The sequence below is a fragment of the Nicotiana tabacum genome, chromosome 21 (genome assembly GCF_000715075.1).
Source record: "Nicotiana tabacum cultivar K326 chromosome 21, ASM71507v2, whole genome shotgun sequence".
Taxonomy (NCBI): Eukaryota; Viridiplantae; Streptophyta; class Magnoliopsida; order Solanales; family Solanaceae; genus Nicotiana; species Nicotiana tabacum.
This window is the reverse complement of record NC_134100.1, coordinates 93,936,233-93,997,377: the sequence shown is the minus strand read 5'-3', so window position 1 is coordinate 93,997,377 and position 61,145 is coordinate 93,936,233. Positions and strand designations below refer to the sequence as shown.

General features: G+C 36.9%; 4 protein-coding genes and 1 long non-coding RNA gene across 11 annotated transcripts; 1 reads left to right on the top strand and 4 right to left on the bottom strand.

Moving 5' to 3' along the window:
• Positions 1-6,615: 6,615 nt before the first annotated feature.
• Positions 6,616-12,436, top strand: LOC107758964 (uncharacterized). 5 transcript variants are annotated; one of them, XR_001642087.2, is made up of 3 exons: positions 6,647-6,803; positions 9,078-10,995; positions 12,133-12,436. XR_001642087.2 is itself a non-coding variant. In XM_016576813.2 (3 exons), exon 3 carries the CDS (start codon positions 9,186-9,188, stop codon positions 10,887-10,889), a length of 1,704 nt encoding a protein of 567 aa, XP_016432299.1. In that variant the 5' UTR covers positions 6,667-6,803; positions 8,924-8,990; positions 9,078-9,185; the 3' UTR covers positions 10,890-11,226. The 5 variants fall into 5 exon arrangements, 3 of the variants coding, with proteins under 3 accessions (XP_016432298.1, XP_016432299.1, XP_075098203.1); XR_012704444.1 differs by lacking the exon at positions 12,133-12,436 and adding an exon at positions 11,123-11,226; XM_016576813.2 differs by lacking the exon at positions 12,133-12,436 and adding an exon at positions 8,924-8,990 and having other exon boundaries at positions 6,667-6,803; positions 9,078-11,226.
• A 683-nt stretch (positions 12,437-13,119) lies between these two features.
• Positions 13,120-14,191, bottom strand: LOC107758968 (uncharacterized). Its single transcript, XR_001642088.2, has 2 exons — positions 14,026-14,191; positions 13,120-13,549 (listed from the first exon to the last, which is right to left on the bottom strand). It is a non-coding gene; the product is annotated as an uncharacterized LOC107758968 (long non-coding RNA).
• A 2,372-nt stretch (positions 14,192-16,563) lies between these two features.
• LOC107758963 (serine/threonine protein phosphatase 2A 57 kDa regulatory subunit B' kappa isoform) lies at positions 16,564-21,833 on the bottom strand. 2 transcript variants are annotated; one of them, XM_016576810.2, is made up of 3 exons: positions 21,432-21,833; positions 19,208-20,429; positions 16,564-17,148 (listed from the first exon to the last, which is right to left on the bottom strand). In XM_016576810.2, the coding sequence occupies exons 2-3, from the start codon at positions 20,366-20,368 to the stop codon at positions 16,786-16,788; spliced, it is 1,524 nt and encodes a 507-aa protein (XP_016432296.2). In that variant the 5' UTR covers positions 20,369-20,429; positions 21,432-21,833; the 3' UTR covers positions 16,564-16,785. The 2 variants fall into 2 exon arrangements, with proteins under 2 accessions (XP_016432296.2, XP_016432297.2); XM_016576811.2 differs by having other exon boundaries at positions 19,208-20,425.
• A 14,471-nt stretch (positions 21,834-36,304) lies between these two features.
• LOC142175370 (uncharacterized) lies at positions 36,305-37,030 on the bottom strand. Its single transcript, XM_075241952.1, has one exon. It carries the CDS (start codon positions 37,028-37,030, stop codon positions 36,305-36,307), a length of 726 nt encoding a protein of 241 aa, XP_075098053.1.
• Positions 37,031-52,159: 15,129 nt separating this feature from the next.
• On the bottom strand, positions 52,160-57,257 carry LOC107758962 (palmitoyl-acyl carrier protein thioesterase, chloroplastic-like). Of its 2 annotated transcripts, XM_016576809.2 has the most exons (7): positions 56,977-57,257; positions 55,254-55,878; positions 55,020-55,153; positions 54,229-54,342; positions 53,778-53,949; positions 53,629-53,697; positions 52,160-52,838 (listed from the first exon to the last, which is right to left on the bottom strand). In XM_016576809.2, the coding sequence occupies exons 2-7, from the start codon at positions 55,764-55,766 to the stop codon at positions 52,566-52,568; spliced, it is 1,275 nt and encodes a 424-aa protein (XP_016432295.1). In that variant the 5' UTR covers positions 55,767-55,878; positions 56,977-57,257; the 3' UTR covers positions 52,160-52,565. The 2 variants fall into 2 exon arrangements, with proteins under 2 accessions (XP_016432295.1, NP_001311553.1); NM_001324624.1 differs by lacking the exon at positions 56,977-57,257 and having other exon boundaries at positions 52,527-52,838; positions 55,254-55,777.
• Positions 57,258-61,145: the final 3,888 nt, after the last annotated feature.

The following is a 61,145-nucleotide window of genomic DNA, read 5'->3' as shown; positions in this document are numbered from 1 at the left end:
ATTTCTTCCTCCAACAGTGAGCCTTTCTTGATGAGTATTCACGCACCATGATTTTCTTATTCTGCCTTAAGCATTTGTACAACAAGTAATTATCGTCAAATCTCGCCTTAAGAACCAAAGTTAGATTCCAAACTATGGGATGGGATACTCATAATTCTTAGTAACAACCTAACTTACAATGAACAAAAATTAAAAAATAATTAGAGGAGAATCAATTTAATATCAAGCTACAGTCTAAGGAATTCATCAAGAATGAAAGAAAGTACACCAATAAGATGGAAAGCAATTTAACAACCTAAGCACACTAACTTCATGTATTAACCAAATACAAGTATTATTAAAGTATATATTAGTCGTTACCAACATACAAACCAATTGTCAAGTGTGCATAACATTAAACAAAGGGATGACATATTATAACCACACACAAAAAATCCGAAAGTGATAACATGACATCCTAATGCCACCATGAACAACTAATAACCAAAAATATAAGTTCTTACTAATCCTACTTTGTAATGACCTGGCCGGTCGTTTTGAGTGTATTAGCCCCGGTCCACTATTTATTGCCTTCTCTGTATTATATTGTAGTTACATGACTCGTCACGGTGTTTGGTTTTGGTTTTGGGTGAGTTTAGGAGTGAGATGGGACACATAGTCCTTAAGTTGGAAGTTTAAGTCGTAGGAGTTAACCGTAGTTTGACTTGTATGAAGACGACTCCGGAACGGAGTTTTCCCACTGAATTTTTTCTAGTAAGGTTTTAACGAGGCACAATACCTTTTAATGAACATCCAAGGGAGAGTGTTATGAAAATAATTATTTTGTGGATGTCCATTTATTAATCCGCTATAGACAATCTTCCTGAAGAAGATTATCCATTTAGTACTCTGTTGAAGTTTATCTACAAGCAGCTGATGCAGGCAGGTTGCAAGCAGCTCAATAAAATGATTTGCAGCAGCTTCTTATTAAACAGACAGGTTGCAAGCAGCTCATACAGACAACTTACAAGCAGCTAAAGAAAAGCCTTGCAGCTGCTTCCTGAAAAGCCTCGCAGTTGCTTCCTTTCTTCTATAAATAGAGGAGTTTTCGGTTCATTATGTACATAAGTTTGAAGTTTGAATAATATATTAGTTTCTCTCTATACTTGTCTTTACTTTACAGTCTTTATTTTATAACACGTTATCAGCACGAGACTCTGCCATCTCGAGAAAATACTTTGAAAGTATTAGAGGTACGAACTTTATTTTTCTAAATAATGTCAAATATTTCTAAACTTGAGTTTGTAGCCCTGGATATATCGGGCAAAAGCTACATGTCTTGGGTGCTTGATGCCGAAATTCATCTTGATGCGATGGGTCTGGCAGACACCATCAAAGATAAAAATCAGGCATCAAACCAAGACCGTGCCAAAGCAATGATATTCCTACGCCGTCACCTTGATGAGGGCCTGAAAATGAAATATCTTACTGTTAAAGATCCAGTCATATTGTGGAATAATTTAAAAGATAGATATGACCACCTGAAGATGGTCGTTCTTCCACAGGCACGTTATGATTAGACTCATTTAAGGCTATAAGATTTTAAATCTATCAGTGAGTATAATTCTGTTATGTTCAGAATTATTTTCCAATTGAAACTATGTAGTGATAATATTACTGATCATGATATGTTGGAGAAAAACTTTCACCACTTTTCATGCCTCGAATATGCTCCTGCAGCAGCAATATCGAGAGATGGGATTCAAAAAGTATTCTGAACTTATCTCACATCTTCTTGTAGCCGAGCAACATAATGGGCTATTAATGAAAATCCATGAAAGCCGACCTACTGGTTCTTGTCCATTTCCCAAAGTGAATGAGATGAACTTCCATTAAGCTAAGCGTGGAAGAGGTCGTGGCCCCAGTCGTGGTTGGGGAAGAAAATCTAATCATTGTAATAATAATAATGCACCAAAGAACCCTCCTCAACACCAGCAGTGGAAAAGGAAGGAACAAAAGCATGAAGCAGTGCAAACAATAAATGCAAAAAATGCATGCTATAGATGTGGAGGAAAATGGCACTGGCCACGTACATGTCATACGCCAAAGCACCTGGTTGAGTTGTATCAAGCCTCCCTGAAGAAGACAGAGAAAAATGCTGAAGCAAATTTTATTTCTCAAGATATTTTAGACTTCATGCATTTGGATGTAGCTGGTTATTTTGCACTCCCAAAAGAAGAAGCAAGTCATGCGATCGGTAGTGAATATGTAAAAATGTAAATATTTTAATTTTTGTTGTTTGTAGTAGATAGTATGGTTATGTAATTGTTGTACATAAATAAAAGTTATGCTTTGATAATAATGTTTACTATCATATTTATTTTGTTTATTATGCTATTTTGAAGAATATGGATAATCCTCAAATTATGTTTGGATCAAACATCAATCATGAATATATTTGTTTAATTGATAGTGGAACAACTCATGCCATATTCAAAGATCAAAAATACTTTTCTTATTTGCATAAAGAAAAAGCAAATGTTTCTACAATTTCTGGTAATATAAGTTTGATTGAAGGCTTCGGAAGAGCTACTGTATTTCTGTCTAAGGGAACAAAACTTATTATAGACAATGCATTATTCTCCTCCAAGTCCCGAAGAAACTTGTTGAGTTTTATAGATATCTGCCGAAATGGGTATCATGTTGAGACAATAGATGAAATGAACGTGGAATATCTTTGTATTACAAAGAATATTTCTGGCCAGAAATGCATTGTAGAAAAGTTACCAACTTTATCTTCTGGCTTATACTATTCAAAGATTAGTACAGTTGAAGCACACTCTATCGTAAACCAGAAGTTTACTGATTCAAATACTTTTGTACTTTGGCATGGCCGTTAGGGCCATCCTGGATCAATAATGATGAGACGAATTACTGAAAATTCGAGTGGGCATCCATTAAAGAACCTGAAGATTCTTACAAATGATGAATTTTCTTGTGATGCTTGTTATCAAGGCAAAATGATCACTAGACCATCACCAATGAAGGTTGGCATTGAGTCCCCTACCTTTTTAGAACGTATACATGGGGATATATGTGGACCTATTCACCCACCAAGTGGGTTGTTTAGATATTTTATGGTCCTAATAGATGCATCTTCAAGATGGTCTCATGTGTGCCTATTATCATCTCGCAACCTGACATTTACAAAGTTATTAGCCCAAATAATTCGATTAAGGAAACAATTCCCAGATTATCATATATAGGCTATCCACATTGATAATGTTGGAGAATTCTCATCTCAAGCTTTTGATAATTACTGCCTATCAGTTGGGATAAAGGTTGAACATCCTGTAGCTTATGTTCATACTCAAAATGGCTTTGCAGAGTCATTTATTAAACGACTGCAATTGATAGCAAGACCACTACTTATGAAAATAAAATTGCTCATTACTGTTTGGGGCCATGCGATATACACGCAACATCACTTATCCGTCTCAGACCGACACATTATAATAAATATTCTCTGTCACAATTAGTTTTTTGTCATGAACCAAATATTTCCCATCTACAAATTTTTGGATGTGTTGTATATGTGTCAGTAGCACTACCACAACGCAATAAGATGGGGCCCCAAAGAAGGTTATGAATATATATTGGGTTTGAATCACCCTCTATTATTCGCTATCTTGAACCATTGATGAGAGATTTATTTACTGCTCGATTTGCAGATTGTCGATTTGATGAAATAAATTTTTCACAATTAGGGGGAGAGAAAAAGGAAATCAAAAGAGAAATTTTGTGAAAAGTTTCATCATTATCTCACTTTGATCCACGTACCCCTATATGTAATCAGGAGGTCCAGAAGATCATCCATTTATAAAATATAGCAAATCAAATGCCAGATGCGTTTACTGATTTGAAAAGGATAACCAAGTCACATATCCCTGCAGAGAATATGCCTATACGAATTGATGTCCCAGCAGGACCATCTACTAGCATAAGAACTAGTGAACCTAAAGCACGCCTGAAGCGTGGTAGGCCTTTGGGTTCTAAGGATCGAAATCCTAGAAAAAGAAAATCGACAAATGATCAAAATGATATTATAAAGGGATCTCCTGAAGAGACCCAATATTTGATTAGTTTTGAGATTCATGAAGAAATCAATGAACCCGAGACTCAAGTGAGTGAGAAACTTTTAATAAGGTCTACAGTTGATGGGATTAATTTAAATCTATCTGAAATAGTGGTGGATAATATTTTTGCATATAATGTTGCACTTAACATTGTGCAAGACAGTGAGAATCTTGAATCCCGATCTGTCGAAGAATGTCGACAAAGATTTAATTGGCCAAAATGGCAAGAGTCAATTCAATCGGAATTGAAGTCACTTGCTAAAAGGGAGGTCTTTGGACCAGTAGTCCAAACACCTGTTGGTATAAAACCAGTTGGTCATAAATGAGTTTTTGTGCGAAAAAGGAATGATAAAAATAAAGTTGAAAGATACAAGGCTCGCCTTGTTGCACAAGGATTCTCACAACGACCTGGAGTCGATTATGAAGAAACATATTCACCCGTTATGGATGCCATAACATTTCGATATCTCATCAATTTAGCATTACGTGAAAGGCTTGAAATACATCTAATGGATGTGGTTACAACTTATCTGTACGGGTCACTTGATAATGAAATTTACATGAAAATCCCTGAAGGATTTAAAATGCCTGAAGCATATTCAAAATCTCGAAAAATGTACTCAATTAGATTACAAAGATCTTTGTACGGTTTAAAACAATCTGGGCGCATGTGGTATAATCGCCTCAGTAAATATTTGTTAAAAGAGGGTTACATAAATGATGTTATTTGTCCATGTATTTTTATAAAGAAAATGACTTCAGAATTTGTTATACTTGCTGTTTATGTTGATGACATAAATTTTGTTGGAAGTCCAGAAGAGTTCCAAAAGGCAATTGAATATCTTAAGAAATAATTTGAGATGAAAGATCTTGGAAAGACAAAACTTTGTCTTGGTCTGCAAATTGAACATTTAGCAGACGGGATCTTTATCCATCAATCTGCCTATACATAAAGGGTCTTAAAACGCTTTTACATGGACAAAGCACACCTATTGAGTACACCAATGGTTATTCGATCACTTGAAGTGAATAAAGATTTGTTCCGACCTCCAAAAGAGGATGAGGAACTCCTTGGTCCCGAAGTACCCTATCTCAGTACAATTGGTGCACTAATGTATCTTGCTAATGCTACAAGGCCTGACATAGCATTTTCTGTTAATTTACTAGCAAGATATAGTTCTTCTCCTATACAGAGACATTGGAACGGGATTAAACATATATTACGATATTTAAAGGGAACTCTTGATATGGGTTTGTTTTATGCTAACAAAGATAGTGCAGATCTTGTTGGTTATGCAGATGCAAGTTATTTATCTGATCCCCATAAAGCTAGATCTCAAATCGGGTACGTGTTTACATGTGAAGGTACTATCATATCATGACGCTCCACAAAGCAATCTATTATTGCTACTTATTCAAATCATGCTGAAATAATAGCTATTCATGAAGCAAGTAGGGAATGCGTATGGTTGGGATCAATAATTTATTTTATTCGAGAAAAATGTGGTTTGGAATGTGAGAAAAAAGACCCACAATTTTATACGAAGATAATATTGCATGCATAGCCCAATTGAAGGGAAGATTTATAAAAGGAGATAGAACGAAGTACATTTCACCAAAATTATTCTACACACACGATCTTCAGAAAAATGGTGACATTGATGTACAATAAATCCGTTCAAGTGACAATCCGGCAGATTTATTCACTAAATCTTTGCCAACTTCAACTTTTGAGAAGATGGTATACAAGATTGGAATGCGAAGACTCAAATATTTGAAACAAGGTTTTCATCAGGGGGAGTAAAATATGTGATGTACTCTTTTTTCTTTATTAAGATTTTCCAATAGTGTTTTCCTTATAAGATTTTTAATGAGGCAGCTAGAAATGCGTATTACTAAATATGTGTACTCTTTTTCTATCACTAGGATTTTTTTCCCACTGGGTTTTTCCTAGTAAGGTTTTAACGAGGTACAATACCTTTTAATGAACATCCAATGGAGAGTGTTATGAAAATAATTATATTTTGGATGTCCATTTATTACTCCGCTATAGATAATCTTCCTGAAGAAGATTATCCATTTAGTATTCTGTTGAAGTTTATCTACAAGCAGCTGATGCAGACAGGTTGCAAGCAGCTCAATAAAATGATTTGCAGCAGCTTCTTATTAAACAGGCAGGTTGCAAGCAGTTTATGCAGACAACTTACAATCAGCTAAAGAAAAGTCTTGCCGCTGCTTCCTAAAAAGTCTCGCAGTTGCTTCCTTTCTTCTATAAATATAGGAGTTTTCGGTTCATTATGTACATAAATTTAAAGTTTGAATAATATATCAATTTCTCTCTATACTTGTCTTTACTTTACAGTCTTTATTTTATAACATTATCAAAGATTTCAAAAGACTTTTTTTTTTATGTCCAAAATATTCTCCAAAATATTTATGAAAAAACATTTAACAAAAATCTTAACCAAAGCAAACGGGTCGAAGCGGGTACCAAAGTAGCAGACAAACTCAAAAACGGGTTAAGGCACAAATATATTTCTAAGCTAATTTCTACTTCTCTGTGAACAAAACATCGAATTAGGGTTTTGAAAATCGTCCACGATGATTCAAAATTCCCAAATCAACCTCCGTCATCTGCTATATTACTGATTCCTCAGCTTATCGCCGCCGTCCACTACTCCGATTTAGGTAAAAGTTGCAACTTTCCTCCATTTCTTTATTATTTCCCCTTCTAAAATTCATTAATTAATTCATTAAAACTATTTTCAATTTAAAATGTTCTTTTCATGGGCACTATTCTCTGTTTTTTAATAATTATTTCTGTGTTGAGGAATTGAATTTTTCTTTAGTATATAGTAGTAGTACTAATTTCTAAATTACAAAGAATTTAGCAGTATTATGTTTTTTCTTTGACCGCTGAGTGCATCTTGACTGTTCCAGCAGGTACTGTGTACCCCCACCTGTATAGGTGGGTAATTCTCCTTGGACTTATAGGAAGAAATCACCCGGTATTTTTTACTCCCGAAGACTTTGTAGTTCTCCACCTACTTTATTGACCATTAGTGTGACACCCTTGGGCGAATTTAGCATCATTATGTTAGAAATGCTCTTATCAAAAATTGGTCATATCAATATTGTTTTTTTCTATCTCATGGGATTTTGGAGATAACTAGGTTGACTTTTCACAATTGGTTGCTCATATGCAATTAAATGGTAAAAACTCAGTGTTTACACCAGATCATTCTAATTTACCATGGTTAGTTCATAAATTAAGTATTAATTAACTATGATTTAGTGATAAGAATGGCATGTGAAGATATGTGCCATATATTCATTGAGTTTGTGTAAATACAAGGTGGGGGTAAGTTTTAGATTAGGGGGGTTAGGAGAGGTGATTTGAATCGCCAAGGATATGGTGTGCAGCTGATTTTGTTCACTAATAATGAGCTTGAGTGGGCTGGGAGAGACTGGGGTCACGTTTTTTTTAAAGTCTGTACTCAAAGAGTAGCCAGGGGTTCAAAGGCAAAGGTATTACAACAACAACTACTACGCCTCAGCACCAAACAAGTTTGGTCGGCGATATGAATCCTCTCTAACCATGTAATTCATTTAAACTCATCTCATGCCAATATTATGCAAATCTAAATAAAAAGTATAAGTTCTGGATATTTTCTAAGTGTATAAATTTCTGAAAGTCTAAACCAGTCTGAGAAAGCATAAGAGCTATTGTAAAAGTGCTAATGTCTAAAATATATTCTCAAATAACATGTATCGTTTATCTTTTCTTCCATTGTGTCCTATCTTTTGCTAAGTAGGGCAAAAGGTATTACAACGCCAAAAATTGGCGGAATACTCTTGAAACTGATTCACTCGAGTGAGACAAGCAGTGTGGAATTTCGTGTGTAGGGTTAAAATCCGGAGATCTACGAAGGAATGCCAAACGCGAAGGCAGCTCTCTAGGTCCTTATCGATGTGATAGCGTGGGGAGCAATCATAACAAGATATGTTGGTAGTCCATGCCGTGTGTGTTCTCGCTGGATGTGTGGTAGACGCATGCCATTAGTTCGAAGCCGGGTTGGTGAATCTAGGCTGGTATTTAACTTGAGAAAGTTAGAGGGGTGAACCTATTATACACCGAGTTTCAAAGCTCGAGACATCATGTTTCTTGTTATCACCAAAAAAAAAAAAAAGAGTTTGTACTCAAAGACCTCTGGCTGAATTTGAAATGGACCAAGGGGGCATCTATTTACGGCGTGAGTAGGATTAGTAGTTTAATTTATTTTCTTTAATTGTAGGAAATATCAATCAGTCAATCACTACAATTCCCATATTATTGGAAATATAGAAAGCAAAACATCTTTGGTTTTTATCTTTAATGTGGATCAAGCATTTCTCTAATTCTACCTGACAGTCCGTTGCATTTATTCTATGTTCAGCTTTGCGACGTTATTGCTTGCCTTAAAATGTATTTAGTTTCTATTTGTGTCGTTTTCATGGAACATATGAAGTAATTTCATTTGTTTGATTTTAAATTCCAGTCTACCGAGAAAGGTGAATAGCTGTTCCATAGTCTCGTAGTGATCTCTTTTATAGCCAACTGATGCATAAAAGAATAGGCATGATATTATGTTTTCGAATGGGATTTTTGCATTATGTCCAAGGAACTGCTCTTTTCATTTTTCTTATCAAAAATTATTCTTTCATTTTATTAGCACATATGTTGAGTCTGATGACATAAACCTGTCCTAGTAACTAGGTCGAGAAAAGTCATATTTTTAACGTGCATGTTTGCAAACATTTTCTATCAGGACCTTTTTCACCCTATGCTGATGAAGCATCTAACCATTTTGGCCTTTGCTGATCAAGGCTTGAGAGGTTTTACGAAAGATTTGTGCAGCAGTTTGATTTGTGCATTTTCAAACTGCTGGCTCATGCTAATGAAATTGCGTGTTGAATATACAGGTTTGGATGCATTGGCTGCTTTCCTCAGTTCCTTCACATGCCAACTCCCAATAAGCTAAGTTGGGACTTTAGCTGTTTAAAAGTGGAGATCCCATAAATTGCTATTTCATGGAGGATGAAAGTTTTTTTGTTGGCCAAGAGTTTCCTGACGTCAAGGCCTTGCGCAGTGCAATTAAAGATGCTGCTATTGCACAACATTTTGAGCTTCGCATAGTAAAAAGTGACCTGAGTCGCTACTGTGCAAAATGTGCCTCAGATGGTTGTCCGTGGCGTATTCGTGCAGTTAAGCTTCCCAATGCCCCTACCTTTACTATAAGAAGCCTTGAGGGAACACATACCTGCGGAAAGAATGCACAAAATGGACGTCAGGCTTCTGTTGATTGGATAGTGAACTTCATAGAGGAGCGCTTGCGTGACAACATAAATTACAAGCCAAAAGACATTTTGCATGATATTTATAAGCAGTATGGGATAACTATACCATACAAACAAGCATGGAGGGCAAAGGAACGAGGGCTGCAAGCTATATATGGCTCTTCTGAAGAAGGATACTGTCTATTACCTACATATTGTGAACAAATCAAGAAGACAAATCCTGGAAGTTATGCTGAGGTTTTTACAGCTGGTTCAGAGAGTCGGTTTCAGAGGTTCTTCATTTCCTTTCATGCTTCTCTTCATGGGTTCGTGAAGGGTTGCTTGCCTGTTATTTGTCTTGGTGGTGTCCAGCTTAAGAGCAAATACTTAGGTACTTTATTATCCGCCACTTCTTTTGATGCTGATGGTGGAGTATTTCCGCTTGCCTTTGGTGTTGTCGATGAAGAAAATGATGATAGCTGGATGTGGTACTTGTTAGAGTTGCGCAAGGCATTGGAGATGAGCACTGAGAAGATATCACCTCTTACATTTCTGTCTGATGGACAAAAGAGTATTGCAGATGCTGTGAAGAGGACATTTTCCTCTTCTTGTCATGCAATTTGTGTGCAGTATCTGAGTGAAAGCATCAGTAAAGAGTTCAAGAATTCAAAGCTTGTTCAACTCCTCTGGAAAGCCGCATATTCTACGTCCACCACGGGGTTTAAAGAGAAAATGGCTGAAATTGAGGAGGTTTCTTCAGATGCAGCGACGTGGCTTCAACAGTATCCTCCTTCGTGCTGGGCTTTAATACATTTAGACGGAACAAGATATGGTCATTTCTCTTCGAACATTAATGAGTTCAATAAATGGATTCTTGAAGCGCGGGAGCTTCCTATTATTCAGGTGATTAAACTGATTCACAGTAAGTTAATGGAGGAGTTCGAGCAGCGGCGGTCAAGGAGTAGTACATGGAGTTCAATTCTTGCTCCATCTGCTGAGAAGCGCATTATGGAAGCAAGAACTCTTGCTGTCAAATATAAAGTGTTAAGGTCAGATGAAGTTGAATTTGAAGTTCTCTCAGCAGAGCGGTCAGACATTGTGAATATAGGGACCCGATCTTGTTCTTGCCGTGATTGGCAGTTTTATGGGATGCCATGTTCTCATGCTGTTGCTGCTCTCTTATCATGTAAAAAGGATGTGTATGACTTCACAGAGAAATATTTCACTGCAGCTAGCTACCGCGAGAGTTATAGTAAAGAGGTACACCCCATCTCTGATAAACTTGAATGGTCGAGAGCCCGACTAGTGCGGCCACCCAAGTGTCGTCGACCACCTGGACGACCTGAAAAGAAGCGGTTATGTGTGGAAGATCATAACCGTGAAAAGCATACTGTCCGTTGTGGTAAGTGCAATCAAACTGGACATTACAAGACAACCTGCAAAGCGGAGGCTGTTTAGAGTACACAACATTTTTAGATGTGTAACTCCCCCTGGAGGACCAGTTTGGCGTACAGTTTAAAACTTGATGGATAATGGATCGGCCCCTCTATCCTTCTTCATTTAGGTATTGCCCCTTCCCGAAGTTTTTCAATATTTTATTTTTGGTTCCTTCCTTTCTTTGAGGTAGAATTAGTAAATATTGTAGAAAGGTATAAGATAAGAGGTCTCAACCAGCTTTATTGTATGTTCAGGCATTCTAGGCTATTCAGATACTGTAAAATAGTGTTGCTTGTTGTGCCCAAACCTCACTGTAACTTTTAACTGCAAAAGTTAAATTACCTAAGTTTGGTGTAAACACAGGGTGCGGGTAAGTTCTACGCTAGTGATGGTTGTGAGGTAATGTTCTCTATGATTTATTTGGTGTCTGTTATCGAAAGAAAATACTTTTTTTCGTGGGTATAATCACAAACTCTGATCAAACTACTTTCTGGACAAATTGCAGGAAGTTTATTGACAAAATAGTGATTTGCATAGCTGTTATCTAGGGCTCGTTTGGTACGAGGGATAAGGGATGATTAATCCCGTGATTAAATTTGAGATGAGGTTATCTCATGTTTGATTGGGATAAATTGTGATATAACTAATCCCGGAATAGTAGTGTTTTTTTATCCCTATGGGAAGGTGGGATAACTTATCCCGGGATAATTAATCCTGGGATAACTTGTTTCCAACCAAAAGACACCTTAAAGTCTAAACCACTATACCATAGCACGAGCCTAGGCAACACATTTTTAACATCTTTATTAATTGCAATTAATGAAAACCATAAATAAGAGTTAAATTAACGTATTTAATAAATCATCTTATACAAATTTCATGGCTACGTTAAAAGCGTCTAAATTAATATGCATGAAATAAATCACTTATATAACAAACTTTATGGCACGCATCTAGCCGTTTATTCTTCAAAGAGTAAATTACTGTTAACAATGAAATAAATGCAGAACGTTACTAGATAAAGTTTTGTTTAATTCAGTAATTATAATAAAAACCAACATAAATTTAATGTCTGTGAAAAAGAACTTCCCTTTCATGCCATAAAAGTGAAGTTTTTTGTGTTTGTTTTGAACTTGAAACAAGCTCTCTCAATCTAAACTCTCAAGTGTTTAAGTTATATATATATTGGTGGTATAAGATCTTTTTATTTATCAGTGTAATTTAATCTATTATATCGAGGAAAAGAAAGAAAATTGTATTGTAGGAGCATGGAGCCCCTAGCTATTGTTGCTTTCACAGGAGGAATGATTGGACAAATAGGGATTCTCCTTTTTTGGTGTCGACCTATTTGCAATTGCCTATGGAGATTTGTTGATTGTCTCAGAAACCCAAGACCTCTGCCTCCTCAAGCTGAAATTAACGCAAAGATCTTTAAGGGTTTAAAAGATCGATTTTATCCTTAAAATGGACCAGAAATGAAGTCAGTGGCAGTTCTCGGACAGGTTTTGTGCGGTCAACTGAACTTGTTGCTTTCGTCTGAAGTTATCCACATATGCAAAAAAGAAAAATTTTAACATGTATACATATAATAAGATTATAGTGTTTCTAAATACTGAGACTAGATCAGTGGCGTCCGAAGGATTTTATGCAAGTGATATCGGCTTTTGTCACAATTCGGCTTGTAAGTGTGTTACTATGTGTTTAAGACTGTCACTTCAACGATTTACTTCTATGTCTAAAATTAATGTTTTAGTTTGTAATACTCTCAAGTGTTATCAAAGATATACTGTTCAAGAATATATATACACATTTTATGCTTGGAATCAGTGGCGGAGCCACATTGAACCAAGGGGTGTCAGGCGATACCCATTCGCCGGAAAATTACACTATATTGCTATATTGACTCCCCTTGATTTTTCGATGTATCTAATTATTTTTATTTTGACACCCCTTGATGAAAATTCTGGCTCCGCCACTGCTTGGAATATGTATATTTTATGGATTATCTATTAAACTCTTGAATGATCCTTTACCTCAAATCTGTTAATCTTTTCTCTCGATAATCTTTATTTAGGTTACACTATCATTACCCTTTTCGTCAAGCCAACCACCTTCTTCTCAATCCTTAATTATAATATAACTAACCTGTGATAACAAGTTAAACTACACCGCTTTCAACATTATTTAGTTGGCAGTCAGCCTATCGCTATCCTCTTCCTTTATATTGGCTTGAGACGGCGAAGTGAGCATATATTAAACTGCATTGCTATTATAAAAAATATTTACATTGTCGCTCTGTCAGTATATATAACTTAGATACGTAATGATAGAGGTTTAACTTTTATCATTAACTAATAATAATTTAAATTACAAGGATATAAAACATAGTAGATACAATAGTGATATGTAATATACTAACATCCCGTTTTATTGAAACATCAACTACTAATAACAATCTTGTAAAATACACCTATATTGCTTGGATTCTCCGAAAATGTCGTCAAGTGCATGCCGGTTGAAGAATCCAATACGGATGCGGCAACATTTTGGAGAGTCAGCGTAACATAGAAATACATTGCATTACTGATAATTGTTTGCTTCAAGGGCAGCAACAGCAGACAGAACTTAAGCAGCACTCGCAAGTTTCGTAGCAGCAGAAGCAGCAACATAGCGTGAACATACTGCAATTTTAAGATTTTTAAATTCAAAAAAATAAAATAAAAGATTAGAACATGAATATTTATATATCACTCAACTATGAATTAATTCCAAATTAGTTCGAGTTAAATTCAATATTCCAAATAATTCACCATAGTTACACTATATTTATACTTGCCGCAACCTTTTTTCTTTATCCGGTTTGAGTTTGGCTATGCTTTTTGCACATAGGCAAAGTGTTGAGTACATGTGAAGTGACACGGAAAATAAATATATACGTGAAAAATCACTAAATTTTCAATATATATTAAATTTTGAACCCATAATTTCAGATGTACAGTGAGTTTAATACTATGAACTTTAAAAATTGAACGCATTAAAGCTTGAGACATGTACACTTATTCTGATTCCGCCTCTACTATTTTTTTTTACTAAAGAAGTAAAACTAAAAGAATAATGTCAATAAAGAAAAAAAAAGATTAGATTTTGTGATACAAACCAAGCATATAGGCATCCCTTTTCTTCATGGCGCCTTTGGACATGTTCATAGTATGACATATTTTGATATTTTGGAGGAGCATTCATTTTCTTTCTTCTTCTTCTTTCTGTGTTTTTCCCTAAATTGCTTTCTTTGTGTGAAAAGAAAATGGGAGATTGCCTAAGATAAAGTATGTGAAGTTGATGAGAATATAAATGGACTAGAGGTGAATAATCAATGAACAATTATAGCTAGGGTCTAGGGGCCTAAAGAAAGTAGATGGTAAGTTGTCTAATTAATACTTCATATTTTTTTCTACTTCCTATTTTATTGTGGTGGTGTTCGGGCACCTCGACTGTTCCACCGGGTATCTGTTACCTGCTACGAGCACAAGTGTAAAGTAACCAAAAGTAGATGGAGTTTATTAGCTATGGGTTAAGTTGAACCTAGTATTTCGACATAGAACACACACACTCGTGTGTCAAAAGCTACTAAAATTTCAACAAATATTATGTGTAAACAACTATTGAAAACTTTACGTAACTGTCATAGTTTAAAAAAAATATAATAAATTCTTAGCATGAAACCCAATATTATAGCTGTGACAGGAAAAAAATTATATTTGTAGCACACAGTTCTATTAAAATAGGAATATTAATTATTAATCCCTAAACATAAGCAATTTGAATGGAAAGTGAATAATTCTTTGTAGAAAAATCATGCTTTTTTTCTCTCTTTATCTATTAGCTTTTCTTCTTAATTTTGTTTTTTGCCGAAGCCAATATATTTTCTAAATTTGTTCCATTCGTTTTCCTTTTAATTATCTTTCTTAAGTTTTTCTCTTCCTTCTTTCTTCCTTTCTTAACATAAAGATCTTACTTCGATAACAATATATATTAATATATACAAAATGTATATATAAATATACATCTTCAATTAAGATGACACTTAGATATGTGAAATATACATAAAAAATATATCTTAAATTTAATTAAGATGGCATATAAATATACAAAAAAATATACATAAAAAATACATCCTGAATTAAAATGGCACTTGACATATAAAATATATTTGAAATATACATTAAAAATACATCTTAAAATAAGATGGTACTTCACAAATAAATATACAAAAATTATATGCATAAAAATATATTTTGAATTAAAGTGATACTTGATATACAAAGTATAAAAGACGTATAAATCAATACATCTTGAATTTAGGTAGCATTCACATATGCATCAGATTTTCAAAAATGGAGTGAAGAAGATGAATGTTGGAAAGGGAGAATGGAGATGGACAAAAAAAAGTACTTCCTCTGCTTAGTGAGTCAGTTAACTTATTAAATATTGAGCTTAATTTTTATAATATGCTAATAATAAAAAAAAATGCTCTTTATGAAATAAACTATAAATGATGCTATTTTTTTTTAAAAATAACAGTTAAAAAAGGATCAAGCTTGTAAAAAACTCAAAACCGATAATTAAGATTTTAACAAATATTATACTATGAACCCATAATTTGAAAATTACACTTTACAATTAGTTTAGTGCTAAGAACTTTAAAAGGTTGAACAATTAAGTGTAAATCTGGATCTGCCTCTGCGGGTACCTCTGGACACCACTAAAAAATGACGAAGCATTTTTTGTCTTTGCTAAAATTTAAACATTTGCCTCTCATGATTTTCACCAGCTTCATTATCAATTAAGCGACAATCTTTATTGTGTACTTTATGTCTTCTTTTTTTTCCATTTAGTAATGGGAAGACAACTATGCAAGTGCATAAAACAACTAGATAGCTTAAATATGGAAGGCAGGAAGTAAAGACAATGGAAATGGTGGTCCATACTTATGAGTTGTCTATGTATCCTAACATACTATGACCCTAGCTGGCTCGTGAACTACTCAAATCCAAGACTTTTTTTCTTTATAATCGTGGTGTCCAGGTCAATTTACGAGGAACGGATCAAATATATTTGTTACTTTCTTTATATTGTACAAAAAATGTTATCCCTCCCAAGGCAATTCCAAATAGATAGCTATCGCAATCGATATATCAATCAACTACGTCTCAATCTCCATCCATTCTATTCTATTCAGACAAGTAGATGAAGGGTATACCTAGGTACGTATATTGATTGTATCCGAAGTCTATTAAAAATAAAAGATCATTTGACAATATATAGGAACACAATGACAATCGACGAGTGAGTTAAGTTAATTTCATCGCATAACAAGAATATAACAACTTTGCCTCATAATTCACCCTTAACTAGAAGTCACGAGTTTCAGCCTTAAATGGAGAAATTCATGATAGGGAACGCTTCCCATGTCCAAATCTATATTACAAGGTAAATGCAAAAGAAGCTAAAATCCAATCTGACTTGGTAATACTTGCTAACCTGCAAAACCAAACAGCTAAAACCATTCTTTGGATACTGAAAAATTAATCTCTTCATATTCTTGAGAAGAAGAGCATACTAATATAGTTAAGTGCTGATGTCGAATAGTATATCGACGCGATTCAAAAAAAAAAAGAAAAAAGAAACTGTGATGTAAGTGAGTGCAACCAAATGACTTATCTTCTTTAAAAACCAAAAGAATAAGCCATGGTAGTAATCACTTACCACAGCTTTAGAAATTAGTGAAATCTGAATCTATATACATTCATATTCAAGACAAATCCATACACTAAACAGCATGCATGTTTTTTTTTTGGTCGCGAAATATACCACGTGAATGAGCTAAAGATACTTCTGATATGAATCAATTATCATATTAGCACGAAACAAGACACGTGGCGGGTTTTACCAGGCCTGAAATATTAGAAGGCACGGTAACAGGTTGATAATTAGCAGCAATTTCTAGGCGCTCCCATGTCAACCTTCGTCTCTCGGCTGCAATATTTGACTTTGAATTTTCTTCTTCGAGCTTGCCTTGGCAGTCGAGTACAAGTTCTTCATCCATCTCGGAGAAGACTTTCCTCACATTTTGAGTCAGATTAAGAACTGCTTTATTCCAGTGGTTTTGGCTGTTCCGTTCTAAAGCTGAGACAATAATTGGCATGATCACTTGCCTGTTATGCATCACAAGGTTAAGAACGTTATCGTTGTTCCACAAGAAATGTGCTCTTTCGGCCACCTGCAAATTTGTTAAAAGCAGCAGAATAAGATACTTGTTGCAAGCCGTCAATTGTGGAATGAGTTAAAGAATGTGGGATTTGGAAGGAGAAGAAAACAGAAACAAATTGGGACAAACCCCGTCCCAACCTTCTCCCACTCAGGGTGGGGGGTTTTCCCCTAAAATGAATACATCTTTGGAGCTCGGAGTGGGACCATCCCCTTCAAAGGGACGAGCGACATAGCAAGTTGGTCAAGAGATCACATAGCTGGCTCTGCACACATATTGACTAACAGTATCGAGGATCTTGTGTCAGAGGATTAAGACTCTATTCAATCAATATGGTTTATGATGCAAGGTACAATGTGAATAGCTTCTTCTATAAAGCTCTACTTCCAAAAGGGTTAAAGAATTTATTACATTATATTCAGAAAAAGTTTTCAATGAAAAGGTGCAATAATGATGCATAAGATCCCAAACTCGACTTCCAACGTTCTTTTTATTTTCAGGATGAAGCCAACTTCAAAGTTTCAAATTAAAGTCAAACCTATTTCGTACGGGCATATAAAGTTACAAACACTAACCTGCTAAATACATAAAAGGACCAGACATTGTCATGCTTGGTGACATCCTAAACTTGACAAACCACACTTTAAAGTTGTTGAAATGACATTTTGAAGCTGAAGTTACCATAATCTTAAGCTAAAGATTTGAATTTGAAGGGGAGCCTTGGCGTAACTGGTAAAGTTGTTGCCATGTGACCAGGAGGTCACGGGTTCGAGCCGTGGAAACAGCCTCTTGCAGGAATGCAGGGTAAGGCTACGTACAATAGACCCATGTGGTCCGGGCCCTTCCCCAGACCCCGCGTATAGCGGGAGTTTAGTGCACAGGGCTGCCCTTTCTCTACCATGAATACGGAATTATTGCCTCCAATTATGTTGAATGAGACATCAGGGAGACAATTCAACTTATGTATCATAGTTAGCGTTCTAAAAGCAAAGCTTCCAGATACCATCTAGGTTACGCCACTACTTAAAGATGTGAATGTTAAGCTAGAACCTTAAGAAATTATATTTTGCAAGTATCTGCGACTAGAACCTGAGATTCTGGAGATGTATAATCAAGCTCAAGAGAACATCTGAAGTTATACAGCAAGCATCTATAGAGGTCGTAGCAAAGCTACATTTATGGTAGGAGTGAATGAGCTAAACTGTACCTAATATAATAATGTCAAACTGGAGAAGTGATTTCTGAAACAACCAACTAAGCCTAACTGGTCAGAAAATTATTTATCGAGTTTGAGCGTATAGCAAACTTAGACACACTCATTTAACATGGTTGGCCAAGTGTTGCAGCTCAGAAGAAGCAAGCTGATCTCTGAAGATGACAATCCACCTTTGTGGAAGTATCCAATACTCCAATATGCAAGGTGGTACAAGAGCAAGTCCAGTTTTCTTCCTACTACAGAACTACCTTATTAAGAAAGAAAGTTATACTGAGAGAGTATTCACGTCTATATCGATTCCTTCTCTACCAACACGATTTTGCGTTTCAAAATTCAGAGAGTGGTCACCAAAATGTTCAATAACCAAAATGCTAATCGGCTAGTTAGCCTCGTTAAAAGAAATCATGAACAAGGCTCACGATCACAGTATACTTATCACGTTGAAGATTAATATATCAAGTTATTTGAAGCAGCATTACAAGTAGACAAGATAAAAGTAGAAAAAGGAATATGTCGTGTAATGCTTAATTTGCCAAGAAGTGAGCACCAAGGATCTAACCAAACACCCCCCCCCCTCTCTCCACACACACACACAATAAAGTGGAAGTCAGAGTATGTAATTCTGGATTTGTCATCTAACCTTTCCAATAGCAGAATAAATATGAAGTTAGTCTTAAAAACCATTACCTAGCAAATCGTCATTTTGCATCACTCCAGTATTTAGGTACTCAAGAACAGGAGGAGAAAACATAAGAAAATGAAGGATAAAGGTTCCTTATCAAAAAACATACTGCACGGAAAGAAAAGAAAAAGACTATAGGGGCATGAACCAGCATTTTGATTAAGAAGCATTACCTGGAAATGGGAGCTGTTAAGGCAATAACCTATACGACGAAACAACGGCACCATGATCTTCTCGAACTCTGCAACACTAATCATTTCCAAAAGCTCTTCCAACTCACTGATGAACATCAATTGTTTCTGGCTACTTGTCACCGGCCAATACCTCAACAATTTCGTTATCGCTACGCTAGCCAGATTTTGTTCCTTTTCTATGAACTGTACGACACAATATGCTAACTGTTGATGATAGATACCCAAAGATTTCGGCTTGTGTAGAGGTATCAACGCCCTGGAGAAAAACGATCTGTGCTCTTCCTTCAACGGTAAAGCAAATCCACTAATTACACTTCCGAAAACCTCTAGAAGCTCTGCAATCCCGTTATGCCTTTCGGTCTCGAAAGCAAAACGATAAAAAATATTGCTTACAGCCTTTCTGATAAAAGGCCTGTGCATCATAAACTTCCCATAAAGACGATGCAATATCGACTTCAAGCATTCCCTTTCTCTTGGGTCCTCAGAATCAAATAGGTCAAGCAATTTCAATATGAAAGAATGGTCTACGTATTTCTTAGCAACTTTTGCGTCAAGAGAGCTTTGACTAATGACGCTAAGGAATAAGTCATACACAAGTTGTAAATGACACCAAGCTGGATCAAACATCGGTTCTTCATCTTCACTTTCACCGCGAGCCGAGAGATACGACTTAGGAGGAAATGTTCTGAACAGGTTAACCGCGCACATTTTACAGACAGCAGCGATTGCTGTTTCCGTGAATCTTGCGGATCCTGAAGCGACAAAATCATTCAGCTCAAGCAAAACTTGTCGTTTCAAGTCCTTCTCAGCAGAATCTTTATCTGGATCATTGAAATCATAAATAGAACAGCAGAGATTCAACTTGCTTACGAATAAGCTTTGCTTCTCCGCATTTGAAACGTCTTTAAAAGGAATGTGCGGTGCCACAGACTCACCACCAGCCACAATACTTGTAGGAAAAATCGCTGTCGACATCCGCTTCACTACATTCAGCCTTGTTGCTATGACAGTGCAACTATTGGCAAACGGAATTCCATTTCCTGAGTTCGTGTTGTTGTTGCAGGAATTGCTTCCCGATGTATCAAACGAATCACATTTCGATGATTTCCTAGGAAGTTTTGCAAGAATTTGCTTAAGCATAGTAGCGTTGCTCCAACGTGCACCAAGACTACACCTAAGTAGGCACTCCACAACAATCTGCCTATGCATATTCCAAAAAAAAAATAATAAGAAAATAAAGCAGGAACCTACAACTTTAAAAGAAATAACAGATCTTGTGGCAATCATAAGAAGACAGCAGTATTATCAATGCAGCAATTGTTTCGTCTAAAAACTCATCGAACACAAAAGTTCGATCCCAAATCCACCTATATAAGACTAAACAGTAAAAGGCAGTTGCACAAATTCCAGATCTGGGACAGAATTTACACGGAGGCCAACACAACACAAAATAAAAGACTGAGAAAGATTAAATCCTGGATCACTACATTCACAGGCCAAAAAAGTAAGAACATAAAAAAAAAATTAAAAGAAAAGGAGATTCAATCTTTGTTGGCAATAGCTGAGAGTGAATAATCAGTTACAACAACAAATCTGAATAATTAAAGTTGAAATCTTTAACAACTCCAACTTTCAAAAACCCAAAAAAGTTCAAAACTTGAGCATTATAGTAGCATTTCACAAAAGATCTGATTACAACAAAATCTAAATAACTAAAGATGAAATCTTTAACAACTCCAACATTTCAAAACCCAAAAAAGATCAAAACTTGAACATTATTATAGCATTTCACAAAGATCTTGGGGATCCCGGTGCACTAAGCTCAAGGTCCGGGAAAGGGTCGGACAACAGGTCTATCGTAGACAGTTTTATCCTGTATTTCTGTAAGAGGCTGCTTCTACGGCTCTAACCCGTGACCACTTTACCCATTACGACAAGCTCCCCTTCAACAGATCTTATTCCAACAAAATCTGAATTATTAAAATTGAAATTTTTAACAACTCCAACATTCCAAAACCCAAAAAAGTATCAAACTTGAGCAATATCACAGCATATCTCAAAAGATCTGATTACAACAAAATCTAAATAGCTAAAGATGAAATCTTTAACAACTCCAACATTCCAAAACACAAAATAGATCAAATCTTCAGCATTATCATAACATTTTCTCAAAAGATCTGAGATATAGAGTAAGGAAAAAAACCTGGGATTTTGTTGGTCTGGTCTGAAATTAAAGATTCTTCAGAGGAATTACAGAAAGATTGAAGCTTTTTGATATTTTGATACTCAATAATAAGAGAGAAACAAACAGGAACAGGTAATGGTGGCAATCACATCATGTCTTTAACTTTTAAACTTGGGATTGAAGACATAATGATGGGTTTTTTAGGAGCCCATTTTTTCTTTGAAGAAAACATAAAATGTATTTTCAGTTCTTGATTATTTCCACTGTTCATGTCCTAACTAGTACTACAATGGCTTCTTACAATTTAGTGAGTGAGGCATTATTTTTTTTTCTTGAAAAAAGTGCCACAACTTGAATACTAACTCTCAGTGGCATCTTCACAGAAATTGCCGGCATTAGATGGTGACTGTTATGTACTGTACTAACATTTAGTAGTACTAACATTATTTATTTACCAAATACTGTTTGATTTCACCAACTGTAACACATTTCTACTGGTACCATTTACTAACTATTTTCGTACTTCCTCTCTTCTATTACTACTATCAATATACTTGAACAATATTTTATTAGTGATTCGTTCAATAATGATATATTTTTATATTTAAAAATATTTTTTTATTTTAATATTAACGTATGCTTTTATAATTATAAAAATTCATAAATGTTTAAGATCACAACAACAACATACCTAGTGTATTTCTATAAGTGGGGTTTGGGGAGAGTAGAGAGTATGCTGACGTAGAGAGATTGTTTCCGGTAAACCCTCGGCTCAGGTTGTGGAGAGGGGAGGGGCAATAAATGTTTAAGATCACAAGTTTTTTAATTTTTTTTTTAAAATTTTGTATCCAATTAAAGGATCACTACATAAATTGAAATTGAGTGAATAGTTGAATTGGGTCGAAAAATTTATGTATTTTAGCTTATCAAATAAAGGTAAAAATTTTGGATTGGTAATTTAAAAATAGCCAGCGTTTGCAAAATTATTGAAAAATAGCCACTATTTTGCTGCAACACGGACCGGTCCAGCTTGGTGCACCTCTGTATGAACTTCCAGCATATTATGTTGGATCTCCAACACACAGAAAGTTCCAGCATAATATACTGTAGATTGGAGTACATGTGTATGAACTTCCAGTATATTATGCTGGACCGGTATATTATACTGGAACTCCAGCATATTTATTATACTGATATAGTGAAATATTTTCCGGATTTTGAACAGTGTCTTCGTTCAGATTTATATTTACATGAAAAGTGGCTAAATTTCGATTACTTTTAAAACTGTGGCTATTTTTCAATGACCATTTGTAAATCTGACTATTTTTGCATTTCATAGGAGAATTTTGTAATTTTGTTTCTTGTCTTTTTCTTTTTGTTTTATACTTTTTTTAACAGAGCTAAATTCAGTATATTATTCACTTACTCAGTTACTCATACAAACTCATTCTTTCCTTTAGCCACTCATCCAACCTAAATAGCCACCACTCAATTAAAAACAATCGGTAAGTATGTAATATATGTATAATTCATATATATATATATATATATATATATATATATATATATATATATATATATGATAATTATGTATAATTTATGTATATTTATTAGAAAAATTAAACAGTAAATTTGACCTAGTATTTGTATAATAATCCCACGTATGTATTAACATGTACATCATCACTTTTAAATCGTGAATTTCCCTCTATTCAGCTAAATTAGTTTGCAGCATCAGCTCGTGATATAAGTTCACAAGATTCCTGTTAGTTACTCTATATCCCTTCTCTCCTCTTTTTTTTTTCCATCACAAAAGTTATGAATATTTATGTTAGTATTTAGGTTTTATAAATTTATTTTGTTCTTCAAACTATCTTTTTACATTACTAGGGGTGACAAACGGACGGGTCGGGTCGGTTATGAGTTGGTCAAAAAATGGGTAATTCAAAAACTTGATAAATTATCCGACTTGACCCGTATTTGATACGGATAAAAAATAAGTTATCCGGCGAATAATATGGATATCCATATTATCCATGGCTTCTTGAATATGATCACTTTTGGGAGAATTCTTAGTTTTCCAAACTTGAGGAACCCCCAATTTGAGGCTTTACAAATGTAAAAGTTAAACCCGTTAGTTATCCATTGGTTATCCATTTTCTAAGTAGATAATATGGTTCTTATCCATATTCAATCTATTTTTAAAAAGTTCATTATCCAACCCATTTTTAATGGATAATATGGGTGGATAACTATTTTCTTTTAACCATTTTGCCACCTCTACATATTACCGTCAATGTAAACCTATTTCTTTTTTGTACGGCTTGAAATAATCATATAAGCGCGAGTTTCTTCAATTTATCTAAGTTAGGTAGATAGAATTATTAGATATTTATAATTGCAGAAGATAACATATATCTAAATTGTGAAAATTCTGCACACTCAGCTTATATTCGGCTCAACCTTTCTACTCTACGTTAATGGATATGCAGAGAAGAAGAAGAGCTTCTGTGAAGATTCGAGAACACAACATAAAATGAAAATGAATGAGCTTGACTTCTCATTGATTTAATCCTCTATTTCTACAAGCGACTAACTCCTACATCTAACTGACAGCTGTCTAAATTACCATAAACTAACTAACTACCCTTCCAATAATTAGTTACATAACTAACTCTAGTTTAACTCCTAACTGCTTCTACTTAACTTTGATTCCTAGAACAACTTCAAGTTATCCCATCTCGAACACTCCCCCTCAAGCTGGTAGGTGCAAAAATATTGAACACTCCCAACTTGGGCATCAAGTACTCATGTTGCACCTCAACAGCCCCCTTGTCAAGGTATCTGCCTGTTGATCTTTTGAACTCACATGTATTATTTTCACCAGTCCTTGTTGTAGCTTTTCCCTGATAAAGTGACAATCTATTTCAATATATTTCATTCTTTCATGATATACTGGATTTGCAGCAATTTGCAGAGCTTCCTTGTTATCACAGAACAATTCAACTGGAAGCTTCACTTGTGCACCAAGCTCTTTAAACAAGCTTGTTAACCAAACAAGTTCTACTACTGTCCAAGCCATGCTCCTGTATTCTGCTTTTGCAAAGCTTCTTGAAATCGTGTTTTGCTTCTTAGACTTCCAGGATATAAGAGAATTGTCAAGCTTAACAAGAAACCCAGTGACTAATCTTCTTGTGTTAGGACATGAAGCCCAGTCAGCATCATAATATGCACTTAGTGTATTGCTCCTTTGACTGCTCGTGAGGATTCCCAAGCCTGGTTCCTTCTTGACATATATGACCACTCTCAATGCTGCTTCCCAATGACTTATTTTGGGTTGTTGCATGAATTGACTAAGTGTTTGGATTGCAAAGGATATGTTTGGTCTTGTCAATGTTAAGTATAACAACTTCCCAATCAGTCTTTGATACTTACCCTTTAATTGCTCATCACCTTCTAAGCCTGCAATATCATCCAACTCTTTGAGAGTATACTTTTGGTTATATTCTAATGGGGTGAAAGCTGGTTTAGAGGTACTTAGCCCCAGCTCTTCAATGAGTTCCACTGAATACTTCCTTTGATTCATCAAAATGCCTCTCTTTGACCTGCTGAACTCCATCCCCAGAAAATACCTCAACTCACCAAGGTCTTTTATCTTGAAGGCCTGCTGCAATTTCTGCTTTGTTTCTTCTATCAACTGGATATTATTCCCAGTGATTAACATGTCATCCACGTAAACAATAATAACAATGATATTAGTTCCTATCTTTTGTGTAAAAAGAGAGTGATCAAGAGTGCTTTGCATGAATCCCTAAGTTGTAAGTGCTTCTGTGAGTTTAATATTCCATTGTCTACTTACTTGCTTCAGGCCATATAAGGATTTAACAAGCCTACATACCACTGGAGTCTCCCCTGGCTTGTAAAACCCTCAGGCAGTTACATGTAGACCTCATCAGGTAAGTCACCCTGCAGGAAAGCATTGTACACATCCATTTGATGGATGTTCCACCTTTCCATTGTAGCTAATGACATGATTTATTTCACATTGACTATTTTCACAACTGGGAGAATGTCTCATTGTAATCAAGCCCCTCTTGTTGATTATAGCTTTTAGCTACCAATCGAGCCTTGAACCTTTCAACCTCACCATTAGCTTTGTATTTGACTTTAAACACCCATTTGCAGCCAATAGGGATCTTCCCATTAGGTAGGGAAACTAACTTCCAGGTGTGGTTATCTTCCAAGGCTTGAATTTCAGCTCGCATGGCCTCCACCCACCTTGGATCTTTGGAAGCCTTATGAAATGTTTTAGGTTTCACAATTGAAGTGAAAACTGCTATGTAGTTCTTGTATGATGACTGCACAGAAGAGTAATTGACTGAGTGATCAATAGGATAGGGGATGGTTGAAGTAGTGCTGGTAGGTGTAGTGATGTAGTCTGATACCCTTCCTGGAGGTTTCTTTGTTCTAGTAGACTTTCTGAAGTTTTGTGAAGCTTCAGAAGTTGAATTATGGGATAAGTCTTCTTGTTGATCTTCAGAAGCTGCAGGTTAATCTTCATTCTGATGCATCAGTTCATTATGAGAGTGACTCTCATGTTGTTGTTGAGCAACATCTTCATGAGTTTCCTCATAGTGAGCATGGGATTCCTCCTCTTGAATTGTCAAGTCCTCTTCTTGTACTTCTGTCAGCTCATTTGCTGTGTAGTCTAGGTTTGGATCACTGTTTGGTTCAACTTCTGAGAACAATGATGGTTGTGTAGCTGGCTTATGCTTGAAATGAAAAATATGTTTCTTGAAATTAACATCCCTATTTATAAAGAACACACGATTAGTGAGGTCATATAGTATGTACCCTTTTGCTGACCACTGAGTATCCCATCATAAATATTGCAGTTGCTCTTGCTGCAAATTTGTCATGGTTATGGACCTTCTTGGCAAAATAAAGGCATCTTATTACTCTCAAATGATCAAGTTTTGTTCTTTTTTTATAAAGAATCTCATAAGATGATTTTCCTCCTAAAATAACTGATGGCATTCTATTAATCAAATATACTACAGCTAGAACAAAGTGTCCCCAAAACTTCAGAGGGATACCTCCTTGAAACCTGACTGCTCTTGCTATTTCTAGAATGTATTTGTGTTTTCTCACAGCAATCCCATTCTGCTGAGGAGTATAAACACATGTTCTCTGATGTATTATCCCTAAATATTGAAATAAATGAAAACACTTGGTGTTGATGAACTCTCCACTATTATCATATCGTTACATCTTGATGGTTTTACCAAACTGAGTTTTAACCAATGAAAAGAAATTCATACGCATCACAATTACATCACTTTTAAGTTTGAGTAGAAACAACCAAGTTGTTCTCGAACAATAATCCACAATAGTCAGAAATATTTTATTTCCATCAACTGTAGGTACATTGTAAGGTCCTCACATATCAACGTGTAACAACTCAAAAACATCAGAAGACCTACTTGTATTGTTGTGAAATGGTAGTCTAGTATGCCTTGCTAAAGAGAATATTGTACAGCTATCTATCGCTACTTTACATTCTTCTTGTCCCAAACCTAAGATCTGTTTTACGGCTACTGCCGATGCATGCACAAGCCTTTTGTGCCACAGTAAAATATTTAAATTCTCCTTTATTCCAGTCAATCCTCTTGCTATAGTGTTGTTGTTGTTGTTGATAGATTTTTGAAGGAACAGATAAAGTCCTTCACTTTCTCTACCAACTCCCTTCACCATTCCACTGTAGAGGTCCTGGAATATACATAAATGTTGAAAGAAACATACGGAGTATTGCAGCTCTTGTCACGACCCGAATCGATGGGTCGCGATAGACACCCTGTACCTTACTCAATCGAGTACCAACGTAATGTATCTTTCTTATTACTTCATCATATACACGTGACATACGGGCCTAATAGGCCAACATGATCATTTATAAACTCAAAATATAGACCGACAAGGCCGTACAATCTTTCGCGTACACGACATATATCTACAAGCCTCTAAGAGTACATAATTGTCATAAAGGTCGGGACAGAGCCCCGCCATACCAAACCATACACATCTAAATCATACTGACCAAACAAGCAACTCCGGAGCAAATGGAGTGCACCAATATCTTCTGCTGAGCTGATCGCCTACTTGGAGGACTCTCGACCTGTCTATCGAGACCTACGGGCATGAAACGCAGTGTCCCCAGGCAAAAAGAACGTTAGTACAAATAATGTACCGAGTATGTAAGGAATAAAATTCAGTAAATAATAGACATGAGAGAAACATGGAGTAAAAGACTCGACATGTACGTCTGCATAGCTCTGTGAATCATTTCATTTTTATAATGTCATGCATATGCGTATAAATGTCATACCATGCATAGGTATATGTGTTCATAACATCATCAAGCCTCTGAGGGCATCCCATCATATCATTTCGGCCACTGTGGGCAAATCATCAACGTATACCAGCTGATCAGGTGGTGGTGCGTATATAACGCCATAACCTCTTCCCATATCCCATATACATATAATATACGCATATATAATGCCTTCTGGTCATTTTTCAATATACATATATAAATGCATGAAATGCATAAGAAGTACGTTAATAAGATTTCTCGAATATCATAAAGTCAATATGCCTTTCGGACAAACTTTATCAAATACATATTTTTCTAAGACCCATGAACAGAGGATATAATAATAATTCAAATGAGGAATCAAGAATATAGACATCCCTAGTATTTCTATGAATAGAGTCATTTATAAAAGTTGTGTATTTACTCGTTTTGTTTGTATCGTACGGATCATGCCAAAAGAAAAGGAGGGATAGCCTTAACATACCTGGAGTAGGGGAAAATATCCGTACGATATTCTTGAGAAGGATTGCACAGTATTCCCTTAGAATTACAAAATTCCATTGTTAATGTGCTAAGAAACCTCATTGATTGAAGAAATTACGTTGTAGTGTTTTGTAAGAATTTCTACGAATTTGTAGCAATTTGTAACAACTCACCTTGCTAATCTCCAAAACCTCATGTCTGATTTGTAGTCTTTGAGAATGAAATGGTCTTTGTATTTAAAATCCTAGAAAGTGAAGTTAGCATCTGATTGTTAATTGCTGCTGTTGTAGTATGAAGTTTTCAAAATTTTCCTCACTTTTATTCTTTATGAAGCCTTTCTGAGTATATCATGATTTTGTCAAAATGGATTGATATCCATGGAAGACAAGTTCAATGACTAATATGACTCCACCTTTTACGTGTAAATAGCTTAAGAAGGCAAGAGTCGCTTACTCCACTTGCTAAATTGACTAAATGAATTAATGTTCATGTGCCTACTAATTGAATGGACTAAAGGCATGAGTCACAATTTGTTTAAGGCAAAAGCTATAATGTGGGGGTGGGGTGGGGATTTTAATCTTATCCCATAATTAATTAATTAATTAATTAGTTAATATCCCGCTACCCGGTAATTAACCAATTACCCGCATAATTAAAAATTATCTAAAATTACTTAAAATTCTACTTATTTTTAATACACTTTATACATCATACTATTATGGTCATGTGGTACCTTGTATGGTACTAGTCCATAAATACCGGGTATTTTAGCTTGGGCCGTATTTTATCACAAATTGTCAAACTTCGATGAAATTCATTTTCTTCGATTTGCTTTCCCTCTCACCTTCACGAATTTACTCATCACTTGTTTGAAATAGCATAATACTCATAATCTCAAAATAATCCCATTTCCGAACTTACGTCGATTACCTTACGACGAAACTTTAACGTACGAAAATGTGGGATGTAATATCTTATTTCCGAGATTTCATCAATTTACTTATGGCGTACTTTTACGTATGAAAACATGGGGTGTAATATCATTCCCCCCTTTAGAACATTCGTCCTCGAATGTTGACTGATGCACTTATCATTCCCATAACCCATAACTCTTGCGAATACTTTAATACTCTTCTTGCCATTTAGGCAACTGTTCTTTGAATAAATCCAAAGACCGGGGCATTCCTTCCTTTTGGATTCTTTCTCACACCACGGTATGCGGTCGGAATTCTTCCAATCTCGTAACTCTTGCTACCTTCTGCCATGCAGCCCGTAGGACTTTTTCCTTGCATGTGCTCTTATGCTACTCTTCCCTTCATCTTTTAGCCAATCTTTAGGCCTCACTTTGGGAACATATACAGAACTTGATAAGATGTCCCTCTGGGCATCTATAGCTGTATTGAAGTTCTTCGGTCGATACTTTGTCGAACTTACGAATATTGACATATCTTATTTCATAGACCCAGTTATCCATTCGTATGACTTTACTACATCTAGGTGGGTCATACTATACCATAACTCTTACTTCGATTTATCGTTACTAAGGTCTGCTACCTAACCCCAGGTTACTTTTGTTGCTTATCCCATATGTATAAATCTAAGTCCTTTAATGCTTTCTCATTACTGTTCATCTTAAGAATGACGACCTAATCTCATCTCATACTTTTTGACTTTTGTCCATCCATTGTTGATTTGCCTCAATATTATTCTACAAAATACCACTGATTACTTGAAACTTCTTACGTAATACTTTGCCACTAGGGCTTACGTTGCATCGAGGAGTATTTGAAATGATTTTCCTGATCCACTTAGCGACGATACCGTACTTCAATAATCGTATTTTATAGCATCCCAATGTGATTTACTTACGTGGGTATTTTAATTCCGTATAATTCGTGAAATCCTCTTCAAATCATTACTCAATCGAAGGTCCGAACGTCATCCTTTATCTATCACTGTTACACCCTCATTCTCTATCAAGGCAGCATTCCACCTCTGCTACTAGTCTTAGACTCCTTTGAGTTCATTCAGGCTATACTGAGCTTTCTATAACTTAGAGAAATCATTAGCTCTCTTATTTTCACGGGCTTAATCCCGAGGACTTATCCATTTTCGTCATCTTCTCACTTGCCTTTTCTTATCCTCACTCTTGTCTTCCTAAAACCTTGTCGTTCTACCATACTTTATCTTGCGACCTACACATATTTATTTATACTACTTGCAACCTTCCTTCAACTTGCTTGCCCCATATATTTTCTTATGTTATTCTGGAACATCAAGCGAGATATCACATCGTCTCTAACTCTTCTTTGTCTCCTGACTAGGTCTCTCAATACCTAGAAACCATAGGCTGGAGAATATACCATTGATGATGCCGCTATCATTCCTGGATACTGAATCCCCGTGCTTCTAGCCTTCTATCCGAAGTATGGACTATTCACAACCTTATGTATTTGAGTATCTTGTACGTTGTTCACCTTTACCTTACTTACCTTAAAATCTCACATCATATCTTCTATCTCTTTCATAACCTCCCTTCCACATAGGTATGATTCACATCCACAACTTGAAGCTTTATTATAATACTACAATCCGGTGAGAGCTTCATACTGACTTCTTATGAGGCTGTTACTTTTCTAACTAGCTTTATCATAGAGCCGTTATATAGGCTATGGTTGTTGTACTCTCTCTCTTGTACCTCTGATATTAAGGGTGATCCTGCAATGTTCTCGATCACGATTTTGAAAATTTCCTAGGTCCAATAATCAGACTCCTAATTTACTTAGTTGATGTAACTCTTTAGTTTCCTCTTCCCTCTGATCAATCTTTATGTAGGCTTAATCTATCGTCCGATCTGCGGCTCATGGTGTTAGTTATTACTTTAGCCCTTCAAGGACGCTATGGAATATCCATGCTTCGATCTTCTAACAATTCGATCCTTTGTCTATGACCTTGGCTCAATTCTTTCTTTTAACTTATACCGAAATCTTCTATGGCTGTATGATTGTCAACATATATGTTGCAGGTATAAAACTCTAAACTCTTAAGTGCATTCATAACGTCACCAACTCGGGGTCATTGATCGAATAGTTCCTTTCGTTCCTTCTTAGCTTTCTTTAACGTAAGCTATTACTTTTCCAGGTCTTTCTGCCATCTTGTTGCGTGCATACTTAGCTTATCTTAGTTCCCACACATGCCAGAGTTTTCGTGCAACTCATATGATCTCGAATATTACTTTTAATTTTACTTCCCGTTCATTAGCCATGGTAGGTGCCATTTTCCTTTGGAGTGCTTACAATGTTGTTGTGAGACTGTTGTTATACGACCATTTCCTCTTTAGGTCGTTGTGCTTAGGTTGAAGCCTTCTTCCTTATTTCCTCAGCTAGTCTTTCGTTGTAGTACTTAGGGAGAACCCTTGACTCTTGTAAAATTGTGAGCTTATTACGGACCTTTTGATGTCCTTCCTTGCCTATAATTATCCGTAGTTGCTCACCTCCATGCCCTTGTGCTTGTAGGGTTGCTTCTGAACTGATATTTTGACTGTCTTCCCAGTGGCACTCTCTTTTATTCCCGTAACATTCATGCGGTGCCTTTAACTACCCCGACTTCTATCTGAATGTATCTCAAGTATTATAATGACATTACTGCAAGGCTGAATTCTCTATGTTGGGGTTCACTATATTTATCTTGCACGATCTGTTGATTTGTTTGTATCCTCTTGTCTAGCCATAACTAGGCTCTTCCTGAATCAACTGCTAACTATTCGTTGGCCCGTCCTCATATTAATATTGTCGCGTAATCTTTCTTGGGTTATTTCATTTGTCCTAACTTACGTCTCACACTGGCTCCTTATCTATCAATAACATCCCGGGAAGGAACCCTTACTTCCTCTCCTTGATGTCGTTCTTGCATAACTCGTAGCATATCTGTAGGGTTTGAATAAGTGCAATCTCATTCCTTTCTCATTTTTATAGCATTCCTCCTTTACCATTCCATAATTACTAGAACTACTAAATTCTGATTTAATGCCACATCACTTCATATTCCCCTCTATAGGGGAGTACTGAGATTTAGCGCTACGACGATCTACCTATAGATGTTTTACCTCTTCATCTTTATCGTCTTTTGACATCATTTATGACCTTACTCGCCTTGCGAAAATCCTTCTGCACCGAAGATGACAAAATTCTTCGCTCGCGAGGGTGACACTTAGTGTAACTGGCACATACAGTCCCTTAAGCTTAACTTTACTCACCTTGCTTACTTTGGGGAAGCGTCTTCCTGAATGACCATTCTTTGAATTTCTCATGAATCTTCTTCTGTTGTCCATTCTATTATCGCCGGAATGCAATCTCTGAAATTCTCATGATACCGACAACTACTCGGTCCCTAGTTCATGCTTAGTTATCTTGTTCATCTGTCCATGCTGATTTCTTATTACTCTGGGATCTAACTTTTTCTTTTGGTAGTCGCGTTGGAGTCACGAACTTATTTCTCAAAATGAGGATATGACTTTATGGCCTATACTCTTTTGTTGTCTTAAGGCCCATCACCTCTCGTCTCTTTCTTCATTTGACTATAGATTCTGTAACACTCTACCGTTGACATCCATGTGTCACATCTTACTCATAATGCTTCATTATCCCTCATCGTACTTCCCTGCTAATATTTCTATCTATCACTTTATTCTGAAAATTAGAACAAAATATTCTTTTACTTTTAGCTCCCCTTGCTCAATCCATTGGCTCTTCGAATTTCCAAACATTCTTTCTCTACTAGGGACGGAAGCCACACTAAGGTAATATTTACCCCTTCCATGATTCCAGTGCACGTCCTTGTAGTACTCATATCTAGCTGTACTATTTTAGAGTGCACTATCTAGGTGTCTCACAAGGAGATCTACTAGCACATTTGCAATATCATTCGGAGATGTCAATAAACGACAAACAATCCATTCGTCATTTTGGGTTATTTTAACCCCAGCCGGATCCTGATATCCCGTCTTGTCTTAAACCATATCTGCTAGCTCTCATAGGGCATAACCGAGATCGATGTGGCCAATTGTGCATACCTCTGTTACTGTCGAAGGTAACTCAAAATGCTTATATCTATTTTTTGAGTTGTAGATAATGATCATCTTCACTAACTGGGTACCCCGTTCCCTTCTTTACCTTACTTCTTTTACTTGTTGAAACTTGTATCTATCTTCTGAGTCTCTCATTATTTTTCACCAAATTGGTGGATAGATATACTTTCCTTAAGGCTCCTTATCAAGAAGCTTACACACATGTGATCTACTGAAAACCTTGCATTTACTCATCATAAGCATGATGCATAAAATCGAGTTTCCTCTAACTCAATTCTTCTACAACTATATCTCTGACCAATCGTCTTTCTAGATGTAAGCATCGTTGTAATATGATTAAAATAGATTTAGGAATTTGAATTCCTATGACTGAGCTCTACCACACGATCTAGAGTAAGAAGAAAGAGTGACATTCTTAAATGCCCTGTAGCCTCCTGCTTATAAGTGTGGTGCACGACACACCCATAACAAAACTCTACTAGACACGGCTTGTAGACTCCCTAGGACAAAACTGCTCTGATACCACTTTTGTCACGACCCGAACCGATGGGCACCCGGTACCTTACTCAACTGAGTACTAACGTAACGTATCTTTCTTATTACTTCATCATATACACTTGACATACGGGCCTAATAGGCCAACATGATCATTTATAAACTCAAAACATAGGCCGACAAGGCCGTACAATCTTTCGCGTACACGATATATGTCTACAAGCCTCTAAAAATACATAATTGTCATAAAGGTCGGGACACAGCCCCGCCATACCAAACCATACACATCTAAATCATACTGACCAAACAAGCAACTCCAGAGCAAATAGAGTGCACCAATATCTTCTGCTGAGCTGATCGCCTACTTGGAGGACTCTCGACCTGTCTATCGAGACCTGCGGGCATGAAACGCAGCGTCCTCAGGCAAAAGGGACGTCAGTACAAATAATATAACGAGTATGTAGGGAATGAAAATCTGTAAATAATAGATATGAGAGAAACATAGAGTAAAAGACTCGACATATACGTCTGCATAGCTCTATGAACCATTTCACTTATTATAATATCATGCATATGCGTATAAATGTTATACCATGCATAGGTATATGTGTTCATAACATCATCAAGCCTCTGAGGGCATCCCATCATATCATTTCGGCCACTGTGGGAAAATCATCAACGTATGCCAGCTGATCAGGTGGTGGTGCGTATATAATACCATAATCTCTTCCCATATCCCAAATACATATAATATACACGTATATAACGCAATCTAGTCATGGGTCAATGTACATGTATAAATACATGAAATGCATAAGAAATATGTTAATAAGATTTCTCGAATATCATAAAGTCAATATGCCTTTCGGACAAACTTTATCAAATACATATTTTTTTGAGACCCATGAACAGAGGATATAATAATAATTTAAATAGAAAATCAAGAATATAGACATCCCTAGTATTTCTATGAATAGAGTTATTTGTGAAGGTTGTGTATTTACTCGTTTCGTTTGTATCGTACGGATCATGCCAAAAGGAAATGAGGGATAGCCTTAACATACCTGGAGTAGGGCAAAAAATCCGTACGATATTCTTGAGAAGGATTGCACCGTACTCCCTTAGAATTACAAAATCCCATTGTTAATGTGCTAAGAAACCTCATTGATTGAAGAAATTACGTTGTAGTATTTTGTAAGAATTTCTACGAAATTGTAGCAATTTGTAACAACTCACCTTGCTAATCTCCAAAACCTCACGTCTGATTTGTAGTCTTTGAGAATGAAATGGTCTTTGTATTTAAAATCCTAGAAAGTGAAGTTAGCATCTGATTGTTAATTGCTGCTGTTGTAGTATGAAGTTTTCAAAATTTTCCTCACTTTTATTCTTTATGAAGCCTTTCTGAGTATATCATGATTTTATCAAAATGGATTGATATCCATGGAAGACAAGTTTAATGACTAATATGACTCCACCTTCTACGTGTAAATAGCTTAAGAAAGCAAGAGTCGCTTACTCCACTTGCTAAATTGACTAAATGAATTAATGTTCATGTGCCTACTAATTGAATGGACTAAAGGCATGAGTCACAATTTGTTTAAGGCAAAAGCTGCCACGTGGGGGTGGGGTGGAGATTTTAATCTTATTCTATAATCAATTAATTAATTAATTAGGTAATATCCCGCTACCCGGTAATTAATCAATTACCCGCATAATTAAAAATTATCTCAAATTACTTAAAATTTTATTATTTTTAATACACTTTATACATCATACTATTATGGTCATGTGGTACCTTGTATGATACTAGTCCATAAATACCGAGTATTTTTGCTTGTACCGTATTTTATTCCAAATTGTCAAATTTCGACGAAATTCATTTTCTTCGATTTGCTTTCCCTCTCACCTTCACGAATTTACTCATCACTTGTTTGAAATAGCATAATACATATAATCTTAAAATAATTCCATTTCCGAACTTACGTCGATTACCTTACGACGAAACTTTAACGTACGAAAATGCGGGATGTAATATCTTATTTCCGAGATTTCATCAATTTACTTATGGCGTACTTTTACGTATAAAAACATGGGGTGTAACAACTCTTTGGTTATTTTAGAGACTGACAGAAGATTATACCTAAATTTCGGTATATATAGGACATCATCTATTTCAATGTTATTAGCCAATCTACAGGATCCTAGATGTGTCACAACTGTAGTCTCACCATTTGGCAAATATACCCTTTTTCTTTCATTTTTATCACTTTTTCTTTTTGTAATAAACATATTTAAGTCAGCTACCATATGATTTGTGGCTCCAGAATCAACAATCCAATATTTTATGTGTGCATCTGCTAGAATAGCATTAATAGTACCTGCCATGTTGGCCATGCCAATTGAATTTGAACCTTCACATGTGTCATCCTTGCTGAGTAGCTTCAGTATTTGATTTTATTGTTCTGGTGTGAAGTATGGTCCTTGGATCCCATCTGTGGTGTTTAATTTGTCTGCTCCCCCACCAGTATTTGCCAATGCATCATGCCTTATTTGATCCTCCACTATAGCATTGTGAGCAGCTCCAACACCAGGCTTCTTTTTATACTTAAAGTCAGCAGGATATCCTATCAACTTGTAGCATCCTTCACGAGTGTGCCCTTTGAGTTTGCAATAATTACAGTACAAGTTGTAGTTCCTTTTCCCTTTTTGTGCAGAATTATTTGCCCTTGTTGTCATGAGTGCTGTCACCTCTCTAGTATCATCATTTGCTATGCTCCTCTTCCTTTCACTCTCCATCAACATCGAGTAGGTTTTGTTGATTGTAGGCACTGGCACCATCATTAGAATGTGGCTCCTTGTCTGCTCATAGGACTCATTGAATCCCATTAGAAACTGTAACAACTTCAGCCTCTCCATGAACACTACAAATTCACGTGATTTGGCACAATCACATCCAGGAATTGGAGCTAGGCTGTCAAACTCAGCCCACAACAGCCGCAACTTTGAAAAATAAGCAGAAATGGAACTGGTTCCCTGAGTTATAGTAGCAATTTCCTTATGTATTTGAAAAATCCTAGAGCAATCAATTTTGTCAAATCGTTCCTTCAAATCTCCCCAAACTGAGGAGGCATTTGTCGAGTACACTATTCCACTATACAGTTCCTTCGACACACAATTCATGATTCACGATAGAATAATAGCATAGCATCTCTCCCAAAGATCAACCAAATTTGGCCCAAAATCCTCTCTTTTACAGGGGTCGTCTATGAACCCTAGTTTGTTCCTTTCTAGGATTGCAATTCTCATAGCTCGACTCCAAACAGAGTAATTTTCTGGCCTAGTCAATTGAAGAGAAATCGATATTTTACCTGAAGTGTCAGTAGAATGCATGAACAATGGATGATTGTGACTCAGCTTTTCCGGCTCGGTATCGTCAATCACCATGTTTCAGTTTGTGATTGCTTCGAAGAAAATGAAATTTGAAGAATTGGATCGAAGATACAACTGCACTAACAACTGTAAAACTCTGATACCATGTGAAAATTCTGCACATTCAGCTCATATTCAGCTCAAGCTTTCTACTCTACGTTAATGGAGATGCAGAGAAGAAGAAGAGCTTATGTGAAGCTTCGAGAACACAGCAGAAAATGAAAATGAATGAGCTTGACTTCTCATTGATTTAATCTTCTATCTATACAAGCGACTAACTCCTACATCTAACTGACTGCTCATTGACAAATGTCCAAATTACCACAAACTAACTAACTACCCTTCCAATAATTAGTTACATAACTAACTCTAGTTTAACTCCTTACTGCTTCTACTTAACCTTGATTCCCAGAACAACTTCAAGTTATCCCATCTCGAACATAAATAGTAGTCAAGGGACATATAATCCGATTCGACTTTTACCATCATAAAAAATAACGAAAAAATGATCAAATTTGCCTATGCTTTATTCGAAATTGACCAGCTTTTATCCTTGTTATACTTTCGGTCTGATATTGCTCCATTTGCTGAAACAAAAAAACTCGTTTTTACCCTTGACTTTTAATGAAGCTCCAAGATAAGTGTAATTTTATACCAAAGAGCAACTAATGGAGAACAAATAGTGTAACAGAAAATAAATTGTGCGATTTCGATTAGCAATTTAGCATAACAACAAAATCGGACCTTTTTCCAAAATAATAATCATGTAAGCATGGACAGAAGAAATGAAGGTTATGTCACATCAAATGTTAGTGTCGGATTACACTTTTTACTTTGCTAAAGTTCCAAATTAATTTAGCCCCGATACATTGCAACTCAAATCATGTGTAGCAGCTAGTGGATTACATGTTGAACCAATTACGCACACTAATTATTTAGCTTAATTTTTGTGTCTCATGAATCATTGTATCTTTTGTTTTCTTTCTTCTTTTCCATTAAACATGTGTTTTGCAATTAGTTGCATGTTTTGTGGTTTCCTCCCAATGTTTGGTAATTGTCTGTATTGGGGTCTGATTAAATACAAGTTCATGCCGAAAAGTTTCATATTAACGGATAAATCGTTCTCTAATAAAGGCGTTTTTATATGCAAAACTCGAACCAAAAACCTATTGTCGAGGATAAAAGTATACTCACCATGCTAGTACAATCTTGTTGGTTGTTAGCTGCTTTTTTGCTGATGCAAATTCGACTGTTTATGCTTTTGATTTGCTTTTTGTTAGCGGTGATAATGCATCATTTTATTTCTTTAACAATCGGGAATTAACTTACTTACTAAGACACTAGCATTTAAGAGTGTGGTCTAATGGTTAATGATACGAGTGAAGATTATGAAAGATTTGGGTTCAAATTATCGCTAGATGGTTTCTTCCTATTTCTTTATGCGTTCGTGAATAGAATTACTCGATACTTGTAATGGTAGGAGGTAATAGATACCTAATGAAATAGTGTGCGCAAATTAGTCGGGACCTCGGTTATTATTTTAATGACCAAGATAACTATGTGAATAGACCGGTATTAATAACATATGATTGGCACCAAATAAGAAATCCAAGAATACTTGTATAACAATAAATGTTGTATGGGGCAGATGAACTAAACTCGATAAAAACTACAAGCAAACTGACACTAGTAATATCTAAAAGTGTCTAATTTAATTAATAAGTTCCATGATTGACCTAATCTTAATTGCTAATTAATCTTTTTTTCTTAATATTCCCACCCACTCTGGCTCGGTTTGCATGTGACAAATGTACCAAAAAAGAGCAAAAAGCATGTGAGGAGCTAATTGGATATTGTATTATTTTCATGACAATTAAGACAAAGTAAATGAATTGTTCCCTACTCATGTGAAGTCTCATGGTAGACACATTATTTTGTTCATATTCTCTTTTTGTTTATTATAATTATAGTAGTATCACCAGATAGGATTATTGAACAGGGCCTTTGGCCTTTTTAAGTTCCTTTTTTTCTTTTCATATGTGTCCGGTATATACATTGAGCCCCACTAATTCGGATTCGCATCCCATGAGATCCATTAAAAGAGAAAGCGTTCCCTACAAAAAAAAATATCTATTTTAAGGCTTAACCCGAAAATTTTAATTAATGGGTGAAAAGATCCTATCCATCCCATCAAGTCCCCCTTATATATATTGGGGGAGATCTTACTTTTAAGACCTTCTTTAATAAAAAAACATAAGTCCTTGATTTTGTAGACCGTTGGCCCCTTTTTTGACTTAATCCCGTAATTTTTGTCATAATGACTGGTTAATGGCGAAAATCATGGATCCTTGTCGGCTGAGTTGGCGATGCTTTTCCCCGAGGCCGTTAGAAGCAAGATCGGTGGTGCCTTCGGTAAACTCGAGGGCGAATATGATGGTCTTGTCGAACTTCGAACCTCGATATTGAGCTCGGTTTCACGACCTTCGATCTCTAATAGATGATTCGAGCTTGGTCTATTGTTCCAGATGCTCGATCAAGCATCGAGCTCGATTTTACCCGTATACGTATAGTCCCCTCGTTTTTTGGAGAGTAAACGGTAAAAAACGATATGAACCCTCAGTTTTTCCTTCGATAAATCATGACGACGAATTCGTGACGTAGGTGGTAAGAATAGTGAAAATATCCCGTCAGTCCAGTTTTCAAGGCATTAAATGAGTGTCAGTCAATGGTCGGCCACCTCGGGATGTGCACCGCCGTGATTTGAACTGCCGTTTGGGAATACTATAAATACCCTTTAATTCGTTTGTTTAGAACTTTTACGCTTAAATCCTTCTTGTGTTCTAAGAAAACTTCACCTTCTTCATCTTCTGGTTTTCTCATTGTTAACCTCAAAACTTCCCCTTATCAACAATCTCTTTGCTCCGTTTTTTATAAAAATGGCAAAGACTTCAAATCTGTTCCTCAAAAAGAGCACTTTCTTCTTCAAAGCCTTCTGAAAACGTTTCTCACGCTGCTACTGAGGAACTTCCTCTGAGATCATATATCCCTATCGGGTGACCTACTGTGGCTGACTTCAAAGTTGAGAATACGCCCATGGTACCGGGTCAATGTGAACTGGCCTCGAGGTACATATGTACGATTACAGACATCATCCTCGATAAAGTTAAAGAGGATTGCAACTGGGTAGGCAAACTCGTAGTGGTTCCTACCCCTGAAGAATCAATCACCACCTACGTGGAGGGTTTCTTAAGTGTTTACACTTACCCTTTCACATTGGGTTCTCTAGACCCGGTTATCATAGCCTTTTGCAAAAGGTATGAGGTGACGCTCGGGCAGATACATCCTTCATTTTGGAGGATCGTTATTCAGCTTCAATTTTTTGTGAGTAAGGTCGAGGGATGTCCATTCACCATCGACCATCTCATGCGCCTATACAACCCTCGACTTTACCGAGAAGGGTTAATTAAGCTTGCACGCCAAGCCACCAAGACCTTATTCTCGAGTATAGATGAGGATCGAGACCGGGGCTGGTTCGGTCTATTTGTTCGAGTGAGGACCTCAGACATAATCCCGGCTGCGGACATGTCATTTCCTGAGAAATGGAACATGAAACGTAAGTTTAGCTTTGCCTTCAGTATTCCTTTTATTGCTTTTCATTCAGTTGATTTCTCATAGATGTTATGTGATGCAGTTGTCGCCCAAATGCCGAAACCCCGTTCCTGAACTTAAAGAGTGGGTCGAGGGCATCGCGACACAGAGACCTTACTCCGAGCGTTTATGGCGTGAACTCTCGAAAGGCCGATGAGAGGCCCGTAATCATGGTAAGAGTTTTTTTGTAATAATATATCTGATCTCATTTTTTCATCATCGGTCTCTGATCCATTATATTTTCATTTTGCAGGTTTACCAAAGGACGTCGAGATGAGGCCTCCACCAACTGATGATGATGTACACACTGATCCCCCTGCTTCGAAACAGGTCAAAGAGAAGAAGAAAAGAAAAGCTTTGAGTCCCTCGGACTCAGAAAAGAAAAAATCGAGGAAGTGATTGGTGCGTAAAACCAAAGACGCTAGTGCCCGAGAGCTCTCATCGGACTCACTCCATCGGTTGAGGGATGAGTCTGAAGAAGAAGAAGAAGAATATTCCAATTTGGTGGCCCGTGTGAGAAGTGGTTCTGAACTGCCTCAAATCAGGGAGGCCGTAGAAGAAGTAGTAGCCGAAGCCTCTGAACCAGGGAAGGTCGAGACAATTTCGCTTCGAGCTGGGGAAGATGACAAAGGGGATTTGGCCGGTACTTCTCGATCAGAAGATAATATGCCTAAGGAGGCGCTTGGGGTGATCGACCTCTCTGGTCTCCTTCGTTTACTGATTCGATGATAAATGAGGTCAGACACTGAAATGTAACCTCGGCGAGGGGACCCAAGGAGTAGTAGACTCTCTTCATCATTTCTTCGATGGCCTGGAATCTACCGCCTCAGAGGATGTTACCGGGTTGGGCGATTTACCAGTACCAAAAAAGACACCATCCCCGGAAGCCGATGGGCCTTCTTCAAGCCCACGATTAGTGAACCAGTTCCCAGCTCCGAGTGTTGAACCTACTCGGAGACGGGCAATTTATATGTCTATCCCGGAGGATGCCCGGGTTTATTTTTCCCCGGTGGGGATTACCAGTTACCTTCGGTATTTGGTGACCGAAGAGGATCAAACAAAAATGAACGAGGTAGAGGTGCCATTCCTATTCAACGAAGCTCAACAGGCATTGAATCGGGTAATTTCGAATGTCCCTTTATTATGTACTTAGCTTTAATCATGAATAATTATAACGTTTTTGCTTTGTGTTTGTAGGCCTCGGTGCTTTATCACGAGGCTTTTCTTCGATACCGGGAGGAGTCAAAATGTTTTGAGACCGAGACCCGGGGGCTTGCCGAAAAGAGGGATGCTTATAAGCTCCTTAATAAAAAATCCCAAGTTGAGCTGGAGGCGGCTCGTAGGGAACATTCTGACCTGGTCGAGCAGGTAAGAATAGTATTTGAAGTTAGTGATGATGAGTCAGACTTAGTAGCTAATGATCCTTGCCCGCAGGTTCAGAAAAAACTTGATGTGATCAAGCAACTCCGAGGGGAGATGGATGCGGTCAAAGCCGAGACCGAAGAATGGAAGAAAAATATGGATAGCTTAGCCTCGGAGAAAGAGACTGCCCGGACATAGTTGGCTTCTGCTGAGGTTCAGCTTCGGGCTGCAAAGGAGAAGAACTTGGCGTAGGCCAAAATGATCGAGGGACTCCAATCTCAGCTAAGCTTGGCTGTTTCTAGTCAAGAGAAGTTATTACGGCCCGGAAGTTATTTCGGCCCGGAATGAAGCTGATAAAAGAATGGCCCAGCTCAAAGTTGATGTCGAGGCTATCCAGGAGCAGACAAAAAATATGGTGAAGCATACGAAGTGGGAATCCCTAAGGGAGACCCTCAAGGTAGTCCATGCTCAGAATTTCGACATATTGACCGAAATCGAGAACACCAAGACATGAGAAACCAATGCTCGGAGGCTAGCTTTTTCCGAGGAGGATTCGGAGGCGTCTGAAGAGTCGGGTGAGTCCAGTGATGAAGAAGACCCGAAGGTGATGACGCAGTCCCCGGTGAATATTAGGCCATTTAAAATTTTTGTACTGCCTTTTTTTCAAGGCACTTTGGCCGTAGTATATAACATGTAATGGGGCTATTCAGCCTTTGCAAAGAAATTTTGATATATAAAGCTTTTCCTTTTCATAACTTTCGAATTTCTTCTTTGCTTTATTTGTATTCGCAAAGGTCGAGATGCCTTAGCATGAAATAATTAGGTTGTGTTCGAATGTTCGAACAAACCTTACCGATAATTTGTCCCTGAAATACCTTAGTTTTATAGCCTTGCCGAGGGCAGTCTTTAGAACCGGTTATAGGAGTTTTTCAAAGGCCTTGCTTTTGTTACAAGCCTCGGACGTCTCCGAATTGTGTTAATATGGCCGTAGCCTTTTCAGTTCAGGCGCTACCAAATAATCTTTTATGCCCTTGAGTGTTTTATTAACTTGGAATGGCCTTAGCCTTTAAATTCGGGCAATACTAAATAATCTTTATGCCCTTGAGTTTTATTAACTCGGAATGGCCTTAGCCTTTAAATTCAGGCAATGCCAAATAAACTTTATGCCCTCGTGTTTTATTAACTCGGAATGACCTTAGCCTTTAAATTCGGGCAATGCCAAATAAGCTTTATGCCCTTGAGTTTTATTAACTCGGAATTGCCTTAGCCTTTAAATCCGGGCAATGCCAAATAAGATTTATGCCATTCCGAGTTTTATTAACTCGGAATGGCCTTAGCCTTTAAATTCGGACAATGCCAAATAAGATTTATGCCCTCGAGTTTTATTAACTTGGAATGGCCTTAGCCTTTAAATTCTGGCAATGACAAGTAAGCTTTATGCCCTCGAGTTTTATTAACTCGGAATGGCCTTAGCTTTTAAATTCGGGCAATGTCAAATAAGCTTTATGCCCTCGAGTTTTATTAACTCGTAATGGCCTTAGCCTTTAAATTCGGGCAATACCAAATAAGCTTTATTCCCTCGAGTTTTATTAACTCGGAATGGCCTTAGCCCTTAAATTCGGGCAATGTCAAATAAGCTTTTATCCCCTCGTAATCTGGTATCTTGGAACATCCGAGATTGTTTTTCGATCGGCAGTCCCCGAGTGAATGTTCGAACTCGGTTTTTAAGATTGCCCTTAGGCTTGATGTTTATTCTGCGAATGAATGTTCGAACTCAGATAAAGGTTGCCCTGAGGCTTGATATCTTTAGTTGTAGGGAATCCCTTGAAAAAATGCAAGAAACGTTTTTGAGAACGAGATGTTTATATGCAAAGGAGGCTCTTTTATTCTTGAACATAATAGTTGTACATGTATACATGTTTAGTGCCAAGGGTTGATTGATTTGAGCGGGCACAGTTCATTTGACCGTTTGGCCCTTATAATAAATCCTGTTGATCGAGGCCCTTTAATCTCGAAGATGAAATGCCATGTTAAATTCGATATCCTCAAGGATCTTGCCCCCCAGTGTTTGAGGTTGACCGAAGAGAGGCCTCAAATGCAACCTAAAATGATGTCGTGATCATTGCAACCGGTTCATAGCCGGCCTTTGATTCAAAGTTAGCACGATTTACTTGTTGCCTCGTTAAAAACCTTGCCGAAAAACCCATTTGGAAAAAAATCGGTTTAAGGGAAAAAGAGTGTAACGTGTTCTTTCAGACCTAATATCTCGTATTATCCTTTGTAGGTTGCCTGCAAGTGTCAGTTTGGAATGTAAAAGAATTGGGGCCGTACCTTAGAAATAATATCGCTTTAAGTGAGTTCTATTCCAGTTGTTTTGTAATTGCTCGCCGTTCATTGTTCCGAGCTTGTAGGATTCCTTTCCGGTGATCTTTATAATTTGGTATGGTCCTTCCCATTTTGGGCCCAATTTTCCTTCGTTCGAGGTTCGGGTGCTTAGCATGACTTTTCTTAATACCAAGTCCCCGACATTAAAGTATCGAAGGTTAGCCCTTCGGTTGTAATACCTCTCGATCCGCTGCTTCTGGGAAGCCAATCGAACAATGGCGGCTTCACGCCTTTCATCTAATAGCTCCAGGCTTGTACTCATGGCCTCGTCACTTGATTCTTTTATTGCATATCAGAATCTGATACTTGGCTCCCCGACCTCGACCGGTATTAAAGCTTCGGTGCCATAAACTAAAGAGAATGGGATGGCCCCGGTACTGGATTTCGAGGTTGTGCGGTATTCCCATAGGACCTCAGGTAGCATTTCCTTCCATTTTCCTTTTGCGTCGGTTAACCTCTTTTAAGGCTTTGGAGTATGGTTTAGTTGGTAGACTCAGCTTGTCTATTCCCACCAGGGTGATAGGGAGTGGATAATATCCTTTTGATCTTATGGTCTTCGAGAAACTTACTTACTTTGCTGCCAATAAATTATTTCCTGTTGTCGCACACAATTTCGGTCGGTATCCCGAATCGGCACACGATGTGGTCCCAGATAAAATCAATAACTTTTTTCCCCGATCTTCTCATATGCATGTGCTTCCACCCATTTAGAGAAATAGTCAGTCATAAATAAAATAAACTGAGTCTTACTGGGTGCCCAAGGGAGGGGGCCGACGATGTCCATCCCTCATTTCATGAAAGGCCATAGTGACAAAATCGAATGCAGTGGCTCCCCAGGTCGATGGATCATCGGAGCGTGCCTTTGGCATTCATCACATTTTCGAACAAACTCCTTTGCATATTTTTCCATGTCGATCCAGTAGTAGCCAACTCTGATTATTTTTCGAACCAGCGACTCGGCGCTCGAATGATTTCCACAAGTACCCTCGTGGATTTCCCTAAGAACGTACTCAATATCCCCCGGTCCCAGACATTTTGCAAGTGGACCATCGAATGTTCTTCTAAACAAGGTTCCGTCTTCGGCCAAGCTAAATCGGGCTGCTTTTGTATGCAAGACCCTCGATTGTTTTGGGTCTGATGGCAAATTTCCGGTTCTGAGATACTCCACGTACTTGTTCCCCTAGTCCCAAGTTAGGCTCGTTGAATTGATCTCGGCATGGCCTTCTTCCACTACCGATCTCATAAGCTGCACGATTTCTCCTGAATTGAACTCGTTATCTTCGATCGACGATCCCAAGTTAGCGAGGGCATTGGCTTCGCTGTTTTGATCCTGAGGTACATGTTGCAAAGTCCATTCTTTGAACCGATGTAATGCCACCTGTAACTTGTCTAAGTATCTCTGCATTCGTTCTTCTCTGAACTCGAATGTTCCGTTAACTTGGTTTACCACAAGGAGGGAGTTGCACGTGGCTTCGATCACCTTTGCTCCCAAGCTTTTGTATAATTCAAGACCTGCAATCATGGCCTCATATTCAGCCTCGTTGTTAGTCAATTTCACAGTCTTAATAGATTGTCTAATTAAATTACATGTTGGTGGCTTTAATACGATACCAAGTCCGAACCATTTGGCATTTGAAGCCCCGTTTGTAAAGAGGGTCCATATTACCGAAGATGTCCCAGAGTTAACCAATAACTCTCTTTCGACCTCAGGTATCAGGGCCGGTGTAAAGTAGTCCACGAAGTCTGCCAATATTTGGGACTTAATGGCGGTCCGATGTCGATATTAAATACTGTATCCACTTACTTCCATGGCCCATTTGGCCAACCGGCCCGAGAGTTCGGGTTTATGCATAACATTCCTTAACGAGTAAGTAGTTACGACACATATGGGGTGACATTGGAAGTATGGCTTTAGCTTCCTAGAGGCACTTAGCAAGTCGAGCGCCAATTTTTCTTGGTGGGGGTATCTAGTTTCGGCCTCACCCAAGGTTCAGCTAACATAATAAATCGAAAATTGCGTACCTTGTTCTTCCCGAACTAGGACTCCATTTACCGCTATCTCCAATACTGCCAAATACAAGTATAGTTGTTCGTCTGTCCTCGGTGTGTGAAGCAGTGGTGGGCTCGATAAATACCGCTTAAGTTCTTCCAAGGCCTGTTGGCATTCCAGGGTCCATGTGAAGTTATTTTTCTTCTTTAGTAACGAGAAAAATCGATGAATCTTATCGGAGGACCTCGAGATGAATCACCTAAGTGCGGCAATGCGCCCGGTTAGCCTTTGCATGACCTTCACATTATCCACTACCGTGATATCTTTGATAGTTTTGATCTTGTCGGGGTTGATCTCGATTCCTCGGTTGGATACCATGAATCCCAGAAATTTACCTGATCCGACTCTGAACGCGCATTTTTCCGGATTCAGCTTCATGTTGTACTTCTTCAATATACTGAAGGGGAAGCAAATGCCTTAAATGGTCCTCTGCTCGCAGGGATTTAACCAACATATCGTCAATGTAAACTTCCATCGATTTTCCTATTTATTCTTCAAACATCCGATTTACTAGGCGTTGGTATGTGGTTCCGGCAATTTTTAATCCAAACGGCATTACATTATAACACTATGTGCCATTTTTAGTGATGAAGGAGGTTTTTTCCTAATCACTCGGGTCCATCCGTATTTGGTTGTACCCGGAATAGGCATCGAAAAAACTGAGGATCTCGTGGCCGGCTGTGGCATCGATCATACGATCGATTTTGGGCAAAGAAAAAGAGTCTTTGGGGCATACTTTATTCAAATCTTTGTAATCTACACACATTCTTAGTTTATTCCCTTTTTTAGGGACTACCACTACGTTTGCTAACCAATCTGGGTATTTAACCTCTCGAATGGATCCTATTTTTAGGAGTTTAGATACCTCGTCCTTGATGAAAGTATGTTTGACCTAGGACTGGGGCCTCATCTTTTGCTTGACCGGATTAATTTTTGGGTCCATGCTTAGTCTGTGAGTGGTTATTTCTGGTGGGATCCCTGTCATGTCAAGATGGGACAAAGCAAAATAATCTATGTTAACTATAAGAAATTGAATAAATTTTTTCCTGAGCTCGGGAGTTAGTGTCGTGCCCAGGTATACCTTTAGATCGGGCAAATGCTCCATTAATACAACCTGTTTCAGCTCTTCGACCATCGATTTGGTTGCGTCGGAGTCATCGGGGATTATAAAAGATCGGGAAACCCTGCAATCATCATCTTCACAAGTCTTTTGCTTATCTGATTGGGTTGTTACCGAAATTGGTAATTGCTATTTGGCCTTTGGGTCGGCGCCAGAATTCGGTTCCTTCGAGATTGTTGATATCAGAACCACTTCTTCAACGACAAACATCTCTTTTGTGACCGGTTGTTCCCTATAGATTGTCTTGATCCCCATGGAATTGGGAATTTTAACACTTGGTGAAGGGTTGGGTACTGCCCTCATGTGGTGGATCCATGGCCTTCCGAGAAGGGCGTTGTACCTCATGTCTCCTTCGATTACATAAAACTTATCTTCTCGTACGATTCTGGTGGTATTGATGGGTAACATTATCTCTCCTTTGGTGGTTTCACATGCCGTGTTGAACCCGTTTAGGACTCGGACTGCTGGCATGATCTCGTCTTGTAGACCGAGCTATTCTACGACCTTCGATCGAATGATGTTGGCCAAGCTACCTGGATCAATTGACACACGTTTGATTCTAGTTTTATTTACGAGTTCAGATATTACCAGTGCATCATTGTGAGGTTTTATGATCCCTTTCGCATCCTCGTCGCTAAAGGATAAGGCTCCTTCAGGTATGTAGTCTCGAGTTCGTTTCTCCCTGGTGACGGAGATTCTGGTGCGTTTCAACATTGGCCATTTTGGGATGTCGACTCCACCGATGATTATATTTATGACATGTTGATGTTCGGTATCTTCTTGTCATGTCTGTTTGTTAGAATCCCTGTTTCTAAAGTGGTTTTTGGCTCGGTCGCTCAAGAATTCTCGAAGGTGCCCATTGTTGAATAAACGGGCTACTTCTTCTCTCAGCTGTCGACAATCTTCCGTTCTATGACCGTGAGTTCCATGATATTTGCACATCTGGTTAGGGTCCCTTTGAGATGGATCAAATTTTAAAGGTCGAGGCCATTTAGTATCACTGATGCGCCCGATAGCAGATACGATGGCGGCAACGTCGATATTAAAGTTGTATTTTGATAGCCTCGGTTCTTCTTTAGGCCCGATGGACCTGTCGAAGCCATTTTTGGTCATGAGTCCCCAGTTGCTTCGACCTTGATCACTTCTCCTGTCGTTTCTTACAGGGTTCCGCCCCGACACACTACTCCTTCGATCTCCATTATAGGGCCGATATCGATCCCCATTTGATCCTGGTTCACGATTAATGTCCCTCTTGGCTCTATCGAGAGTCCTGGCGGGATATATAGACTTTGAAGGTGCCCCGAGTTGATCATCTTCGACTCTGATTTTCGATTGATACCGATTGTGTACATCGGTCCAGGAAATGGCAGGGTATTCTATCAAGCTTTGCTTTAATTGCTGCGAAGCCACCGAGCTTCGAATATTGAGTCCTTGAGTAAAAGCCTGAACAACCCAATCATCAGCGACCGGCGGCAAATCCATTCGTTCCATTTGAAAACGGGACACGAATTTCCTGAGCATTCGTTCTCCTTCTGTTTGACTTTGAAAAGGTCTGATTTCCTGGTTTCGACCTTGATGGCGCTAGCATGTGCTTTTACGAAAGAGTCTGCAAGCATAGCAAATGAGTCAATAGAATTAGGAGGTAAGTTGTGATACCATATCATGGCTCCCTTCAACAAGGTCTCCCCAAATTCTTTCAGCAAAACAGACTCGATTTCGTCGTCTTCTAAGTCGTTCCTTTTAATGGCACATGTATAAGAGGTTACATGCTCGTTTAGATCGGACGTTCAGTTGTACTTAGGTATTTCGGGCATACGAAATTTCTTGGGGATTGGTTTTGGGGCCGCGCTCGGAGGAAAAGGTTTTTTCACGAACTTCTTGGAATCCAGTCCCTTCAATATCGGGGGTACTCCTAGGATTTGATCTACCATGGAATTATAGGTTTCAACCTTTTTATCGTTCGCTTCGATCTTCTTTTCCCCTGACTCTATCCGCTTTGTCAACTCCTCGAGCATTTTTATAATTTCAGGGTTAGTCCCCAACTCTTGTTCATTCGACCTTACCACGGTCGGTTCCGTTCTGCGGGTGACTTCTTGAGGCGGATCGGGTTCAACCCTGCTCGGTGCCTGGGTTTGGCTCTGCAACTGAGCTATCGCCACATGTTGAGCTTGCAGCATTTCGAAGATCATGCGTAGACTAATCTCGTCTTCTTCAATATTTTGTGTGTTTCGAGCTGCAGATTGGGCTCCACCACGGATGCTATTTTCAGGGTCGGTACGCAAGTTCGTGTCGATGGCCACATGTGAATTTACATCAATTGGATCCGTAGTCTAAATTCCAACGACATCAGCGGGTGGCCCCGCATTAGCAGGTGTCCCCGCATTAGCGGACGTCATGTTGTTATTCTCACCTTGATGATCGGCCTCGTTGTCGATATGTAGAGGTGCTAATAGAGAGTTTGTCATTTTTGGCGTGAAATCAAAGATACTTCAAAGAGCAAGTGTAAAGTAGTGTGTGTTATGAAGATTTGTATCAAATGACCATTATTATCCTTAGCCCCACGGTGGGCGCCAAACTGTTTACCCGTAAAATTGGATAACAATTGAATTTATATGCAGTTTTAAGGTTACGTGATCTAATTTGATACAAATTTTGAAATCAGATTTAATATGGAAGAATAAATAGAAACACAAATGCAAACCATGCTTAAGCCTCGCAAGATTAACTTCGTTCGAATTTAGGAGAGATATTATTGAAGCCAAAACAATATGAACAAAGCTGGAAAAGATAGTATGTTGTTCTTTGAAGTATGTTACAACGTCCGTCCATGAATTATCAAGTCCCCCTTATATATATTGGGGGAGATCTTACTTTTAAGACCTTTAATCAAAAACATAAGTCCTTGATTTTGTAGATCGTTGGCCCTTTTTTAACTTAATCCCGTGATTTTTGCCATAATAATTGGTTAATAGCGAAAATTACGGATCCTTGTCGGATGAGTTGGCAAAACTTTTCGCCGAGGCCGTTAGAAGCAGGATCGGTGGTGCCTTCGGTAAACTCGAGGGTGAATATGATGGTCTTGTCAAACTTCGAACCTCGATATTGAGTTCGGTTTCACGACCTTCGATCTCTAATAAATGATTCGAGCCTGGTCTATTGTTCCAGATGCTCGATCAAGCATCGAGCTCGATTTTTCTTAAGAGTTTAGTAACTTAGTAATAAAAAATCTCTAATATTCAATCTGAGTTTGGACATTATTTGGTTGAACTTGACAAAAAAGTAACTGAAATTAAAATTGGAAAAGAGTATTTAAAAGTTTGTGGTTGAACATAAATTTTACTCGGAAAAACAGTTAGAAGTCTTGTGAATAAAAATGAGCAGTCTGATGCACAAAGTATCTCGCATTCCCCCAAAAAGTATATGATGTAATCATGTAAATAGTCTACCTATGTAAGCACTAATGATTACTTCCATGGCTCGAACTTTACTGTTTGATTCAAAGGCTTCCCTTCTAAATAAAAATTATTATCTCTCAAAATATTTCTCAAATAAGTTTTTCAATATTCAACGGCATTTCAAATTATATAACACATCTCCACTACTTATTCTTAATCCAATTACCTGTAAAGTTGATTGTCTGGTTCCACCTTTTATGGAACGTCCTTATCTATTAGTCGAGCAAAATTGGAACACAATTACTACATTGATTGGTAAAAGACATACTCACCCACCAACAAAAAAGAGACGCGTTGTCACTAAAAGACATATAACAAAGAAGAATTCGATTGTAAAAGTGAATGAGCTGTGAAGTATTCTTCTCCAAGAGAATTAGGCATGTTTAGATATCATGATTTTAAAATAATGACAACCTGAAAAACTCTTTTATCTTTAATCTGTTCCAAAAAGGACGAACACTTTTCTGTAACTAAAAATTCTTTAAATTTTTCATTTTATCCTGGCATGCTTCTATGGCCATGAAAATATCATCACTACTTGTTCTAGGGATACAATTGATATGTGCCAAAAGCATAAAAAGGCAACGCGGTGTATGAAGAACCGGACCACAAGGTCTATTGTACGCAATCTTACCCTGCATTTCTGCAAGAGACTGTTTCCACGACTCGAACCCGTAACCTCCTAGTCACATGGCAACAACTTTACCAATTACTCCAATGCTCCCCTTCCCAAAAGCATGTCTTTCTTAATTTTGTGACTAGTCAAACATCGCCAAATACAATGAACGGAGGATGGAAGAAATACAAGATGAAACTTCCATTCACTAAGTTGATGACAAATGTGATGGACCACATGGCAATTGAGAACAATATATTGCATTACAGATATAAAGAATAGCCACAATAAAAAAATATTCCATTTGCTGTCCTGTTCAGCAATGCCATTTAGGCCAAATTTTCAATTGACAGCAAGATAAGGGACAAAAGATGGGAAGCTTCTGGATTAGGGGAATGAGGGAGAGAGAAGACACAAAGGCTACTTACAATAGTTCTGATAACTTTAACTAGTTTCTAAAGGAAATAAAGAAAAAGATTAATAGATGAGGCAAGGGGGAATAGAAGAAAAAAAGCAAGGATAAAAATGAAACACACATATATATGCAGAGAATATGTAAAGATCAAAGAGCACAAGTTGGAGGATTCACAAGGGATTGTGACATACAGCAACTGACATTACTTCAACTCCAGCACTTGGAAGTAATGGAACTAGAAGCTTTCTGCTGGGAATCCGCCGATGCTCCCAATTCCATTGATGGCACGTTTTGGCCTCCACTCAGTCCGCCCCTTAACAACCTCTCCACCATTTTCGAGTCGAAGCAAATGTTGACACTGAACATTCCCAATGTCATCCAAGTCACCGACACCCTTGTCCAGTACAGAGGTCAGTGACTGCAGCACACTGTCCCTTCTGCATTCCCTTCGGTACTCCAATGTCATGGCCGCGAGCTCGCAGCCTTCCAGTATTTGCATGGGTGCACTCTGCAGCCAAAGACATGTCCCACAATTTGAGCCGTGTGATAAATAGAAGCAAATATATAATGACACGACGAAACCAAGATTCTCGAACACTCTGAGAAGATTTCTTTATTTATGTACCCTTAGTGATACGAGAAAAATTGGGAATTCCACAACTACCTAAAGACACGACACTAACCATCAAGAGTCTTTCAGTACACTGCAAATCACACTGCTCATTTGAGTTTATATAGCTTTCCCTATTTTAGGTTGATTAAAATAACTTCATTTTCTTGGGGAAGATGGGTTTTCACTTTAGTTTTACTGTTTTAGAGAAAAATAAAGAATTGGCAAGAATTTCGTACTTACCAGCCAGAAGAAGAAAAAAAACTTGATTTTACATACACACTTTTTATTCCTATATGGTGCACAACCCATAAGAGAAATGACGAACAACAATTATCCTCTAACAGGAGATATAACTAGATAAGTATTTCAGAACTTAAGTATGCAAATGGCTCCCAACACATCGACACATCATGGGACATATTTCAGCTCTTTCTGAAACCTCAGGATATCCAGTACCACTGTGAATCCAAGAAAATACAGAATTCGGTTGGGTTAGTGTGTGCACACGTGATCTTTTAGTTTTTTTTTCCTTTCCCCATCGTACACATGATTTCAGAATATGATGAAAATCTAAACACATCTATTGTGCTACGTAGCCTAATCATAAACCAAAATATTTTACAAGCAATAACAGGGAAGAAAAAAATACTTTAAAGGATGGAGGAGGAAAAGGAAGAGGATTTACCTCAAGAATCCAGCCAATGTACTTGACATTATTAACATGCTGGTTAACATCTAAGTCACTCCATCTTGGCTGTAAATTCAACAAATCAGAAGATATTAAAGATGTCCTTAGATATGACAGAGTCACCAGTCTAGAATCCTTCTACTTACAGTTAAACCAGTTCGAATGTAGTCTGCTGTTGTCTCGTCAAGTTTTGGTAACTTCCTGCTGTCATCGTCAATAACAGGAGGTGAATCAACAAAATAATCTTCAATTTCAGCCCGAGCCTCCTCCGGTATTTTAGATAATCTCCTTGTCTCCTTATTCATCATCACCCATAAGCTGCAAGCAAATGGAAACAAAATTAATCACAGTTATGAAACAATGAATAGATCAAGGGTTTCGTGGTTGGCCACCAAACGTACTACAGACGAGATCAGGAACTATGGCTTGGTCATAAAACAGCCAAATCCAAAAAGAAGGTTACAACCACAAAGAAACAAACCTAAATGGAAATGATAAAATCATTTTACGTCGAACATAACTGAATAATATGCTTGTAAAAGTTCATCGTGTAAAAATTTAATCAAACTGAAGTAGATTAAACAATAATGGCCCTACCTGGATGCTCTCATCAATACATGCCCTGTACTACTATCACGGACAAGCCAATCTCGCCGCATACCATTCTTCCCTGATGCAGCCACCCAAGTGTCAACTTGAACAACATCACCCCTGTGAGAAAGAAATCAGTCCAAAGATCGCCATGCTCATTTTCACATGTCAAAGAAACTGGGCATAGTGTTTGAAATGTCAATAGGGAGATCAGTAGAACTAGTATAAAAAGAATAATCCCAACAGATCCAAAGTAACTATACAAATGTAAAGAAACCCCTAATATTTCTCCTGTGGATAGAATGCTTAACTGCAATATTGTGATAGACTGGGGTTTTAAATGCTTAATAGCTAGACGGAAAATGAGCAAAATGATTCAATGATAGAGGTTAGTTGGCACCTAAAAGAGCTTGAGAGATTTCTAATCATGTAAAACAAGATTTTTCTGTTTAAATTGGTCATTATCTTCCAAAAAGAGTGCATGGATTTTGAGATAAGGAATTATATGAAATTCAACTTCATCAAAGTGATTCCTCATATCACAGGATAGCACAATGCTATACAGAGCTTTAAGACTACAATAGAAAACTGACTTGCGGTTAAGCAATATTACATAAATGTGTGGTAGAAGTTTTAATTAACAAATTAAATAATTCTGGAGTATGAACCTCAATTTCAAATTGCCTTCAATATTGATCAACAAAGACAGTGCCAAAAATGGCTGAACTTCGGCTTTACCCTTTCTAGTACCTCAGACTCTGATACAGCATGTCAGAGAAGCAAGAACAGAAACTTACCAAGTAGGATAGCGATCCACTACAACCTGCATTTTGGTAACAACCCAAATCAAATTTCTCTTGGACATTTCTGGAGTTGATCCAAACCCACCATGCATGAGTCCCGCACACTTGACATGGTTAAGAGCAGTTTCCTGAAGAACAAACTCAAGCTCGTGAAGGTATCAAAACAAGATGCTTCTACAACTTCAAGTCAATAATTCTTTGCTAAGTGGAAATGAAAGCCTAGAATACCTGTAAATGATTCATCATCGTTTCTATAGAAGCAGTCCTATCAGCCCCTATTTCATAGGACCTGATGCTAAAATTTTGACGGAAAACAAGGCCATCCTGCACAATTTTTCCTAAACCGAATGGATCAACGAGCATATCAGGACGCTTAGGCTTCCAATCAAGCATCATCCATTGCTTCTCAGCAGCCAAAAAGATAGTTGTGATGGCAGCAAGGAGCATGCTCCAATCAGGCAACTGGTTTGCAAAGGTCCTTGGAGGAGGTGAAGAAAACACCTCATCATCAGTTTTGAGGCCATCCATAACGCCTACCTTTGTTCCATTCACCTTAGGAGGAGCTTGAGCATTGGCCTTAGCTTGTAGACTCCCAAAAGCAGGCTTCTTAGCATTGAGCCCCCGTGCATCTATACTTCCAGGAAGACTTCCTCCTACCTTTCCAGATGGTTTTGCTCCACCAGATTCAGGAGGTGGATTAGCAACAGGAAAGAATGCGCCAGTAGCAGCAGTGACCACCATGATAAAAATATTATATACCGGCGAGTCAGTCTCGCTTCTTTCAAATTTGTTGTGTATTACTATCAGCAGATTCCGAACAAAAGAAACAGATCAAAAGGTGACACTGTTCTCCCTGCAACGCCATGAAAGTAACATATCACTGTTATCTCCAACATGGTCAAGAAAATTTCAAGAATCTAAATTTTCTTTAAGTAGCAAGTGAAAAAACAAAAAAGCTTTAATCTTTGTAATGGTTCAAAAGAAATCAAACGTTTACAGCCCACCGAAACAACAGGCTTTGATAAAAGAAACCCAAATCAATCATAAAGTTTCAGCTTACAATTTCCACTTTACCCAATAGCCTTATATAACTAAATAAGTAAAATATCTCCAATTCCATTTACCAGCACATTTATGCATTAAAAACCTTTGTCTTATCTTTATCTCTCTCCTCAGGCAACCAAACCAGTAGTTTCATAAATTCTTTCAATATCTTTAACAATTAAAAAATTGTAACTCAATCAGAGTAATATTTTTATTTTTTGTTTTTTGATGACTAAGTGTCCGGACCAGCTTGAGCCTACTTCGACTATTCCACCGGACACCTGCTACCTCCCATCACACGGGTACCAAATAACTCTGTCCACAAAGGCTTTAGGAGATAGGAAGAAATCACTTAGTTATTTTCGCCTCCGCTAGGATGTGAACCTAAAACCTCATTATTCTCCTCCCACTTCATTTACCACTAGGACACACCTTTGTACCTTAAACAGAGTTGTATTTTTTTTCCCTAGATATCTAGAGTTTATATCTAAGAAAAATTAAGAAATTAATGTCCGAATAGAAACAAAAAAACTAGTATATCATTGTCCTTCATTCTATTTGAAATGGAGACAATATTTCAAAGGAAAATGAATCCAATATAAGAAATAAAAATTAAAAGAACATGAATTTGCAAAAACAAAGTTCCACCAAAAAAAATAATGAAATTCAAACATGCAAAACAGATCTGAGCCTCAGCTTCGGAAACCAAACCGCTAATTCTCCATTTTCCGCTCAAATTACAATCACAAAATCAAGCAATTACCCTTACATTATGTCTGCATTAATACACATAATCCAGGCAAATATCAATCCAAATCATCCAGATCAACATTCAACAACTACATACATAAACCGTACAAAAATTCAACAATTTCATACATAAAAAAAAAGGTAAAATAAAACGCACCTTTTTCCGTTTTTTTCTGCGGAGAAACTTCTAGAGAGAACACGAAGAAATGTATTGCACCTGATATGATAACATAAAAGACTTCACTTTTGATCAAGCAAACCCGATGAAAAATATAAGATTCTCGAAATTTCTAGGGTTTGTGATCTTGTAGTGCTCCTTTTTTCTCCGTAAATAAATACTTTTTAAATTATAAAATTCAATTTTGCTTTTTCAAATTTTTCGGAGAGAGAGAGAAAGAGAAAGAGAAAAAGCAGGGAACCAGTGGAATCTGGGTGGTAAGGATACAGTGTTTCAGTCACCCATTTTTATACTATCCACCTGGCCCCTTCCGCCTCGCGTTTAACTTCTTCTTTTTGCCCCTCTATTTACTATTATTTACATGACTGCCATTCTTTCTTATTTATTGTTTCTTTTTCAAATAATCCATCTGTTTTTTAAAAAAGAATTATTTGGAACAGGGCCTGTATTATTTGTTAACTTAACACGTGGTTTTGTGTGTGCTAAAAGCCTAAAATTCTAAACTAATTATTAATATTCAGAGGCCATAGAGTGGGTTCATTAATTTAATTTAAAGCTTACATAATTTGTTGGAGAATTTTGTTACACATACTATTTTTTTTGTTTATAGAGTGTTAAATACATTCCAAACACTCAAGAAAAAATATGATTACAAAAAAAAAATATGCAAATTGGGATTGGCAGCGTAAATCCTCATCGATAGAAAGAGCATAAAAAAAATCAATTCAGTACAAGACATCTCGCGTTCATGTAGGTACGAGAAAAAATTGAAAAAGAACATATTAAACTTTATAAAGAAAAACTAATATTGTGGAATAATAACAAGTTCCATGAAAGTCAACCTTTTTAAGTTTTCATGGCAAATAAATTTTTAAATGGAATTTTTTAAATGATTAGTATGTGTTTGTAGAATAACACTTTGGTATTTTAGTGGATAACTGGAAATACACTAGTGTAATATCCATAGATGATTCAATTTTATAGTCAGTAAAATCAGAGTGCATTTATTTTACTACAAATTTTTTAAATTATACATAATCTTAAAGAAACATATCCATTAATGAACGAGCTTGAAATTGTTTTTAGTTTGATTCGTAAAAGAAGAAAATGGGATTGAATCTTTTACGTGCATTAATAAATATATATATACATTTAGGGGTGGAGCTAGAAAATGAATTATGGATTCAGATGAATTTAATAACGTTTGCTTATAGCATGTTTGATCAAGCTTCTAAAATCAGCTTATTATGAAAAACGGATCTACTGTCTCTGAGCCGAGGGATAGGAATAAAATCTGCATACACTTTATCCTCCTCAGACTCCACTAGTGGGATTTTACTGGATTGTTGTTGTCTGAAAAGTATTTTTCTTTAAAAGTTTTTTTCAAAAAAGTACTTTTGGTAAAAACAATTTGTGTTTAGCTAATTAATTTGAAAAATAATTTTGAACAATAATTAGTGTTTGACCAATCTTTTAAAAAATACTTTTAAATGTATTTTTCTCAAAAGTATTTTTGAGGAGAAGTTATTTTTTCTGTTTCTCAAAAATTATTTCTCCTTCTACTCAAAAATATTGTTTTTCTTCTAAAAGCTTGACCAAATACCATAACTTTGGAGGAAAAATATTTTTGGTAAAAAGATACTTTTTTCCGGCTAAAAAGATACTTGACATGTACTCGTATTAAAAAATCTATTAAATATATTTAAATATTTAAGTATAAACCTAAAATTAAAATAAGTCATAGATTAGATAATAAATTAAAAATATATAAACTTTAAATTATGATTTCGCCCGATTGTATATCAATAAATTTGATGGGATAGAGTTGCTTCTAGGAATATCATAAATAGTTATTATGGTTGAACTATATGCCTAACTTTGCCAGCCTAATAAATCTACGTTTTTCAACTTTATGTCATAGCTTAACGTGTTGGCCTCATGCACTAAATAATACTGTGATTTTCTAATTTAGAATAAATTGGTGTAGGACCAAAAAAAAAGTGGATAATTAGTAAAATCTTTATCAATTCTATCTGTTATCTGCTGCTTTTTCTTTCTATATATTTTGACTCTGAATTGCAACTTCCAACCAAATCTGACTCGAGCATATGGCTTGATTTTCAATTAGCAGCCTCTATGACCAAAAAAAGTAAACGTGGCGTTTGGACATAAGAAATGTGAAATTCCGAAAAAAATAAAAATGGTATTTGAAAATTAAAATTGTATTTGGACATGAATACATTTTGAAGTTGTTTTAAAATTTTTGTGAGTGATTTGAAGTGAACATTTTGAAAAATAACTTTTTGGAGTTTTTTCTGAAATTCAATTTCAAGTGATTTAAAAATTTCATGGCCAAACACTGATTTCAAAAGAAAAAGGTAAAAATATTCCGATAAAAATAAAATTTTATGTCCAAACGGGCCCTTAATTGTTTGCCATTATATTGGTAACTAAATGAAAATGTTAAGATTCCAATTACTAAAGGGTTGTTTGGTACACGAGATAAGGATAAAAATTTCGAGATAAAATTTGAGATTATATTTATCTTATGTGTTATAGACAGTGAAGGAGCCACAATCAACCCAAGGGTATCAATTGATACCCCTTCGCCGGAATATTACATTGTATTGCTAGATAATTTTTTTTTGTTTTATGCGTATTTATTATAAGTTGACTCCCCTTGACTTTTTAGTTATTTAATTTTTTATATTTTAATACCCCTTAGTGAAAATTTTACCTCTGCCACTGATAATAGATATTAATTAATCCCGAGATACGTTTTACATTAAAATGATGGGATTAATTGTCTTATATGGAAGGTGGATAGCTAATCTTATAAAATATTCTTGTTTATTCCATCATTTTACAAAACAGCCCCTAATTGTTGCGAGTTATCAATTTAATTTGCCAACTTTACTAATCTCATTTGATTTTCCGATCAAGTTATATCAAAATTGTAATATAGAAAAGAATAATTGCTGAATTATCAAGGGATCGCTTGGTTGATGGTATTGGAATAATTAATTTCAGTATGAAATCCCGCAAAAGGAAATATAAAAGATATTGCCGTAAAATTAATGCAGTTTCTGGTGTTATTGGGGAACTTATGCATTATTTTAGGGGAATAGAATGTAAAAGAAAAATACTTATATTAAGAACATGAGAGATTTATTGGGTTTTTTAAGCTTAAATGTAACTTAAAAGAGGGTGAATGGGAAATGGAGAGAAAATTAAAAATATTTGAGTTTCCCTCATTGACAAAGGAATATTGTCCCATATTGGAAGAGGAAAAGATTTTGATGGGTATATATAGAATTGCACTTCTTCTAGCTCTTAAAGAGTTAAGAAGAAGGCAAGCCTCGCGCCGTCGTCGCTCGCTCGCTCGGTTGCGGCTTCGGCTTCAAATGATTGATTAATTGATTAATTTGTTGGACCAAATTTATTTGTTAATAGTAAATATTAACAGAATTGTTATTAAATATCCGATTTTTTGTAAACGAAATATTAATATTAAATCCAAACGTAATAGTATATGCCCTTCGCTTTTTGTAAAAGACATTTACAAAACAGTTTGCACCTCTTCAGATTTGAAGAACAGTTTGCACCTCTTCAAATCTGAAGAGTTGAAGAACAGTTTGCACCTCTTCAGATTTGAAGAAACAGTTGGCACCTCTTCGGATTTGAAGAGTTGCACCTCTTCAGTTTGAGCTCAACATTGACTATAAATGCCAGTCCATTCTCTCAAATTTTCCATACGAATTTCTGATTTCTCCTCCTTTCTTCTGCATTATTTTTAACTACAAACAAAGCATCAGTGAGTGTGATTTGCTACCTATCTTTGTGTTCGCTGAAACATTGGTGTTTGAAGTATCGCTACACCAGTGTGTAATTCGTTCTATCCTGGGAGGAAATAATCCACAACCTTAGGTACTAGGAGGGGATTAAATTCCTTAAGGAAACACTGTGAATTCAGTGGGGTCGGATTAAATTCTGTTTTCTTTTATATTTATGTTATTTTATCTTCTCCATAATTATTTTACAAATACAGCTAAATAACAAGCTTAAGGAATTTAATATTTTCTGTATTTGTGTTATATTCACTATTTTTGGAGACTAAAACTTGTGTGGTTTTCTACTCCAGTGGAGAT

What these genes read in the sequence shown, in the direction of transcription:
- LOC107758962 (XM_016576809.2), bottom strand. Translation starts at nt 55,766, where the DNA reads ATGGTGGTCACTGCTGCTACTGGCGCATTCTTTCCTGTTGCTAATCCA. An exon ending in GTGGATCGCTATCCTACTTG is followed by an intron (nt 54,343 to 55,019) that starts GTAAGTTTCTGT and finishes TCTTTCTCACAG; the next exon opens with GGGTGATGTTGTTCAAGTTG. An exon ending in ACATTGGCTGGATTCTTGAG is followed by an intron (nt 52,839 to 53,628) that starts GTAAATCCTCTT and finishes CTTTGGCTGCAG; the next exon opens with AGTGCACCCATGCAAATACT.
- LOC107758963 (XM_016576810.2), bottom strand. Translation starts at nt 20,368, where the DNA reads ATGCTTAAGCAAATTCTTGCAAAACTTCCTAGGAAATCATCGAAATGT. An exon ending in TTAACAGCTCCCATTTCCAG is followed by an intron (nt 17,149 to 19,207) that starts GTAATGCTTCTT and finishes ACAAATTTGCAG; the next exon opens with GTGGCCGAAAGAGCACATTT.
- LOC107758964 (XM_016576812.2), top strand. Translation starts at nt 9,186, where the DNA reads ATGGAGGATGAAAGTTTTTTTGTTGGCCAAGAGTTTCCTGACGTCAAG.
- LOC142175370 (XM_075241952.1), bottom strand. Translation starts at nt 37,030, where the DNA reads ATGAATTGTGTGTCGAAGGAACTGTATAGTGGAATAGTGTACTCGACA.